The 65673-nt window shown below is 32.4% G+C and overlaps 1 protein-coding gene across 1 annotated transcript; it reads left to right on the forward strand.

Annotated features, from left to right (window-relative positions):
• The first annotated feature begins 20198 nt into the window (after nt 1-20198).
• LOC143075918 (uncharacterized) lies at nt 20199-60544 on the forward strand. Its single transcript, XM_076251502.1, has 10 exons — nt 20199-20255; nt 28759-28816; nt 35508-35640; nt 48204-48352; nt 48753-48889; nt 51596-51747; nt 55059-55140; nt 58267-58432; nt 59534-59666; nt 60402-60544. Exons 2-10 carry the CDS (start codon nt 28772-28774, stop codon nt 60461-60463), a joined length of 1059 nt encoding a protein of 352 aa, XP_076107617.1. The 5' UTR covers nt 20199-20255; nt 28759-28771; the 3' UTR covers nt 60464-60544.
• Nucleotides 60545-65673: the final 5129 nt, after the last annotated feature.

Raw genomic sequence — 65673 nt, forward strand, 5'->3', positions numbered from 1 at the left:
AATCTATGCCTGGGATAAGAAAATCCTTAGTTTTTCGAAAAATTCAAAGTTTTATAAACAGGAAATTTATAAAAATTACCACATAATTGATATTCATGTCAACACAAAAGTGCTGACTACTGGGCTGGTGATACATTCGAGGACGAAACGTCCACCAGCAGAGGCATCGACCCAGTGGTGTAAATAGTTATCAAAGGTACCAGGATTATAATTTAGTACGCCAGACGCGCATTTCGTCTACATAAGACTCATCAGTGACGCTCATCTCAAAATAGTTATTAAGCCCAACAAATAAAAAGTTGAAGAGCATTGAGGATCCAAAATTCCAAAAAGTTGTGCCAAATACGAATAAGGTAATCTATGCCGGGGATAAGAAAATCCTTCGTTTTTCGAGAAAATTCAAAGTTTTATAAACAGGAAATTTATAAAAATGACCACAGTATTGATATTCATGTCAACACCGAAGTGCAGACTACTGGGCTGGTGATACCCTCGGTGACGAAACGTCCAATAGCAGAGGCATCGACCGAGTGGTGTAAATAGTTATCAAAGGTACCAGGATTATAATTTAGTACGTCAGACGCGCGTTTCGTCTACATAAGACTCATCAGTGACGCTCATATCAAAATAGTTATTAAGCCAAACAAATAAAAAGTTGAAGAGCATTGAGGATCCAAAATTCCAAAAAGTTGTGCCAAATACGGCTAAGGTAATCTATGCCGGGGATAAGAAAATCCTTAGTTTTTCGAAAAATTCAAAGTTTTATAAACAGGAAATTTATAAAAATGACCACATAATTGATATTCATGTCAACAACAAAGTGCTGACTACTGGGCTGGTGATACCCTCAGAGACGAAACGTCCGACAGCAGAGGCATCGACCCAGTGGTGTAAATAGTTATCAAAGGTACCATGATTATAATTTAGTACGCCAGATGCGCGTTTCGTCTACATAAGACTCATCAGTGACGCTCATATCAAAATAGTTATTAAGCCAAACAGATACAAAGTTGAAGAGCATTGAGGATCCAAAATTCCAAAAAGTTGTGCCAAATACGGCTAAGGTAATCTATGCCTGGGATAAGAAAATCCTTAGTTTTTCGAAAAATTCAAAGTTTTATAAACAGGAAATTTATAAAAATGACCACATAATTGATATTCATGTCAACAACAAAGTGCTGACTACTGGGCTGGTGATACCCTCGGAGACGAAACGTCCACCAGCAGAGGCATCGACCCAGTGGTGTAAATAGTTATCAAAGGTACCAGGATTATAATTTAGTACGCCAGACGCACGTTTCGTCTACATAAGACTCATCAGTGACGCTCATATCAAAATAGTTATTAAGCCCAACAAATACAAAGTTGAAGAGCATTGAGGATCCAAAATTCCAAAAAGTTGTGCCAAATACGGCTAAGGTAATCTATGCCGGGGATAAGAAAATCCTTCGTTTTCGAAAAATTCAAAGTTTTATAAACAGGAAATTTATAAAAATGACCACATAATTGATATTCATGTCAACACCGAAGTGCTGACTACTGGGCTGGTGATACATTCGGGGACGAAACGTCCACCAGCAGAGGCATCGACCGAGTGGTGTAAATAGTTATCAAAGGTACCAGGTTTATAATTTAGTACGCCAGACGCGCATTTCGTCTACATAAGACTCATCAGTGACGCTCATCTCAAAATAGTTATTAAGCCCAACAAATAAAAAGTTGAAGAGCATTGAGGATCCAAAAACTCCAAAAAGTTGTGCCAAATACGGCTAAGGTAATCTATGCCTGGGATAAGAAAATTCTTAGTTTTTCGAAAAATTCAAAGTTTTATAAACAGGAATTTTATAAAAATGACCACATAATTGATATTCATGTCAACACCGAAGTGCTGACTACTGGGCTGGTGATACCATCGGGGACGAAACGTCCAATAGCAGAGGCATCGACCGAGTGGTGTAAATAGTTATCAAAGGTACCAGGATTATAATTTAGTACGCCAGACGCGCGTTTCGTCTACATAAGACTCATTAGTGACGCTCATATCAAAATAGTTATTAAGCCAAACAGATACAAAGTTGAAGAGCATTGAGGATCCAAAATTCCAAAAAGTTGTGCCAAATATGGCTAAGGTAATCTATGCCTGGGATAAGAAAATCCTTAGTTTTTCGAAAAATTCAAAGTTTTATAAACAGGAAATTTATAAAAATGACCACATAATTGATATTCATGTCAACAACAAAGTGCTGACTACTGGGCTGGTGATACCCTCAGAGACGAAACGTTTACCAGCAGAGGCATCGACCCAGTGGTGTAAATAGTTATCAAAGGTACCAGGATTATAATTTAGTACGCCAGACGGGCGCTTCGTCTACATAAGATTCATCAGTGACGCTCATATCAAAATAGTTATTAAGCGAAACAAATACAAAGTTGAAGAGCATTGAGGATCCAAAATTTCAAAAAGTTGTGCCAAATACTGCTAAGGTAATCTATGCCGGGGATAAGAAAATCCTTCGTTTTTCGTAAAATTCAAAGTTTTATAAACAGGAAATTTATAAAAATGACCACAGTATTGATATTCATGTCAACACCGAAGTGCAGACTACTGGGCTGGTGATACCCTCGGTGACGAAACGTCCACCAGCAGAGGCATCGACCGAGTGGTGTAAATAGTTATCAAAGGTACCAGGATTATAATTTAGTACGCCAGACGCGCGTTTCGTCTACATAAGACTCATCAGTGACGCTCATACCAAAAAAGTTATTAAGCCAAAGGAAAACAAAGTTGAAGAGCATTGAGGATCCAAAATTCCAAAATGTCGTGCCAAATACGGCTTAGGTAATATATGCCGGGGATAAGAAAATCCTTCGTTTTTCGAAAAATTCAAAGTTTTATAAACAGGAAATTTATAAAAATGACCACATAAATGATATTCATGTCAACACCGAAGTGCTGACTACTGGGCTGGTGATACATTCGGGGACGAAACGTCCACCAGCAGAGGCATCGACCCAGTGGTGTAAATAGTTATCAAAGGTACCAGGATTATAATTTAGTACGCCAGACGCGCATTTCGTCTACATTAGACTCATCAGTGACGCTCATCTCAAAATAGTTATTAAGCCCAACAAATAAAAAGTTGAAGAGCATTGAGGATTCAATATTCAAAAAAAGTTGTGCCAAATACGACTAAGGTAATCTATGCCGGGGATAAGAAAATCCTTCGTTTTTCTAAAAATTCAAAGTTTTATAAACAGGAAATTTATAAAAATGACCACAGTATTGATATTCATGTCAACACCGAAGTGCAGACTACTGGGCTGGTGATACCCTCGGTCAAGAAACGTCCACCAGCAGAGGCACCGACTGAGTGGTGTAAACAGTTTTCAAAGGTACAGTGGAGATCACTTCTTACCTCTCATTAGAACTGTCAGAATATTCTGTCATAGAACTGTTCTAACCTGTCCTAGAACAGTTCTACCTAGAACAGTTCTACCCTAGAACTGTTCTAAGTAGAACTGTCAGAATCAGTTCTAGGTAGAACTGTCAGGATCAGTTCTAGGGTAGAACTGTCAGGATCAGTTCTAGGTAGAACTGTCAGGATCAGTTCTAGGTAGAACTGTCCAAATCACTTCTAACCGTAGAACTGTCAGCAGAACTGACTGAATCAGTCAGGACTGTAGAACAGTTCTAAATGACGTCACTGCAGTTAGGGCACTTTAGAATTTAGAAGAAATAAATCAATTCCAATTACTTTGCTATATTAAATAGCAGATTTTCTATATTTTTTACTGATCAAACGACTTTTATTACGTTACATGTACAAATATCGAAGTGAATAGAAGGTTATCCAACTCATCGGAGATATTTTTATAAGATTGCATACGGAAACATCATTGTTTACGTTGCTTCGTTCCCCGTTTTTAACAGTCTCCTAAATAAAACTCTTCATTTAATTCATGGAATTTTAATCGTATTTTACCTTGTTTGCCTTGGATTTACATTCATTTATAATTCTGGTTTTACAAATGTTCAAACGAAAATTGTACAGTGGATGAATTATGGGATATTAATGAAAAAAGTGTTGTGTAACGTAAAAAATCTATATACATTTGCACCATCTCGTCTTAGCCAAACTTATCTATAACGATTATATAAATAAAGGATATCTGGGAGTCTGGAACTCAGAAAAATATACTGGATCTGAACATGAATGAAACATTTGCCCCTGGACGTTCGGCTACAAACAAAATCATGCATTTTTTTGCCTTCTTCAAATTATACAGGTTGGGAACAAACCCCATGTAAGGTGATTATACCTCTATAGAGCACTGGATTTAAAGCAAATTAGGGCAGAATGGCATTATCTAGTTATATTGGCTATAATCTCTAGCATTTTATGCATCAACATATGCACTTTACTAAAAATTGGGATAACCAGTTTTCTGCTAAAGTGACAAAACTTGCAATCTATTGTAAACCTATCTGAACACCTGATCAACAACAAAAGGAATAGTTGACCTTTGAATTTCATGTTAAATCTAACAATAGAAATTCTGTTCAGTGAGGCATAGCTGAGTAGAATTTACCTGATCATCACAGCTTTCAATCATGGTGAACAATAGAATTTATATTTAGTCAGATAAGCATCAAACTGGTCATGTGCATATTAAATTAAGTACATTAATTGGTGCATCAACTGTTCCAGGTTACTGCCATAATAAGTAGAGAATGCCATTCTGCTCTATTTTGATTTAAATCCAGTCTAAACAAAAATACTCCTCTATAGAGGGATAATTTTACCCCTCTATAGAAGGATTATCCCTCTATATAGGTATAATCATCATATAGAGGATTTGTTCCCAACCTGTTATATTAACAGTATACTATTCCAAGAAGAGAACTTCCCATACATGTACTTTTTATTTTGTTTTTAAAATAAAGTATATGAATCAGTCATGTGAGTGTTGGATGATGCCATTAAATAGTTTTGTTTTAAAAAAAAAACCATCACAAACTACTGACTTAAACATGTTAAAAAGTCACTTTAGCATGTTTAATGACGGTTCATTATTATGGATACAGAGAGGAAATAACGGCGCGCTAAATTCTTAGATATGGTATAAATACACCTTGTCGCAATTTGTCTGCCATTACTGGATATCACACAGGTTCCCGTAAAATTTTGACGTCATAAAGCAAAATATCTGACGCCACAATGGAAAAGTCATTGTTGTATGCTTCAAAAGTTCAAGAGGCCGGGTCAGCCAGGATTAGCAATAAGGTGTATTGTGTTTCAAAGTTGGTGTCATTTTTATCATACGATCCGTCCTCACATAGAAATAACATTGGTTTACCATGTTTACAATGAGGCCATATATATGTATATTTACATGATAAAGTGTAAATAAGTTCAGTTTTGGTTGATGCGGTCAAATATTTTTTTTAAAACAACTCTCACTCAGTCTGATATATCGAAACCACTGAAATTTGTTTACAATTCAATATTTTGAATAAAAAGAGGACTTGCTGATATTCTAAATTGATGTGGAAATTTTTTTGTAGCCAATGTGTTCCAATATTCATTGATATTGCTGTCATTTGAATTATACAATCCATCGTTACCGGTATATGTATTACTATATGTGATTTAGTATGCGGCTATATATATATTAAGATTTTCATAACAAAGTGTAATTATGGTCAGTTTTGGTTGATGCTGTCACATATGGTCAGTTATGGTTGATGCTGTCAAATATGGTCAGTTTTGGTTGATGCGACAAAAAAATTTGTTTTATTCATGAGTCAGTCTGAGATATTAAAACTACTGAAATTAGTTTAGATTCAAAATGTTGATGAAAAAGGAGACATGCTGGCACTATAAACTGATGTGAGCATTATTTTATTTTCCAATATTGCTTTCATTTTTATTAAACAATCCATCCTGATATAAAAATATACATGATTTACTTTGCGGCTATTAAGATTCACATCATGTTCATAATAAAGTGCAAATATGGTCAGTTTTGGTTGATGCGGACAAATTATTTTGTTATACCAGTCAGTCTGAGGTATGAAAACTACTGATTTTTGTTTATGATGCAATATTTTGAATAAAAAGAGGACATGCTGGCATTCTAAATTGATGCAAATGAAATTAGGTAGCATTGTGTTCCCATATTTCTATCATTTGTATTTTCATGATTTTACAATCCATCCTTACATAAAAATATTACAGATTTACTATGCGACTATAAGAGTTATAAAAAAAGAGCAAATATGGTCAGTTTTGGTTGATGCGGTCAAATATGGTCAGTTTTGGTTGATGCTGTCAAATATGGTCAGTTTTGGTTGATGCGACAAATAATTTTGTTATATTCATGAGTCAGTCTGATATATTAAAACTACTGAAATTAGTTTACGATTCAAAATTTTGATGAAAAAGAGGACATGCTGGCACTATAAACTGATGTGAGCATAATTTTATTTTCCAATATTGCTTTCATTTTTATTAAATAATCCATCCTGATATAAAAATATACATGATTTACTTTGCGGCTATTAAGATTCACATCATGTTCATAATAAAGTGCAAATATAGTCAGTTTTGGTTAATGCGGACAAATTATTTTGTTATACCAGTCAGTCTGAGGTATGAAAACTACTGATATTTGTTTATGATGCAATATTTTGAATAAAGAGAGGACATGCTGGCATTCTAAATTGATGCAAATGAAATTAGGTAGCATTGTGTTCCCATATTTCTAGATCTATCATTTGTATTTTCATGATTTCACAATCCATATATCCTTACATAAATATATTACAGATTTACTATGCGACTATAAGAGTAACATAAAAAAAGGAGCAAATATGGTCAGTTTTGGTTGATGCGGTCAAATATGGTCAGTTTTGGTTGATGCGGTCAAATATGGTCAGTTTTGGTTGATGCGGTCAAATATGGTCAGTTTTGATTGATGCAAACAAATAATTTTATCACATGATTACATGTTACTGTCAGTCTGAGGTATGAAAACTACTGACATGACTGATATTTGTTTCTGATGCGATATTTTGAATAAAAATAGGAAATGCTGGCACTCTCAATACCAATATTGTAGTTATTTGTATACTACAGTCCCTCTTGACCTAAAATTATAACTGAATTACTGTGCAGTTATTTAGATTTACATAAAAAAAAGCAAATATGGTAAGATTCGGTTGATGCGGTCAAAAGATTTTATTATACGACTCAGTCTGAAGTATGAAAACTACTGATATTTGTTTATGATTCAATATTTTGAATAAAAAGAGGACATGCTCATTGGCTGATCAAGATGGGGGGGTTCAGGAGTTGGAACCCCCTTTTTTTTACGATCAATGCTTTTGAATTTGAACATATAGTTGGAACCTCCCCCCCCCTTTTTTAAATAGCTGGATCTGCCCCTGCATGCTGGCACTATAAATTGATGTGAACAAAATTGTTTTCCAATATTGCTGTAACTTGTATAGTACAGTCCCTCTTGACCTAAAATTAAAACTTAAGTACTGTGCAGCTATATAGATTTGCAGAAAGACCGAAGAGCAAATAAAGTCAGTTTAGATTGATGTGGTCAAAAGATTTTTTTTAAACAGGTCCGTCCGAGGTATGACAACTACTCGTAACCAGATATTACATTTGGTTAATGAGGATAATTTTGTTATGTGATAACGAGCCATCCTGACTCCCATAATAAAAAATGTAAAACAATTCAAATAATAACCCTCCCCCCCCCCCCCATAATACTAATTAACGACCTACTTTATGTACAAAAAATGAAAGAAAAACAAATATTTTATACTACACATCAACAAAAGAAAATCACTGAATTACGGGCTCCTGACTTGGAACAGGCACTGACATACATGCAGAATATGGCGGGGTTAAACATGTTCTCTTGCCGATTATAAATCTGAAATAAAACCGGCAAAATAGCAAAACTGTATATAATATTAATCGCTATTTTGCCGAAGCCTTTATATTAAGACAAATATTTCTTAAAACTTATAAATCAATTCTAGACGTAGAATTTATAAATCAATTTTAGCCGTAGAATTTATAAATTAATTCTGGCAGTAGAATTTATAAATTAATTCTGGCAGTAGAATTTATAAATCAATTCTAGCCGTAGAATTTGAAATCAATTCTAACCGTAGAACTGTTCTAGAAGTAGAACTGACCAAATATCTGGTCAGTTCTAGCTAGAACTGTCTAAAACTGTTCTAGGGTAGAACTGTCAGGATCAGTTCTAGCTAGAACTGTCCAAATCAGTTCTAGGTAGAACTGACCAAATCAGTTCTAGCTAGAACAGTTCTAACCTAGAACTGACTAAAAGGTGTCAGGCTGACAGTTCTACATACTGTTCTAGAACAGTTCTCCTGACAGATTCTGACAGAATTTATGAGAGGTTAGAACTGATCTCCGCTGTACCAGGATTATAATTTAGTACGCCAGACGCGCGTTTCGTCTACATAAGACACAACAGTGACGCTCATCTCAAAATAGTTATTAAGCCCAACAAATAAAAAGTTGAAGAGCATTGAGGATCCAAAAACTCCAAAAAGTTGTGCCAAATACGGCTAAGGTAATCTATGCCTGGGATAAGAAAATCCTTAGTTTTTCGAAAAATTCAAAGTTTTATAAACAGGAAATTTATAAAAATGACCACATAATTGATATTCATGTCAACACCGAAGTGCTGACTACTGGGCTGGTGATACCCTCGGGGACGAAACGTCCAATAGCAGAGGCATCGGCCGAGTGGTGTAAATAGTTATCAAAGGTACCAGGATTATAATTTAGTACGCCAGACGCGCGTTTCGTCTACATAAGACTCATTAGTGACGCTCATATCAAAATAGTTATTAAGCCAAACAGATACAAAGTTGAAGAGCATTGAGGATCCAAAATTCCAAAAAGTTGTGCCAAATACGGCTAAGGTAATCTATGCCGGGGATAAGAAAATCCTTCGTTTTTCGAAAAATTCAAAGTTTAATAAACAGGAAATTTATAAAAATGACCACAGTATTGATATTCATGTCAACACCGAAGTGCAGACTACTGGGTTGGTGATACCCTCGGTGACGAAACGTCCACCAGCAGAGGCACCGACCGAGTGGTGCAAATAGTTATCAAAGGTACCAGGATTATAATTTAGTACGCCAGACGCGCGTTTCGTCTACATAAGACTCATCAGTGACGCTCATACCAAAATAGTTATTAAGCCAAAGGAATACAAAGTTAAAGAGCGTTGAGGATCCAAAATTCAAAAATGTCGTGCCAAATACGGCTAAGGTAATATATGCCGGGGATAAAAAAAAACCTTAGTTTTTCGAAAAATTTAAAGTTTTATAAACAAGAAATTTATAAAAATGACTACATAATTGATATTCATGTCAACACCGAAGTGCTGACTACTGGGCTGGTGATACATTCGGGGACGAAACGTCCACCAGCAGAGGCATCGACCCAGTGGTGTAAATAGTTATCAAAGGTACCAGGATTATAATTTAGTACGCCAGACGCGCATTTCGTCTACATAAGACTCATCAGTGACGCTCATCTCAAAATAGTTATTAAGCCCAACAAATAAAAAGTTGAAGAGCATTGAGGATCCAAAATTCCAAAAAGTTGTGCCAAATACGGCTAAGGTAATCTATGCATGGGATAAGAAAATCCTTAGTTTTTCGAAAAATTCAAAGTTTTATAAACCGGAAATTTATAAAAATGACCACATAATTGATATTCATGTCAACACCGAAGTGCTGACTACTGGGCTGGTGATACCCTCGGGGACGAAACGTCCAATAGCAGAGGCATCGACCGAGTGGTGTAAATAGTTATCAAAGGTACCAGGATTATAATTTAGTACGCCAGACGCGCGTTTCGTCTACATAAGACTCATCAGTGACGCTCATACCAAAATAGTTATTAAGCCAAACAAATACAAAGTTGAAAAGCATTGAGGATCCAAAATTCCAAAAAGTGTCATTTATTTTGATCAATTTAAAATAAATGAAATATAATATAACAAAATAAAGTATCTAAGTCTTTTCTTTGAAAAGGGTCATAATGGTATTGATTTTTTAGATACAATATGAGATTAAATAAAAGACAAGATAAATAACCATGCCAAATGTTTACTTTACATGAATCTTCTTTACCCTCCGGATCTGTTTTGTGTTGTTCAGTATTTTTGTTTCTTTATTATATTTTATTAACTATTGTTTTGTTCTACATGTCGACGAAATCTTGTTTTTACTCCTAAAAGGTCCGTAAGAGTCTTTTCAGTAATGTTAATGAGCATATCATTTTCTTGTGTCGGGATCAAAGTTTCACCGGTCATCCTATTCATAGGTCATATACAAAAAGAACTGTCATATTCCTTATTTGGTACAAACATTACAAAACAACTACTTTCATAGAGCTTGTCATAAACTATTGTAATAAAAAGCATGAAAATAGAGTTTTGGAGTGTAAAACAATTCTTTGGATGTTTTAGATAAATTAAATGCTTTTGATTGTCCTTTTAATTCTATTGACAGTTTTGAATTATCTACTCTTTACACTACACTTCCACAAAATCTTATGAAACAAAAAAAATGATCGTTTGGTAAATCTGAATACAAATATATTTGCTGCAACTCATTTTAAGCCTTCTTCTCTAACGAGAAAGGTAAATACGCTGACATAGGCATGTGTATAATTGGGTAACAAGCTAGCTGCCAAATGATAAATTTATTAGAAAAGTTTTCATGACGTTCATGATATAAGTCATATGTCATAGCAATTTTTAACATGACCTGAAAAGATTAACTAAGAATGACTTAAATAAAGACAAAAATAAGGTTATTTATCAAAATTTATCTATAAAGATTTTTTCATTAAGTAAATATTTAGATCCATCAATAGCGTTATCATATTAATGAAATTTATTTTCCAGTTAAAATTGTATTTGTCTTTTCAGAAAATACCATGTTTAGTTTTAGAATTTATTTATCATGGTTGTATATTGTCTAATTCATATATAAAAAAAAAAACAAAGAAGACATTAGTGTTAAAAATCAGAATCGACCAAAAAAGACATGCATGGGGATAAAACAACATTAAATTTGGTTAAAATACTTGTGAAATAAGACAAAATATAGTTATGTGTGTGCCTGTCCTAAGTCAGGAGTCTGTTATTCAGTGGTTGTCGTTTGTTTATGTGTTACATATTTGTTTTTCGTTCATTTGTTTTATAGAAATAAAGCCGATTGTTTTCTCGTTTGGATTGTTTTACCTTGTCATTTTGTGGCCTTTTATAGCTGACTTTGCGGTATGGGATTTGCTCATTGTTGAATGCCGTACGGTGATCTACAAATGTTAATTTATGTGTCGTGTTTGATCTCTTGTGGAGAGTTGTCTTATTGGCTATCATACCACATCTTCTTTTATCTTTATACTTATAATAGTATATAAACTTAGTGTTATAGAAATTATTTTATTGACTTATTTGTAACTATGATATATATTGAACAACATTTCTTATATATTACTTCATTGTTTACAAGATATTTTTTCACATGGTTTATTTTGCCATTTATTTGTCACATCTCAACGATGCTTGAGCCCAGATCACAATATCAATTATTTCCTCCATTAAGGGTTGAAAACACAGATACAGGGAAGATTTACAAAATGAAAATGCACCTGTATGTTAATTTGAAATTTGAACGATCAAAATAGATAACCTATGACAATTTGACTTGACACCTGTTGGGTAGACACAATTTGAAATGGCAGTTTTCTTTATGATTATGATTAACTATTGCTTTTAAGAACTTTACAAAGATATCAATTTAAAGTTGTTGAAATCGTCGAATGATGAGGCAAATGTTCTAAATATACTTACCGGAGTTGTGATGAGATAATGTTTGTTTGTCTTTTTCTTTTTTGTAACAATAGTGTTGTCAGTTTATTTTTGATCTATGAGTCTGAAAATCACTCTGGTATCTTTCGCCCTTTTAACTTTTAAAGCAATAAATGTTCTCGTCAATAAGGTTTAATGACATGTTTTAAGTACTTCTGAACAAGTTTTAGTGCAATATAAACTACCTTATTTCATACCACATCTTCTTTTTTATATACTGATGCATTTAACTAATTTGATATAATTATATTTAATCCTCACCATGTTCACCACAAACAAATAAAACTTTTCCACTGCATTTCAAAAATATTTCTTGTACTAAAGTCTCCAGTTTTTCAGGCATTTTTGTTTATATTTTACTCGTGAAAGTCTGGATGATATACGCGAATAATATTTCTTTGTTATAAAAGTCAAAATGCTTCAAACGAGACCAAGATAAGTATAATTTCTAGAAAACTTAATAATATGATTATTACAATTCAAAATTACATTATAACTAGATATACTGTTATGTGTACTAATTGTCTATACACCATGAAGATAAAGCATTTAGCAAAAGTGAAGTGGTAGCTTTTTTTCATTGATTGCCATTACTACTGCGTCATCAGCATGATCAATAAAATACACTATTTTCATCATATATTTCTTTTTTGCAGTCAAAAGACTTAAGAAATGTACATGTAACTAAATCATCAATATATAAGCTGACCAATTTATATTAAGCCAGTCTGTGTTGTATTAAGTGACTTAATAGCAGAACGTATACCCATACTATTAAGTTGATACCATATATTTATAAAAAAAAATTCTGTACTATTTCGAAGGATTTTTAAAATCAGCAGACATAACAAGTTTGATTAACAAAGATGTTTTCAATTATCTGTAACATTCGTAAAAGTAGTTTATTAAAGATTTGTACTCCATTTTTGCTGGAAATCAGTATGTTCGTCCGCCAGTATATTATTTTAACCTACCCACTTAGATATCTATCGTACAGTATATGACATTATGTATGTACTGGTAGATTCCTCCGTTATTCAGAGTACCCCTCGATATCTGCGAGGGTACAGTGGAAACTGTTCACACTCCTTTTCGGGATTAATGGAGATGTGTCACTAACTTATTTACACCAATATTTACAAAGGCATTTCCAATCCCAACACAAATGGAGTGCAAGGACACCGGGAGTCTGTTATTATTAAATTGACAGTACAATCTATAAGACAATGCCGCAATTTTGATGCCTCTATAACAAAGGAATATCTTGGGTCTGACAAATATGATTAGGGCTCAGATTTATAATAATTATATTTCAAAGATCAAAAGTATTGACATACGTTATTTAAATCATAGTATCTATGATGAGTTACAAAAGAACTGAAATTTGATTCAATAAAGATTTTTACTTGTCTGTTATTCATTTATTTTTCTCCCTATAACCAGATGGATTCCATCAAAAAGACAACTTTAAATATACTCGATTCAATAGTATTGGTGTCATAATTAAACATAATCGACCTTTTATGCTAGTTAAGAACTTCTGAATGTTCAGATTGCCACTCCTCAAGAACATCGGATAATGCAGAAGTTACATTGCCATCTCCAACGATAACGTCCATGCTAATTAGCCACCTACAGCTGTCTGCAATGCGTTCAACCTGCTTACAAAACATATGCTGATTGTACCCTCTTGTAATGATTGTCATTGCATCTATCATTAATTGTTTACAAATCTTTTGAATTTTTGAAATACTGAAGTTTTTCTACCTTATGAATAGATTGCTTTAGCTGTACTTGGCAAAACATTTACGAATTTTGGTCCTCAATGCTCTTCAACTTCGTACTGTGTTTGGGCCTTATTAACTGTTTCGGATGAGGGCGTCACGGATTAGTTTTTTGTGGCATATTTACAAAAAAATAATCCTGGTATCTATGATAAGTTTATTCACATATCTTTTCGGTAGCATGGACCATCCTCGTTTAATAGCGAAAAAACAAAAAAAAAATCTATAAATAATGTAACAAAATTGTACATGTATTAAATTTACAAAATCTTATGTTTCAAGTTATAATGAGTCACAATATTTTTAACACAAGAAGTTTAATCCAATGATACTGAACTCCATATGACAGTTGTTTGCCTCATTACAGCAAACATTGTCATAATTCTAATTGTATCGCATGAAATTAGTTTTGGTCTTTTTGTTTGTGGATATAGATGTGAAAAGGTAAAAACAAGTGACAAAAGTGGTTTTTATAATCTTTTATGACAACTAAATTGTAGTGATACACAGGACGTTATCAATAACATCAATATGCATTCATGTAATAAATAAAATAAATTCGGTGTTAACATCAGACACACAGAAGATCCATACACGATTATGCACATACAAATGTATTACACATGTACAATAAACCACCAATAATCAGGGTTTAAAATTACTAAAATCTCTATAGCATATTCCTTACAATAAAAAAAGCCTTGCAATAACACATTAGATAAACATCTAACACACACAACATGGGATTTGTTGTCGTCTTCAAAATTTCAAATTACAAAACATGTTTGAGATGGGTCCCTTCAGCAAATTATCCTAAATTGAATGGTCAAAACAAATAAAGGTAATACAATGAAGAGGAGTAGCCTTCAACATTACCATAATTACCTGCATTACATACTTAAAAACAAAGCTGCAAGTACAATAGTCTTCTTTATGATATACATATCATATAATACTCAAATATAGAATAAAAGACGCACTATATGTTTATCGATCAGATATATACGTGCAGTATATCATTGGTCGATAAACATATAGTAAAAAGGTGTTGGTTATTATTTAGGTTTGAATTTGATTATTCTTTAACGTTTTCATCATTAATTCAATGGATTATTTCAAACTATCCTAAATGTAAATTGTTGTATATGTTACGATGATATTTTGATGGCTAGTTGTTCAACGTTCAGTTTGAATAATACAAAAAACTTTTTTCAATGTGTGGTTAAGTCGTGAATATTACATAACCTGCCACCAACGACAACGATCATTTCAGAAAACTGTTTATTTTCTTTTTAATCTGGTTTTTGATACATAAGTACGGATATGATATTTATTTTGAATTTATATTTTTTTTTTCACACAACAGTTAACGTTTATGTGCGTGCTGTATGAATAGATAGATTATATACATGTAAGTAGAATACACGTATAAATTTTCATACTTGTATCACTACATTTTCTGAAAATATTGAAACATTTTAATAAATTGAACAGTAAGCTTTCTTAATCTAAAGGTTATCATATTGATGATATTTATTTGTTATCTAAGTACCAGTGTCTCTATTTAGAAGGCAACCCTTAATTTCGACATTGATGATAATTCTATCAAAATAAATAGAGTCAATAGTATTACAAAATATTGATTGATAAATGATTGCTAAACGTCTAGTGACAACTAGCACGTGTATATTTTGGAAAAGAAGCCATTAACAATAAATAAAAAGCCTTGCAATAACACATTAGATAAACATCTAGCACACACAACATGAGATTTGTTGTCGTCTTCAAAATTTCAAATTACAAAACATGTTTGAGATGGGTCCCTTCAGCAAATTATCCTAAATTGAATGGTCAAAACAAATAAAGGTAATACAATGAAGAGGAGTAGCCTTCAACATTACCATAATTACCTGCATTACATACTTAAAAACAAAGCTGCAAGTACAATAGTCTTCTTCATGAAATACATATCATATAATACCCAAATGTAAAATAAAAGACGCACTATATGTTTATCGACCAATGATATACGTGCAGTATATCATTGGTCGATAAACATATAGTAAAGAGGTGTTGGTTATTATCTAGGTTTGAATTTAATTATTTTTTAACGTTTTCATCATTAATTTAATGGATTATTTCAAACTATCCTAAATGTAATTTGTTGTATATGTTACGATGATATTTTGATGGCTAGGTGTTCACCGTTCAGTTTGAATATTACAAATACCGTTTTTCAATGTGTGGTTAAGTCGTAAATGTCACATAACCTGCCACCAACGACAACGATCATTTCAGAAAACTGTTTGTTTTGTTTTTAATCTGGCTTTTGATACATAAGTACGGATATGATATTTATTTTGAATTTATATTTTTTTTTTCACATAACAGTTAACGTTAATGTGCGTGCTGTATGAATAGATAGATTATATACATGTAAGTAGAATACACGTATAAATTTTCATACTTGTATCACTACATTTTCTGAAAATATTGAAACATTTTCATAAATTGAACAGTAAGCTTTCTTAATCTAAAGGTTATCATATTGATGATATTAATAGGTTATCTAAGTACCAGTGTCTCTATTTAGAAGGCAAACCTTAATTTTGACATTGGTGATAATTCTAACAAAATAAATAGAGTCAATTTTATTACAAAATATTGATTGATAAATGATAGCTAAACGTCTAGTGACAACTAGCACGTGTATATTTTGGAAAAGAAGCCATTAACATGCAATAAATAAAATATCAAGGTTCTGCAAGTCGACGGTTAAAACATGTAAGATAAAGGGTTGAGCACTTGGACTGCCTTCATAGTAAAATATGCTTAAATGGTTTTTTTTTATTTTTATTTTTAACATAATTCGGGATGCAATTTTAGCAAACTACCACTGTATTCACGCATATGTTCTTACAACTTGACTTATAATTGTTATCTGAAATTTTGTCAGATTATAATTAACCTTTTTTTGCGTCGCACATTTAAACAAACTTATGTTTCTCAAAACTGTTTTAGAGGACTTCACGATTTCTTTTGAGAAAACCTTTGCCATGATAACATAAAAAGGCATACATGTATACATACATCCTATCGCATCCAAACGAAGATGTAACTTGTGTAAGGTGTAATAAAATGAGAATGGTGCAACGTGGGACAAAGGGCAAAGTCAGTATTGATATTTATGCAAATTATGAAAACAAGATAAAGGGTTGGGCACTTGGACTGCCTTTTAAAAACAAGTGTATTTTGACGGAAAAGAAATCTTGAATTTTGTCTTACAACATGACACCTACAGATTCCTGAGAGTTGTGACAAATGTTTGAACATGCATAAAGCGTTTCAATCTATTAACAGATGTTTTAAGAGTCATCTGATTTAAAGTTTATGGATGTCAGATGTCAATAAATAATTAAAAGCTTAATTTTGTTTTCCACATTTGTTTATTCCAGAGCCACTATTTTAGACAAAAGAGGATTTCCTGTGACATTTAGAATATTTGAATCCGACACCACATCAAGTCGGATTTGGTACGATTACTCTTTCTCGCATATGTATAATAGCATGACTCTAGATCTGTTATGATTTGCAGATAGACATACAACACATCGTTTTCACAAATTACTGCATTGAATAAAACAGAACTCGTCTGTGAGAATAGTTATCTGTGGTTCTTTATATGAATCATAAATATTTTTCTTTTATGTTTTAACAGCAGTTGAATAAGCCTGTTCATGTTCTACTCAATGCAGTTTATGTGATTAAGTCAAACGATTTCCAAGCAAACGTGTTTATTTGATTACCATAAAAAAAAAATATAACAACACTAATATAAGAACGAAGTCTAATAATTTCTGCTGTTTGTATACGTAATTATTTAAATCTTGTACTTATGCAACATATTATTTCATAGCAAAACGAATGTTAAAAACAAGCATTGCAAGACTTTGGTATCTTGATGATGACGTTGGTGGATGGCTGTTTAAAGTCATGCGGTAAATAAAATGCATTTTCGGGCAAATGCAGATGTTAATGAGATATGAATATAACCCTGGTTTGTACTAGACAGATTTATAACGTGTAAATTCACAAACTAACAGTCCGCATGGAGACATATCCACCTACCTAGAAACAAATTTGTGTGTTGTTATACCTTTGCAGTATAAGTGTTTCCATTAAGTAATACTTTAATGCGAAAACAACTTTACCTAAAAAAGTGGGTTTTTTAACATTTAAAAATGCATCATAAATATAAAAACTAACAATAGGACCAACTTCGGATTTGTAGCCGTCTTTAATTACATTTTTCAACTGAAGTTTTTTTATTTGTTGTGCAATTCAGATAAGATTTATCACTTGTTCGACTTTATCTCAAAAAGCTGATAGTATTTCTCAAAAGATTCGGATATTTTTAGGTGATATTAATTTTAGATGAAATGTCATTATTTGTAAAACGTCAAAAATATTATCGGCAGTAGTGATACGATCAAAAATAATTTAACTGTAGTTTTAATTTTTCAAAAATCATTATTTGCATAAAGATCAATACTGACTTTGCCCTTTGTCCTACGTTACACCTTTCTTATTTTATTACACCTTACACAAGTTACATCTTCGTTTGGATGCGATAGGATGTATGTATATATGTATGCCTTTTAATGTTATCATGGCGAAGGTTTTATCAAAAGTAACAGAAATCGTGACGTCCTCCAACACAGCCTTGAAATACATAAGTTTGTTTAAATGTACTACGCACAAAAAGGATAATTATAATCTGACAATATTCCGTTTACAATTATAAATCAAGTTTGTAAGTATATATGCGTGAATACAGTAGTAGTTTGCCAAGATTGCATGTTCCATTCCTGGTTATCATTTGCATCCCGAATTATATTAAATAAAAAACACAAAAAATTTAAGCATGTTTTACTATGAATATCCGAATGATATTACTCATTTTGCAAGTGATAACTTAAAAGCGGCTTTCCAGCAGTACACACATATTAAGATTTTTACTTGGGTTTTACATCTTTTTAAAGGGGAAAACAATGAAACCATATATTTTTATTAAACTCTAATGTAGGCTATGTAATCAGGGAAACGCCAACTGTCAGTTGACACAATCAATGACTTTTAAAGTATTTAGTTGATGACATGTTTCCTTATTTTAAAGAAAAAACTAAAAACTATTTTTTGAGGGAATTTTTACAATATAGGTTATCCTCTCAGAACCCACGAACTAAGTTGTGTTTTGTGTTAAACATGTTAAACATATGTTTTGCAGATCTATATACAAAATCATTTAAAAATTGAGAATCAACATGTGATTACTTTCTAAATAAATGTTTTTTTTTTATCTAATTTGATATGTTTTTGTAGACTTTATGTTTTTTGGTACTAACAAATTTACCATGGAAGTCAATGGAAATTTGTTTCTATTGAATCATAGTTCCTCCCATGTGAATGTTCTGAAATCTTCAGTTCAATCCTATGATTTTCTTTTTTTGCTGTTGTTTGTCCTTAATCGCAGAAATGACTAATGAGCTAATGATATGCTCGGGTACTGTTACGCCACTAGCAGAGGAAATGACTCTTGCTGTAAGATTTTTTTTTTTAAAGCAACATTTAGTACATTTCATGCGTCCGAAAGCACTCTTTTATCTGCCATTATTAGTAATGTTAAATTATATGAATGCCATAGATTTAAAAAAAAAAACAGAAACAGTTGAAAAGCTTTAAGAACAAGACAGACCTTATCATTTTGATAATAGCCAAATCAATATTATATGAGGTCGATTTTGTGCATTACTTGGCCAAATTTGTAATAAATTCTTTATTCATAAAACGGAGCTTTACTTTTTTCATAAACTCTATCGCAACGCTTTTTTACGATTCAATGAAAAAAAAGTAACCTGCTTTAAATTGTTGTCCATGAATGTGTAGGCAAAACAGATGGTATAAAAAAAAATCATGTGCGTTTGTTTCTTCATTAAATTGTGTGTGATAATGTAAACTTACGTACTGTGAATACTTTTTTATTAGTTGCTGCATAAAATGATAGAAAATGTTAAATAGGCAACACAATGATTTAGAGTTGAATCAGACAACTATTGTGGTTAAATATACCATTGGGTCTCTTATTTCAAGAGACTGTATCAAAATAGGTATTCATAATCTAAAATATTATAAAGCACAATTGTATATGTGAACGTTTATTAAAGTGTATAACCGTTAAAATGAGATAAGTCTTCGGTTTGATACCTGATAAATTTTGATGATACCTTTAACCAGATATGTTATCACAAAAGTAAGTGATTAAGTTGTTTATAACTGTAAAAATCGACATTTTTTAAAAATCTTATTATTTCAAGGATTCAGTGTGACGTAAAAAAAGATATGAATTATTCATTAAAAGGTACACGCCTCTTTACTATCTCCTATAAAAACCTTAGGTGTGCATGCAAATCCACACCAGTTATTTAGTCAGTAAGTAGAGGAATAACTTTGCATTAGTCGGTATGTAAAACTATATATTTGATTTAAAAGCAAAAATATCGACTAACTTATAAGTAACTGAAACAGTTATTATAAGAAACACACAAAATAAAAATTGGATGCACCAATATATACCAAGACTCTATAAAAGTGTTTATTCAGAACTTCTATAAAAAATAATAATCAAACTTTTAAAACCTTGCTTATGTTGAAGGGATTATATATCAATCGTCTTTCTAAAATATGTAATTAAAAAGTTGACAATAAATCATAATTTCAAAAAGATCCTTGTCAGGTCTTATTCGAAGTTCAGAAGTCGCCAATTAGGTATAAAGATACTTTAGTTTTATAACAACTCAGTTCAGTTCAAAGTTTTATTGCTATATAAACTTTACAGTTTGTGACATATAACTACAAAAACAAATGAAGACAATAACTAAGTTACTCAATATATATATATACAAATTCAGGTAAATATTATAGGATCCCCTGACCTCAGTTCCATTCACTTTTTCATAAAGGATCCCAATTTATTCACTTGTTTTGGTATTGATGGGTTAAGTGTATATAAAACTTTGTCATTGTCAGTGAGATTAGAAAATGAATTATTTTTCTATGTCAATGCAATTAAAATATTCTAATCTAATAACAAAGTGGTATACCTTAGGCAACTAGTACGGATAAAAGTATTAACCTAGGGATTTTTTTTCACGAATAATAAGATTTAGGGTGTAAAGGGGTTCAGTAGTATCAGACCCAAGCATCGGACACGTAGTTATGTTCTTCCGTGAGTCGTCACACCTGCATCTTTTTTTTTTTTGCCAGGAAATATGAGGATAAACAAATGATTTTGTACTATTTTCTTATCATGGAGGATTTTTGAAAATCACAAAATTACCGAGCTCCAAGAAAATTCAAATTGGCATGTCACTTATCAAAAGGCAATTAAAAGTGTTCTAAATACCAAAAGATATATAACGTATGTAATAGTAAAAGTTCAATGATAAGTTAATATTGATATTAAAAGACCTCCGAACAAAAAGGGTCGTTCAGATCTCCGAGCCCGAAGGGCGAGGGGATTTGAACAGCCCTTTTTGTGAGGAGGTCTTTTAATGTCAATATTAACTTAATCATTGAACTTTTACTGACTTACAAACCGTCAAAAATATAAGAAAAGTACATAAAAAGCACTTGCTGAAACCTAATTCCCCTGAACTGGACGAGTCTAAGTATGTTCAACTTAAATGATAGTTAAACTGTACTCAGACTGATATATACAATTAACAGTTACCAAATTGAAATGCAAACGGACCGATTTAATAGAATTACATCATAATTATCTATTTATGATAAAAAAAAAATAGCATCTAAATAATACAAAATGATAGTTTTACAAAATTAAGGGGTAAATTTATATTTTTTCAGCCAACTTTTCAAAATAACGATTTCTTATTTAATAAATCAGGCAATCAAAACCCCATGCAGACCTCATTTATAACTGACCAATGAATATTATGCCCAAAACTTCATGCTATATATACTTGATGTTTTTGATCTGTCAGTAATCATGAAATAGATTCGTAAAGATCAGACCTTAGAAAACAGTAAGTAAACTCTTCTAACAATTAGCTTTTTAAACAGCTTGTTTCAGAACATCTAATCGGACAGACCTAGATGCATAAGGTCCTTCACAATATTCATCCGGTAAATGTTCCTTTTGTTTCTGATTTGGTAATTTTCCTACATTACGTTACATGCGAATACAAAATGAATAGTTGTGTCTATTCAGTCCAATTAATTATTAAATAGTTCTTGCTTTATTTGTGTTTAAAAAAAAAAATTATGCATGCAAACTTCAACATGTTCAATGAATAAAACCGTATTAAACTAGGTTTCACTGGCCCGATTAAAACGTGTGAGGTGAGATATGTTTGCAAGTTCAATGCATTATATGAAAACAAACTCTAGTCGCCCGTTATTCCCTTTTCATGTCTAACACCTGAAAATTTGTTTATCTTTCTTAGTTTTATCCTTGCCTGACAAAAAAAATCATATGTTCTAAATCGTATTAAAACAAAAGATAAGAACCATAGTAAAAAAATATTTAAAACTTTTTAATAAGCAGTCAGTAATGTGATAAACTGAAGAGACCCCCTCCCTTCCCGATTTTTTTTAAATGGAAATTGTAAATTATAGCATTTTACAAGATCTTGTCTTTGTGTGCTAAGTACTAGTACAGAGAAAGCTATTAAGTTGATTGATTGTTGGTTGCTTTACGTCCAGTAGCAAATATTTCATGCATGTTCATGACTATAACACATACATTTTAAATACAATAGGTCGTACAATAGGAGGTCGACAGTGAGGTTGGACGTGAAACTTTAAAATACCACTGGAAAATGAGGGTATATTGAATAAGGACAGAAATTTAGACTTGAAACAGCTGGCAATATTTGGACCACTCGAATATTAGGTGTAAGAGTTTTTAATTTGCCAGGAGCGTTGATCCATACAATCAATCTACCCTGAAGTCGATCATCCATGTTTACGTGTAGTTTACAAAATCATTTCAAGCATCTAAGTTAGGTTAGATACTTTAAGTTCGCTTTAGTAACTGTGATAATTCTGTGAAACTGTATTGTGTATTGTGCTTTAGTTTTTGGTATGATATTCTGTACTACCAATCTCTACCGGTCTCCTGGTTGGTCTCGTGTGGGGGCGTTCGCCTCGAGAGCGGGAGGTCATTTGTTCGAATCCCGAACGGGTCAAACAAAGACGTTAAAGACTGGCCGACTCAGAGTCGAAAATGTGTCCGGGTCGGGTGACTTTTCTTCCTGCGAACTAATATCTTGTTAACTTACACGATAAAAAAAAACGAATCAGTTTGTCAGTCTGGTAAAAAACGAGGTTAATACTCTTAATACTCTTATATTTACATCTAATCGTCCTGAATATTAATTTTATTTGCCGCTGGTCGTCATCCATTATCATTATTTATTTTACCGTTTTATTATACAATGAAGTAGTTTTCTTTTACTGGTTTATATTACAACTTCTTAAATTTTCACCGATCAAAATTAAAATATGGCAGGTGAAATTTTTCAACCAAACACTTGTGATTGTTGGGATATCTTTGACGGTAAATAATATTAAATCAAATGTGCCTTTTCGGATATATATAATATTTGACGGAAAATATTATTGAATTAACTCAGTATACCTATTATTTAGTCTGGGGTCGGTTTTGAGCTTATCATTCTGTATACGCGTCTTTCTATAAAAAAAAACCGAATGTTGACTCTAAATATTTTTGTTTATCTGTGTCTTTAGGTTGCTGTTGCATTAATTTTTACCTTTATCTCCTTTTTATTAAAGAGGGGTTCCCAACCCAGGACAAAAAAGGGGGGTTCCAACTATATGTCCCCCCCATTCAAATGCATTGATCGGCCAAAAAAGGGATGTTCCAACGCCCGGACCCCCCTCCTGGATCCGCAAATGAAATGATTCGATTGGGTATAGAAATATTGAAATATTGACATCTCTGGACCTCTCCTGTCCCACAGTATACCCTTGATAAATGGGTGCGTTCGTTTAGCTTATTGGTTATATAAATACGCAGCTTTGTCCGATCAAAATCAATAGGAATGTATATACGATGCCTGGTGCAGTGAGAATTTCACGCTATCTTTAAAATTAAACATTAGAGGGAAAGACGATCTACGCACGAGTTGAATGATTGAAATGTGTAAGCAACAAGAAAGGTCAGCTAAATGTTTTCAAATAAGTCGCATGACTGATTTTAATAACATTTTTTGTGACTTTTGCTAGAACAATAGTAGACAATATAAAAAAAATGAAACGCCCAAAATAAGTTGAATCTTTTTATAAATTGTTGTCAACCTTTTTTTATCATTTTTTTTTTGTTGTTGCTTTTATAACAACTATTATACCAGTCTGAGATATAAATAAACTTGAAACAGCAAATGTTGTCACCTAGACGAGACAGCCGTCATGGTACGCTTCAATATTTGAGTTATAGCCACTCAGTGAAGATTGTTTTTCTGTTCTAGTCCCTCCCCTATTAGTTTTGCTGGAAATTATACAATGTAAAACCTGATGTGTACTACGACAACGTTTTTTAATGTTAAAAAAAAGATTAAATGCAAAGAGAAAAATTGATGGAAGAAATGTTAAGATTTACGCATAAAAATTCAAATGTAAATAATAATATAAAAAATGGAAAAACTGTTTGAGACTATAACCAACTGAGGACAAATGATTATACATCACTAAGTGAAGCTGATTAATTTATTGCTCCTTTGTGTCCAGTGGCAAATATGTCATGCATATTCACGACTAGATTCAAAGTGGATCAATCGGAATCAAATGCTAACAAATTTAGAGTGACACTTTTTACAATAAAGCAGAGCGTTCGCTAGAGGTAAAACGTATGCCGTAATAGAAAAGATTTGAACCATAATGATAAAACTCGAAAGTTAAGCTATTAGCACTTCTTCTCAATTTTTTTCTCCGCGGTAAGCGAAAGCAATAAACAAAACGTCATGAATTTACGATCAATAACGGCTTCTATAAGTAAATGAGATATGGACTTTTTTTATAAATAAATTCCTATTGCAGCCAGCATCTCCCGCTTCGGGACAGGATATTATTTCCACAAAATACCGCCTCATTATTGATCGGAGATATTTAAGCAACCAAAAGCTCTTTGAATCAAACAAATTCTTAAATTGTAAATTAAGGTATTTTGCTGGGTGTTTTTTCCCGATCCTATTGCGGACCCCTTGATTTTAAGAGGGCGTATCTAATTAGTCATGCCCGATTAACTTTAAGTAAATTGAACCTCAACTTAAAGACCTACATCGGGTAAATAAGTTTGAGGTACAATAAGTAGACAATAGAAATCCTTTGTGAAATGAGATCGTCCCAGGTTTCTTAGATAATTATTTTGCGTTGAATAACAATAAAAAATACACGAGCAGGTTTGTAAATTTGAGTAAAACCCTTCTTCCAAATTCGTTTGAGCTACTTAGCGAAACACTTTTGTCAAAGTCAGTATGATAGAGAAAGATTCAAGAACCTATGTGTGTAGTCTTAAAAATTTGTTTGTAGTTATATGAAAAGTTAAAACTCTACGATGTTTAATTATTATTTGATACGTTTTCTCTGGTTACCACCGTCATAAATAATTCAAATTTATGATGTTGGAAAAAAAGAATGAAAAGTAGGGTACATGCATTCTATAGATTATAACCTGATATTTTTCATATAAGACCGCACATATACATCATTCCTAAGTCAATGTATCAGGTCTAAAGCTGACAGGAAAAAGGGTTGATTTTGAGCATTGGCTGATAAAGACAAGTCATATAAAAAGACGATGGTATGTTATTCTTGTCATAATATACTTCTACAGAAGACATACAGAAAAAAAAATATTGTTTAAACTTTGAAAAAAAACATTTGTAGTAATATATTCCTGATTAATTTTTTTTATTATTAATTTTTTAATAGGTGTATTTTTCGTTATTTGCTGAATGACGTCGAAATGTGTCGTTCGATAACGTTACAGAAGAGCATTCGATAACAACCAGATGCAGTTGATATCAAACGGAAGCAGTTGATATTAACCGGAACCAGTTGTTATAAACCGGAACTAGTTGATATATAAACCGGAAGCAATTGATAACAAAAGTCATACCGCACGGCTGATGCAATTCTTTAATTTAAATAAATATTTAAAAATGTACAAATTAGTTTTATCATGGGGTACAATTATGCTATTTCTTTTCTAAAAGTATATGATAAGGGTATAATTGTACCCCATGATAAAACCTGTTTGTGCATATACTTATTCATTGAATTTGAAGAACATAACCTTACCCTTGTGATATGACGATTGTTATCAACTGCTTCCGGTTTATAACAACTGTTTCCGGTTATTATCGCATGCTTTGCTGTAGCATTATCGCATGCCATTTCGACGTCATTAAGTGAATTCCGGAAAATATACCTCAATGGTACATGTTTGTGTGCATAGAAACACAACAAAGTTTGATAAGAAAAATTATTAAGAATCAGGAAAATAAATTATATAAAATGCAAAACAAATATTACAACAAAAGCATTTTTCATAGTTTTAAAAATAATTGTTGTCTGTATGTCTCCTGTTGAGGTATATGATAAAAAGAACATAACATGTCATTTTTCATATCAGACCTCTTATAAACCCATAGTCAAAATCATCTTTTGAGCCTACCGGCTAATTTAACGACTCATAAAATACAAGCTGCTGCAACAAAGAAAAATGTAAGTCTCGGCTTTTTGTTATAGTACTGCAATTTTTAATGTTGAATGCAAATGGAAATACCCGAACATCTAAACAATGTAAAACATTCAAAGTTTCATGACTCAATGTACTGGAACAAAAAGACTTGCAAATGCTATTATTAGACCTTTTCAACATCTCTCGACACCTACAGTCGAGAACGACTATGACAGGTTAAATGTGATGGGTCGTCTTAAAAATAAAAAAATAAAAATGAAATCATTATTGATTTTACTGCTATTATTGACAATGATAGAACTTTCCCATAGAGTCCAATTAACATGGATTTTTTGTAATTGATTATAAAGAAAATGATGGACTTCAAGTCACATTTCATCTTTTTAGACATTGAACTTCTAGCTGTCCTGGTGGTATTTGGAAAATGAAAAGAACAAACTTAAGAATGTTTAATTGTAGTTGATATTTAATTAAACAATATTTTATGTCTGTTGACCTGGGCGTCACATGTTTCAACAATGTCTGTTAGTTTTGGCCTTGTGTGCCTCCAATATGTACTGAATACTTTGTATATTTTCAATTCACCAATTTGGTGTTCCACTTGAATTCTGTATTCACCAATCACGCGATTACATTTTCTGCTCTTTCTCTCAAATGTTATGGCTTACGGATAATTTGAGGTGTTGTAAATGGTGTAACTAAAGGATGAAGATTTGGATAAACTTTGTCTCTAAGGAGAACACAGTCCTTCAGGAAATGCAGCGGATTATTTCTCCCTATTTTGATTGAAAAACTCCCTTATGTATGGTAATGGATGAGATACAAAAAATAATTTAAGTACGAAAAAACTTGAAAAAGGTACAAAACTTTGTTCCGGAAATTGGATATAAAGAAATAACGAAGGGACAAGGTATGTTGTTTACGGGACATCAGCCGTCGGTCTCCAAACCCCTGCTTAGCACTGTCCATATTGATTTTGCAATGTCAACAAGCTCTATAGTATTAACTAACAACTTGAAATATAAATTCCATACGCAGATATGTAAAAAAAATGAACTGCTTAAGATGTTGTTACATTAAAACGAAAAGTCAATTAATTTATTTTTTTTCAAAATTTATCATGAAAAACATCATCTCTAACAAAATATCTTGAAGCGGAGAAATCCGCCGTTGATAAAAAAAAAAATAGATGTGATATTTTCCTTAGACCTTCAAAATTACTATGTAATTATCCCTCCAGAAATTGAATATGTACATCAACTAAGGTGAAGATCGGTTGAAAAATACCAATTTGGTCGTGTTTACAAGTGTGATACGGACGTACGGACCGTCCAGTAATTATTTTTCATAGATTTTGGACCAAGAAATTAATCGTTATTTACATGCGGAAAATATTCGGTAAAACGTTTAAGACTCACATAATCATGAAATTGAAGAGAAAGCGGATCAGGATGCAGAATGGGTGCTGTATTTGTTTTAATCAATTGAACATGAAATGTCGTGTAAATATATACAAAATAAGAATATTATATGACAGAGACATATATTTATTTATTTATTTGGTTGATATATATTCTGAAGCTATATAGTCAAGACAGTATATAACCGCCAATCCAATATGTTACGTATTGATAATCATGACATTTTTTGTCTTTGAGACGACCCATCTATTTTACCTGTAAACTGTAGGTGTCATTAGTCGGTGTCGAGAGATGTTGAAAAGGTCTATTAATACTATCATTGTTTTAACATAAGTGGTTTCACTGAAAATGATACCATCTCAAAATCTAAAATAAAAAGTATGCAAAACATGAAAAGTCAATCGACAAAGACTAAGGTGATGGTAGATATATAATCTCGATGGAAATGAGATGTGCCAAATCTAATAGTTGTTCAGCAAATATCATTGACCTAACTTTGAACTGACGTAGTCATTAACTATGACGTTCTAAGTAACCAAGCATTTCAAAGTCAATAAACCATGACTAAGGGGGCGGCGTCAAATACTTTCCATGGAACTCAGATGTGCAAATGCTGACAACTGCAAACCAAATATCATTGACCTACTAACAGTGGTTCTCCATACACTGACCCGATTTCGAACTATTACATTGTTGACGCCGCCGTCGTACTAAACAGCATACTTAAGTCTCGCTCTTTGAATCCGTGAAGGCGTGAAAAATATTATGGTCCTCATTCAAGATCTTTTATTTTCTGCAGGATTGATATCAGGATGCAGAGACACGTTTATTTTCTGTGTAGTGTGCTGTTTATATATGTGAGTATCTTATTGTAATCGAGATTGAACAGCTCGAGCTATACTAGTAAAATAACACGTTAGCAAGAGACATATCTAGTTCACCGATATTCAAAAATCGGAAACGTAAATGAATCAAGACACCAATATTAACAAAATAAGTACCAGGCATTCGCATAAATGTCAAAGTTAACCCAAATGCTCTGTTAAACAGTACGTTGCAGTCTACTTATAGTCTATTTTAAAATTTGAACTGTGATAGTCGGTAGCAAGTCTTTATAACATCTAAATTCCCTGTCTCACAACATGCTTCTCTAAAAGAGTAGGTTCAGAAAGACCCCTTTTTGGCCCCAAAAAATAGCAGTTTTACAAAATTTTTAAATGTAAACTTTTAGTTATTTTTTGGAAAGTATAATGTCTCTGCTATATAAATATGGGATTATTTTGGCATTACAATGCACATATATCGGGTACGTGCATCATTAAGTCATACTAAATTACTGAAATCTTCACAATCTCATCATTCAAGTTAAATTTAAGACGGTTTCCGTCTTAAATGAAAGTGGCCGCATTTGTGTTCATTCTTGATATTGAAATGTAAGTTGTGTTTAATGATAATACAAAACATATATAAAGGTCGAGGATGAACACGGATGCGGCCACTTTCATTTTTGACAAAAAACCATATGAAAAGTGACAGTTTTTGGCATATTTGATAGATTTTTCATATCTAAGCTTGAATCGAATCGTTTATAATGAGTGAATCAGTTAAAATCTTTCGCAAAAAATAATTGAATCAATTGAAATACATGAAATAGACATTTAAGTGTTTAAAAAGTGTCCAAAATCTTTCATCAGATGAACTTGAAATTTGAGGCCGAAACCGGCCCTTACCGGACCTCCTCCTTTGTAAGTCACCAGTACATTTATGTTTTCTTGACTTCGCATATGTCCTCAAGTGAAGGCTTGCAATGAAAATGTAATCAGTCACCAAGGAAAATGATAACACATAAAATGTGATACTGAAACAAAACAAAGAAAGACGACATAAAGTCATGGCAACAACATCATGAACCTAGTATAAACATACTTTCGGTAAGGTAAGTTGCTCTGGATGTTTAAGCAGTTATATCTACAATAGTATCACTTTTTGTGTACAGGTACTAAGTAGCTAAAACATATATAGTTTGATAACAAAATTTATCTTTCGAAAATTAGATGTTTAGGTATAATTGCCATTCGGACCACTTTGTCCAAAAGATACTAAATATGGAGATTTAAGCAACGAAAGATCAGCGTACGGCAATCAACTATCAGCATAACCCACACCGTTCAGAAAGATAGACATAACGAAATGAGAATCAATTAAAACAAATGCTAACGACCCGTGTTATGACAAATCAATTAAACAAAAAAGACAAAAAGTAACAAATTAAGCTAACTACCTTGCACATTCAGAATGTTGAGATGCTAGACATTTTGTGAGTGCTCATTCGTCTGTTAACTTGTGACAGTGTGTAAATAGCACTTTGTTGGAAATGACTTGACTAATCAAATGAGCATGCAGAAGAACCAACTTCTTACATAATGAAAACACACAAAAAGTTTCGAATCTGATATCAGAGAACTCGCAATTGCAGAAAGTTAGTTTAAACCTATAACATCTGATAAATGAAGTATGTTCTACAAGACTAAATAATCACTCAAGTCTTAGAAACTAATGAAATTGTGAGATGACAAATATTGGTGCATCATATCGAAAGGAGGAAGGAACCTTTATAAATAAATAGTGGTACATATTTATTAGGTCTTTTCACTTTTCGTGGAAAGACCTTTTGTTTTTCTTCTGATTACTTTTTAGCTCACCTGGCCTAAAAGGCCAAGTGAGCTTTTCTCATCACTTGGCGTCTGGCGTCGGTCGTCCGTCGTCCGTCGTCGTCCGTCGTCGTCGTCCGTCGTCGTCGTTAACTTTTACAAAAATCTTCTCCTCTGAAACTACTAGGCCAAATTAAACCAAACTTGGCCACAATCATTATTTGGGTATCTAGTTTAAAAAATGTGTCCGATGACCCGGCCAACCATCCAAGATGGCCGCCATGGCTAAAAATAGAACATAGGGGTAAAATGCAGTTTTTGGCTTATAACTCAAAAACCAAAGCATTTAGAGCAAATCTGACATGGGGTAGAATTGTTAAACAGGTGAAGATCTATCTTCCCTGAAATTTTCAGATGAATCGGATAACCTGTTGTTGGGTTGCTGCCCCTGAATTAGTAATTTTAAGGAAATTTTGCTCTTTTTGGTTATTATCTTGAATATTATTATAGATAGAGATAAACAGTAAACAGCAATAATGTTCAGCAAAGTAAGATTTACAAATAAGTCAACATGACTGAAATGGTCAGTTGACCCCTTTAGGAGTTATTGCCCTTTATAGTCAATTTTTAACCATTTTTCGTAAATCTTAATAATCTTTTACAAAAATCTTCTCCTCTGAAACTACTGTGCCAAATTAATCCAAACTTGGCCACAATCATCTTTATGGTTAGTAGTTTGAAAAATGTGTCCGGTGACCCGGCCATCCAACCAAGATGGCCGCCATGGCTAAAAATAGAACATGGGGTAAAATGCAGTTTTTGGCTTATAACTCAAAACCAAAAGCATTTAGAGCAAATCTGACGGAGTAAAATTGTTTATCAGTTCAAGATCTATCTGCCCTGAAATTTTCAGATGAATCGGACAACCCGTTGTTGTGTTGCTGGCCCTGAATTAGTAATTTTAAGGAAATTTTGCTCTTTTTGGTTATTATCTTGAATATTATTATAGATAGAGATAAACTATAAACAGCAATAATGTTCAGCAAAGTAAGATTTACAAATAAGTCAACATGACTGAAATGGTCAGTTGACCCCTTTAGGAGTTATTGCCCTTTATAGTAAATTTTTAACCATTTTTCGTAAATCTTAGTAATCTTTTACAAAAATCTTCTCCTCTGAAACTACTGTGCCAAATTAATCCAAACTTGGCCACAATCATCTTTATGGTTAGTAGTTTGAAAAATGTATCCGGTGACCCGGCCATCCAACCAAGATGGCCGCCATGGCTAAAAATAGAACATGGGATAAAATGCAGTTTTTGGCTTATAACTCAAAACCCAAAGCATTTAGAGCAAATTTGACTTCAGTAAAATTATTTATCAGGTCAACATTTATCTGCTCTGAAATTTTTAGATGAATCGGATAATCGGTTGTTAGGTTGCTGCCCCTGAATTGGTAATTTTGAGGAAATTTTGCTGTTTTTTTGCTATTATCTTGAATATTATTATAGATAGAGATAAACTGTAAACAGCAATAATGTACAGCAAAGTAAGAACTAAAAATAAGTCGGTACGACCAAAATAGTCAATTGACCCCCTAAGGAGTTATTGCCCTTCATAGTCAATTTTAACAATTTTCTTAAAATTTGAAGATTTTCAATAACATTTTCCACAGAAAGTACTGTTATAGATAGAGATAATTGTAAGCAGCAAGAATGTTAAGTAAAGTAAGATCTACAAACACATCACCATCACCAAAACACAATTTTGTCATGAATCCATCTGTGTCCATTGTTTAATATTCACATAGACCAAGGTGAGCGACACAGGCTCTTTAGAGCCTCTAGTTTTTTCTTCTGCCGTCTGAGATGCTTTTTTGTCTTACAACATATCGAATGGATTTTTTGGCCAATGATGTTGTACAGTAATGGAGGTTTCAAAACTCACCCTGTGTGACCGAACACTTATTCTTATAGGAGTTATCTCTCCGCATCCCTTTTTTCTTGTTATCGCTATATCTCTAAAGCCGTAAAAGATTTTAGCAAACTGTTTTCACCAAATTGTTCGTCTACTCTTGAGAATGATTTGGTTTATTTTGACTTGAGTGATCGGAAGACATCTTATAAGAGTTATTTCCCTTTGAAAATTTAAGATAGGCGATTTGTTGGATAAATTTATACGTTATAAGTCGTAGAGGCCTACAGTCTTTTGATATGAAATCATTGGTCCATTTGAAGGAAATTGAGGTCAAGGTCAAAGGTCAAGGTCATGTTTTAAATTTTGAATTTTGCTTGTTATCGTTATTCCACAGAAACTGTGACAGTAAATGATATGATGTGTTTTCCAAATAACTGTTTACAATAAGGCGCAACTTCCACCTATTTCAGTCAAAGTGTTTTGGTTAACCCTTATAGGAGTTTACTCCCCTTATGTATTTCAAATCAGTATTTCTCCACAACCATACAAGTAATTAACCTCCGGTCTTCCGTTTTGAGTTCACTGACCTATGACCTTGAAATTGATATCAAGGTCGAAGGTCAAGGTCATGTTATAAATTTTGAATTTTGCTTGTTATCGTTATTCAAAAGAAACTGTAACAGTTAATGATATGATTTGTTTGCCAAATGACTATTTACAAAAAGGTGCAACTTCAACCTATTTCAGTCGAAGTGTTTTGGTTAACCCTTATAGGAGTTTTCTCCCCTTATGTATTTGAAATCAGTATTTCTCCACAACCATACAAATGATTGACCTGGGGTCTTTTGATTTGAGATCACTGACCTATGACCTTGAAATTGAGGACAAGGTCAAAGGTCAATGTGACGTTCTAGATTTTGACTTTTGCTAAAAATTATTTTCTGTTCATACTAAAACAATTAAGTCTTCTGCATTACCTATTAATCTTTTTTTTTTGTATCAATTCGAAGAACCTAATTACATCAACAAGGAGTGACATTTTCTAACATCGTTTTTTAAATTTCATTCTTATTATCGAGGTGGAAAGACCTTCAATTGTTCTCCGAAGAATTGGTTTTTAATTTTTTTTTTGATTTTCTATTCTTACAAATAAAAGAATATTCAAAGATCATATTACATTATTAAATGTTTATCTTTTTATGATATGTTTATTAAAAGGGTTCATGAATTGACTTAAATCGTGTCTTAATTTACGAACTTGATAACCACCCTATCGTAAAAATAAGAATGCGTCAATTGTTCCTGATAGAATATAGATACACAGCCAAAACTTTAAAAAAACTTTAAAACTGAATCAAAAACCTATGCGATACTTTGTTAAATAAGTCCTTGACTGAATATCTAAACAGGAAACATACATACTTTACGTTCATTGTGATCGAAAATGTCAACACTAACAAGAGTATAGCGAATAAATTGGTTACACCATAAAAAGGGACCAAATTAACACATTTAATTAACGTCTAACAAGTTTGTTTTTTTTTTTTTTTTTTTTTTCAAATGCAAGACCACTTAGTTTACTAAGAATAAATCTGTTCATTTAAGATTGTGTGATATTGTAGTTTGTTGAAAAGCTATTACTATAAACCCAACTCAAAAGATCATCAAAAGCAAGTAATTTATCTTAAACGTCCAGAAAAAGTGTCTGATTACACTTAATCAATATAATTCGCCTATTTCAATAGTGATGTCAAAGAATAAAGTAAAGTAAACAACAAGTTCTTTAATTGAATTTAGTAAAGGAGATAATAAAAACACACAGATTAGTAGTAACACACTTATTAGAAGCAAAGAGTTTTTTTTTACATTTTTGCTTAGTTAAGGTAGCAAATTTTGTGGCGACCTTATGCTCCACCAGGAGCGAAGAGGATAGGTAGGTAAGACAACAAGTGCATAGAAGGGACCTTTAAATATATAGGAGAGCAGCTTATATGTAGTATTGCCATGATGGTTTACTATTAGACAATGAAATGCAAGGCTGTGTTGTTTTAATACATACATGTACCACTACCACACTGATGGATGCTTTGTCGGCCGATACAAACACAAAACGCGTTGCGAGTATGTAAAGTTTGTTTTAATCCTAGAAATGAGCATTTTACCGTTTTGTTAATTTTCAAATTATTTCCGAAATGTTAAAGATTCAAATATTAAACAAAAAAAGACATCTATTCTATTAAAAATCAAGATACTTTGTGTCAATTTTGCCAAATTGTATCATTTTGCCCATCATATGTAATCATTGTAAATCTTCACATATATATTTTAGCGTTGCTGATAGAAGATATTTCAGAAAAGTTAACATCATAAAATATCAAATATATTTTATATTATATATATTTTAATTTATATTATATATTTTTCTATTATAATTATTATATATATTATGTATTATATATATTGATTCATTGGAAGTCGTTTTCTTAGGAATTAATGATTGTTAATGAAGAACAAAATTTGTATATTCTTAAATCTGGGACACCTTAAAAGAAAAACGGATTACTAGAAACCAATGTTTAATTATTTATTGTGACAGATAATGTGTAAATCTGACTTATTTCTACTAATAAAATGCTGCCCTGAAGCTCTACCGAGCATATGTCTCTAACGTATGTATATGTGCATCTTCAAAAACAGACAGGGTGGACTAGAATAGAGTTCACGACGTAAGCATCGGCTTGTTTGAACTATAATCACTTGGTTATTTCGGAAATATTAATAGTATCTTAATTTATAAAAGAAAATGTGAAGTTGAGTTAAAAAAATGGATTGAAGTCCATTATCAAAATCAAAAGTGTTATGTATTGCCAATTTTACTCTTCACAGTAGTGTAGTCTAACTTTATAAATATGATCGATGTATAAGATATTTGTTCAGAGGTTAAGAGATGCTTAAATCCGAACATTTTCACTATATTCCAGCCCGTATTCAGCGCAACATCATCAACAGGAGTACAACAAGGATTAAAAGGATCACCCGACCCAATATCAACAACACCAACACCCACAACAACATTAACACCCACAACAACCCAAGCACCAGTTATCACATACAGTAAGATGTATCCTATGATCTTTTAGAATACACTTAACATTGTCACTGAGATAACGCACTTGGAGGTTATTTTCAGAATGATAAGCATACATGTACTTGATAAATTAAATCAGTTTCGGACGCCATCATTATTCGATAAGTCTGTGATTTACAGAAATAGATATACCTGCAAATTCGTAGCTCGTTAAAAATCTGTTCGTTTATTTTTCAATCTTCTGTCGCAAGAAAAGAGAGTAGTTACATGTATCAAAAGCTATAAATGTTTTTTACTTTTTTAAAAACAAGCTGTTTGTAGCATTTATTTATCTAGGTGCTGACAGGCTTAAGCACTTTTCAAATTGTACGGTTTTGTCTGTATATATGGCGAAAAATATGGTATAATCACAGCGGCATCCATTATTGTCAAAACTTATATAACGATTGATTGCACGCTTGTTATCTTTTTATTTTGCTCTTTCATTATATATTATAGGGTAATACTTGATATAAAATCGACTGCAGTGAACAACGTGATCCTTTTTTTAAATGTTTTTTTTTTATTTGTCTCATATTCACCTAACAATAAATAAAACCCCAGAAAAAATATAAGGAGACTACATTTTCAAACAAATATTATCATATAAAACTTCCCATTAGTAGCTGATATCACGATATCCGCGTCGTTGTTCGCACTACAATCGAATATATCTGAATGCACATTTGATCATAATTCAAAGTATTACGTCATTACTTTCTTCGGTTGTTTTCACTTAGAATATACTTCCATCGTCTTCAATCTTTAACTTAAATTATATTTGAAGGAAAGCTTTGTATTGTCTTTTCGATACTAACTTATTCCTTTTAGTTATCGAAGTGAAGGCCTTCGATGCAAAATGTAAACATATAAATTTTGAAAAAAATTGTAGCAATATGTTTTCAACAGTGGAATAGTATTTTGAGATTAAGGAAATTTATATATAAAATTGTAAACAATATTGTAAGTATGTGATAAAGACTTTACTATCAAATTTCATTTAGAAATATGAATATGAAAACCAAATTGTAGACCCTGTGAATGTAACAAGCACTTAAGAAATTGGCACTATCCCCTTTTCAATTTTGTATTCAAATGCCTTTAACAGCACAACACTGCACTGGATAGTACTGTATTTTTAATTTTAAAAGACAATGAAAAACTGTTTCCATTTATGGGATCCTTCATTAAAATGCCTTGCATGCATCTTCGATGTTTCCTGAAAACAAAATAACTAGAACATCGTATGAACTGCAAGATACAATTCGATAAAAGAAATGAATGTCAGCGGAGCCTTGTCTTATTTTCATTTTTCTTTAATGACGTCAATTTTGATTTTTTTCTGCCATAACAAAAAACGTTTTTAAGTCTAATATTCCGCCATGACTTAGTAGAAACGTTGTATTATAAAAGATTTCATTTGAATATTGTTTCCTTCATTTATACAAGGTGGTGAAAAAAGAACTTTTTTTTTTATTTTCTGAATGTGTCCATAGAATAAATCGTCAACTATATATAGATCTACAATTGTACAGAGTAGCATACGTTTAGCACCAAACCAAAACTTGTTCCCAAAATACGCACGAGTCAATTGGGCTAAATATATTCAGTCTATTATTACATTTTTATCGGTACGAGGATATCATAAATCTCGTAAATATGAAGGAACTTGCGAAAAACTTATACGTTATTGTTTAGGTGGCTTATCATATTCAATCCATGTAAAGTGAATTTTGCATGAGGTAGTTGAAATCCAAGTTTCTATCAATTTCAAAAGGAAAAGGTACACTAAGGGCCGTATTTGGCCCCCTTTTTGTCATTTTTTTTTTCATGAAATGAACGAAATTTTAATAATAATACATATCTGTTCTTTAGTAGCTCATGCGGATTTTAATTTTTGGTAAATTAAGCAGAAACCTGATTTTGGGTTGTTTACAGTTCTCTTATGACGCCAAAAGTTAGCAAAATGATGATTTTTGGACTGAAATGCTTCGTTTTTAAAGCCCTCCGCCAATGTGAGCCACAGAATGGTGATAAGGATAGCATTCAAATGTAATTTAGTTATAATGAAAAGACCCTATTAGCTCACATTGGCGGAGGCCTTCAAGTGTGAATAAAACTATCTCCTAAAAAAGCAACATCGCCGTAATAGTAAAATCGGAGCGAAATCGGAGAAAGGGCTGAAAAACTCCGCATTCGGCTGTGATTACCAAACACCATCAACTACATTAGGAATATTTCCAAAGGTGAAGTTTTTAGTTTTGAGAATTGGCAATCATTCTTCAAATTGTTTTTTTATCTATCTAGATTTTGTTTAATCAATTTAGATCAACAAACAAATAGTGAAAACGTACTATGCATTTGGCACACACGATAAACAGCCATTTTCAATTGTACCTCCGGTTGAGTCATAATATAAATTAAAGCGTAAAAGAGTTTGATTGATTAAATAAATTTTCGTTTCAAGTAAAAAAAAATACTCAGAATATGTGAAAACGTGGCACAAAATATCGGTCCGGTTACAGACGACCGAAAAAAACATTTTTTGCTTATCATTAACCGGAGATTTGTCTAGATGTATGTGAAGTTAGCAGCCGGTTCGTTATTCGTTATTCGATGTTCAATATCCATCCGGCTGCTAGCAGTCGGTTGAATATTCAAATTTTTGTTGAAAATCATAAAAAAAGAAATACTTGATAACATTTAAACCATGATTTTCATAGTTAAGAGGACTGCTAAGAATTGTAGGAAATCGTAAAATGACCTCTTTTAGCTGTTGTAAATTCTCGTCCTCGAATGTAAACCCTTTTCTAAGCTGTATATTTGTCCTTATGTAGTATAAATTTTGTCAATGTTTTTAATAACGACTTCAAAGATGAAATTTTGTTCATAATATTTCTTAAAACAAAAAGAAAAACTGATAACTCTTGAAAAATTCTATAAATTGAAATATTTATGGAAACCAAAAAAAAACAAATTTTCAGCCAAAAAATGTCAAAATTTTAGGACAAAGGGCATAAGGCAATGGTGAGAGCCCCCTGATCTCTCAATCTTTCTAATATTATGCAGCAATTTAGTCAATAGGTAGATACAAACGTGACTTGAAGAAATTAGGGTACACTTCCTGTCTTCTATGTTTACGGAGCGCCCAAAGTGCCAGTTGAATATTCAAGATATATAGCGAAGACTTAGAGAAATTTGGGTACACTTTCTGTCTTCCATGTTTACGGAGCGACCAAAGTGCCAGTTGGATATTCAAAATATATAGCGAAAACCTACCCGAGACCGCTTAAATGAGGTTGAGACCCCCCTTGCCTTTCGATGTCCATCAAATTCAACTAAATCATAGCTTCTATATATATCAAGATTATTTTAGAAGGACTTTCTAGAATAATGTAATCTTCGATATCTACGGAGCGCTTCGATTGTCACTGTTTAGCCAAAAAAAAGGTCAAAATCTTAGGACAAAGGTCACAGGGCAATGGTGAGAGCCCCCTGATCTCTCAATCTTTCTAATATTATGCAGACATTTAGTCAATATGTAGATACAAACGTGACTTAAAGAGATTTGGGTACACTTCCTGTCATCCATGTTTACGGAGCGCCCAAAGTGCCAGTTGGATATTCAAAATATATAGCAAAAACCTACCCGAGACCGCTTAAATGAGGTTGAGACCCCCTGGTCTTTCATTGTCCATGAAATTCAACCAAATCATAGATTCTATATATTTCAAGATTGTTTCAGACGGATTTTGTAGAATAACGTCATCTTCGATATCTACACAGCGCTAAGATTGTCACTTTTTAGCCAAAAAAAGTTCAAAATTTTAGGACAAAGGGCACAGGGCAATAATTAGAGCCCCCTGATCTCTCAATCTTTCTAATATTATGCAGCAATTTAGTCAATTAGTAGATACAAACGTGACTTAAAGAAATTTGGGTACACTTCCTGTCTTCCATGTTTACGGAGCGACCAAAATGCCAGTTGGATATTTAAAATATATAGCGAAAACCTACCCGAGACCGCTTAAATGAAGTTGAGACACCCCTGGTCTTTCATTGTCCATGAAATTCAACCAAATCATAGATTCTATATATATTAAGATTGTTTGAGAAGGATTTTCTAGAATAATATCATCTTCGATATCTACGGAGCGCTTAGATTGTCACTTTTTAGCCAAAAAAGGTCAAAATTTCAGGACAAAGGTCATAGATCAATGGTGAGAGGCCCCTGATGTCTCAATCTTTCTAATATTATGCAGACATTTAGTCAATAGGTAGATACTAACGTCACCGAAAGAAATTTGGGTACACTTCCTGTCTGCCATGTTTACGGAGCGCCTAAAGTGTTAGTTGGATATTCAAAATATATAGCGAAAACCTATCCGAGGCTGCTTAAATGAGGTTGAGACCCTCCTGGTCTTTCAATGTCCATTGAATAACGTCATCTTCGATATCTACGGAGCGCTTAGATTGTCACTTTTTAGCCAAAAAAAGGTCAAAATTTTAGGACAAAGGGCACAGGGCAATAGTGAAAGCCCCCTGATCTCTCATTCTTTCGAATATTATGCAGACATTTAGTCAATAGGTAGATACAAACGTGCCTTAAAGAAATTTAGGTACTCTTCCTGTCTTCCATATTTACCGATCGTCTAAAGTGTTAGTTGGATATTCAAAATATATAGCGAAAAGCTACCCGAGGCCGCTTAAATGAGGTTGAGACCCCCTGGTCTTTCAATGTCTATCAAATTTAACCAAATCATAGATTTTATATATAGTAAGATCATTTCAAACGGATTTTTTAGAATAATGTCATCCTCGATATCTACGGAGCGCTTAGAATGTCACTTTTTAGCCAAAAAAAGGTCAAAATTTTAGGACAAAGGGCACAGGGCAAGGGTGAGATCCCCCTGTTCTCTCATTCTTTCTAATATTATGCTGCAATTTAGTCAATTAGTAGATACAAACGTGACTTAAAGAAATTTGGGTACACTTCCTGTCTTCCATGTTTACGGAGCGACCAAAATGCCAGTTGGATATTTAAAATATATAGCGAAAACCTACCCGAGACCGCTTAAATGAAGTTGAGACACCCCTGGTCTTTCATTGTCCATGAAATTCAACCAAATCATAGATTCTATATATATTAAGATTGTTTGAGAAGGATTTTCTAGAATAATATCATCTTTGATATCTACGGAGCGCTTAGATTGTCACTTTTTAGCCAAAAAAGGTCAAAATTTCAGGACAAAGGTCATAGATCAATGGTGAGAGGCCCCTGATGTCTCAATCTTTCTAATATTATGCAGACATTTAGTCAATAGGTAGATACTAACGTCACCGAAAGAAATTTGGGTACACTTCCTGTCTGCCATGTTTACGGAGCGCCTAAAGTGTTAGTTGGATATTCAAAATATATAGCGAAAACCTATCCGAGGCTGCTTAAATGAGGTTGAGACCCTCCTGGTCTTTCAATGTCCATTGAATAACGTCATCTTCGATATCTACGGAGCGCTTAGATTGTCACTTTTTAGCCAAAAAAAGGTCAAAATTTTAGGACAAAGGGCACAGGGCAATAGTGAAAGCCCCCTGATCTCTCATTCTTTCGAATATTATGCAGACATTTAGTCAATAGGTAGATACAAACGTGCCTTAAAGAAATTTAGGTACTCTTCCTGTCTTCCATATTTACCGATCGTCTAAAGTGTTAGTTGGATATTCAAAATATATAGCGAAAAGCTACCCGAGGCCGCTTAAATGAGGTTGAGACCCCCTGGTCTTTCAATGTCTATCAAATTTAACCAAATCATAGATTTTATATATAGTAAGATCATTTCAAACGGATTTTTTAGAATAATGTCATCCTCGATATCTACGGAGCGCTTAGAATGTCACTTTTTAGCCAAAAAAAGGTCAAAATTTTAGGACAAAGGGCACAGGGCAAGGGTGAGATCCCCCTGTTCTCTCATTCTTTCTAATATTATGCTGACATTTAGTCAATTAGTAGATACAAACGTGATTTAAAGAAATTTAGGTACACTTCCTGCCTTCCATGTTTCGGAGCGCCCAAAGTGCCAGTTGGATATTCAAAATATAAAGCGAAAACCTACCCGAAACCGCTTAAATGAGGTTTTTCAATGTCCATGAAATTCAATCAAATCATAGATTCTATATATATCAAGATTATTTTAGACGGATTTTTTAGAATAATGTCATCTTCGATATCTTCGATATCTTCGATTGTCACTGTTTAGCCAAAAAAGGTCAAAATTTTAGGACAAAAGGTACAAAGCAATAACGAGAGCCCCCTGACCTCTCAATCTTTCTAATATTATGCAGACATTTAGTCAATAGGTAGATACAAATGGATTTTAAGAAATTTAAGTACACTTCTTGTCTTCCATGTTTACGGAGCGCCCAAAGTGCCAGTTGGATATTCAAAATATATAGCGAAAACCTACATAAGACCGCTTAAATGAGGTTGAGACCCCCTTTGTCTTTCAATGTCCATTAAATTCAACCAAATGATAGATTCTATAATTTATATATTAATATATAAAAAAGAAGATGTGGTATGATTGCCAATAAGACAACTATCGACAAAAGACCAAAATGACACAGACATAAACAATTATAGGTCACCGTACGTCGTTCAACAATGAGCAAAGCCCATACCGCATAGTCAACTATAAAAGGCCCCAATAAGACAATATAAAACAGTTCAAAGGAGAAAACTAACGGCCTTATTTATGTAAAAAATGAACGAAAAACAAATATGTAACACATAAACAAACGACAACCACTGAATTACAGGCTCCTGACTTGGAACAGGCACATACATAAATAATGTGGCGGGGTTAAACATGTTAGCGGGATCCCAACCCTCCCCTAACCTGGAACAATGGTATAACAGTACAACATAAGAACGAACTATAAAAATCTGTTGAAAAAGGCTAAACTCATCAGATGGACAAACATACAAGTAGACGTGGATGGGTACTTATACATCCCGACACAAAAAGACACAATGAACAGATCTACGAGTACTCGAAGTTATCTGACATCTAGTTCAAAGCCACTAACAACTAATAAAAAAATCATGCATCTAAGACTAAACTATCAATCCGTACACATCCAACGTCAAATGGAGTTAGTGTGAAGACGTCATAAACAGCCAGAGAAAATCATGACCTTGTACAATGCCAAGTTACAGGTATCAACAGAGTGTAGATACATGAATATGTATATGCATATAATATACTAGTAATATTTAGTTTGCTTTTAATTTACTGATAACAAAATCAATATTTATACCAATAAAAACAATATTCAGTGATCTTATAACAGTGTTGAGTAGGTTACCTTTTAGAATACGTTTATTTAAAGGAGCGACAAGTTTACATGGATCATTTCTAAATATCCGGGCAATATTTCCGTAAAAATGAAGATGTGCTATCCCGTTTGACATGTTTGAAATAAGTTTTGTACAGGTACAACCAAACTTCAAAGCCAAATCTTTATATCTATGAAAAAATTTAGTAAAGGTTTTAAGTAGTTTATGGTTGATATCCCCGGTTTACTAATTTACCAGTAATACATAGGTGGCGTTCGTTAAAATCAAAAACTTCACAACAGACACGGGCATAGATAACAAGTTTTGAAATATAAACATCGTAAGATGGTGCCAAAGGAACATCACCATCTAAAAATGGAAAATTAACAATAGGGAACGAAAAATCGTCTCTTTTGTTGTAAATTATAGTTTGGAGTTTCCCGTTTACAACCGAAATATCTAAATCCAGGAAAGGATTGTTATTACCGAATAAATAAGATTTATTTAAATTAAGTCCATTGGTGTAAATTTCAGCAGTATATTGAGAAAATTCTTGATTATTTAACGAAAAAATATCATTAAGATAACGGTAAATGTTGTTGAATTAATCAATTAAATGCAATTTCGACGGGTCTTTTCTGAGTTTAGTCATAAACTGTGATTCGTAACAGTACAAAAACAAGTCTGCTATTAAAGGGGCACAATTAGTGCCCATTGGGATACCTACAACCTGTCGATAAACTTTGTTGCCGAAACGTACATAAATATAATCAAGGAGAAAATTAACAGCTTCAATCATCTCACCACACCTCCACCAAGTATATCTAGCATATTTACCTTTCTCATTAGAGAGGAAGGCTTTAAATGAGTTGCAGCAACTATATCTACATTCAGCTTTACCAAACGACCATTTAATCAAATAGGAAAACTTTTGTTTAATAAAATAGTGTGGAAGTGTAGTGTTAAGAGTAGAAAATCAAAACAATTAACAGAATCAAAAGGACCATCAAAAGCACGTAATTTATCTAAAACATCCAAAGATTTTTTACACTCCAAAAATGGTTTATACCACAATGTTCATATATTTTATTACAATAGTTTATGATAAGCTCTTTAATAGTAGTTAATGAACTAGTTCAGGGCACTGAAAGATTAGTTGTAGAACACTAAGTCTTACTAGAGGCCGAGATGAAACGATGTGTAAATGTTTTTTTGTGAAGTTTATGTAGCCAATACATAGTAGGGACCTTCAAATGTTCAGACGAAGCCTTATGCTTTGATGTGGTTGTGATATGCTTGTTTACTATATGACTTTATGTGGAGCGGATGGACTTCAATGTAGATGAATTTAAAATTTCATTCGTAAGAACGTCCGGATAGTATTTACGGCATACTACCACCACATTGTTGGCTGCTTTGTCGGCCAGTACAAACACAAACCACTTTGAAAGTATTTGAAGTTTATTTCTTATTCTGGAAATAGGTATATTATGCACTCTATTTTTTTACTTCTAAATTTTTTTCAAAATGTGATATTCTATTATCTACCATATTCATACATTTATTTGAATAAGAATCAAGAGATTTTTTATCAGATTTTTCCCGTTTACACCATATTTTCACAAAACGAGGAAAGAGCATCTTTGGTGACTTGACGACACTCTTTCTAATCTATTTTAGATGGGAGACGATATAAAACATCTTAACTTCGCAGATTCACAGTTTCAAGTTAAGGGAGTATTATTATCTACATTCACGTCTGATATTACCGACGTATAATTAAAAATTAAACTGCTGTAGAGTTTTTGGTATGTGTATGTTTTCAAAATATGGATGTATACAGTATTGAACTGTAGAGGCATTAAATAAACTAGATAAAGTTGATCAAATCAATACCTCAGCTAATATATTTAAATTTCTGAAAATTACGTTTATGATGTTTGTCGATAAGCGGGAACAGTAGCGTATAATTATTCAGTGTTCCGGAGAAAGAGATGGTGTCACAATCCTTGAAAATATCATGTAATTTACTAATGGGTATTTGACCCAGTTTACATAATAATTGATGCGTACCATTGTTTTTAAATATATATAGGAGATTACCAAGTGTATAATTTATACGATGTTTTACTCGTTGATTTCGATTGATGTGTTTGCCATGAGACCTATTTTTCGTTGTCTTGTATCGATAATATTCATGATTTCATTAGAAAAAGTAGTACATATAGATATGAATACTTGTCCAAGTATACTGTCATTTAGACCCAAGGGCTGAATAAGCTGTTTGAAGTCGTTATGTTTACACAGTTTTTTCTACTGGACGCAGACTTTTATCACATACATCCTCTTATGCCTATTGGGTTGCCCAATTTTGTGTATATAACGCAAATATAAACACATGTCATTCGAATATGAAGTTTGACTAGCTATTCTATATCACCAGATATACACATAAACACTGTGTTCTTCAAAAAAATATGTACACAAGGTCCGGAATATGACGGTTGTATTTCACTGGTTCCTTTAATTGATAGTGTTTGATCGTGTTAGTTTGTATGGACGACTCCCTCTTAAATGTCACCTTGGACAGTGCATGGAATTTATAGGTGTGTGCATATTATAATAGCGGGTGAAAGGTTTTCGCGCCTAAATTATTATAAATATTTTTTTCTGATCCTTTTGTCATTGTGAACAATACGATATGTTTAAACTAAGATTTTTTTCGACAGTTTTTTTTTTTTATTTCTACAAGAGCAATTTCGCACAAAAAAGTCAATATTATTTCCACAAGAGATCTTCAACGTCATTTGAAACTATCACGATTGTTTTAAGCTTTAACCAACCTTTCAACGTTCACTTTTTTTTTGTTTATGAATTTGTATGAATTATTTATTGATGTCAACGAATATTTATGTATCAACATGTCAAAACAAAACTGGAATAATAGGTTTCCTCATCGAATGTTGTTGCCTTCTTTAAAACAAGTATATCTTAAGATAGAGCGCCTCTTTGAAAATTTTCACATTTAAAATAAATGTTTGATAAGTTCAGATTCAAAATGTAAAATTAGCTGGGTTATACACAAGATAGAACAGAAATGCTCTTTTTTTTCTAATCGTGTCTAAGACATTCTGCTTGTACTGCATCGTCAGAGCAAATATTTTCGACTGCAATATTAAGAGTTATGTAACAAAATTAAATAACGACTTTGCCCTAAACAAATTAATATTACTAAATGTCTTTAAATTATCAGACCCGTGTTGTTCGTTTGGTGACACTCTCGGAAAAAGTATGTTTTATTCATCACCCGTTGTTAGTCATTTAATGTGCGTTCTTTACGATAACGAAACACTGTTGATTGATCTGCTTTGTCTTTGTAGTCATTTGCAATATGAGATTATTAAGTTATCGATAGGCTTATTGTTAACATAATTACTAGTAGTACATGTAGTAAATGGGCTATTTATTATGGTATAAAATGCCTAGTACTTTATCTCGGCCAATATGATATCTTGATAATTGTTCGCCTGTGAGACAACTGTTTTTATGCCCCACAATAGTAGAGGGGCATTCTGTTCTCGGCTCTGTGCGTCTGTTCGTCCGTTCGTCCGTCCGTTCGTTTGTCTGTCCCGCTTCAGGTTAAAGTTTTTGGTCGGGTAGATTTTGATGAAGTTGAAATACAATCAACCTGAAACTTAGTATATATGTTCCTTATGATACGATCTTTCTAATTTTACTGCGAAATAAGATTTCCGATCCCAATTTCACAGTCCACTGAACATAGAAAATGTTTGTGGGAGTGGGGCATCCGTGTACTGGGGACACAATCTTGTTGTTTCTATTTTAATATTGGTTTTATAAAATGAATTACTTTTTATTTACACATGAACATACTTATAAGTTATATACATTTTTATGTACAATAGTTGTAGAAAATAAACGGGAGATATATAATAAACATAATGATCAAATTTATTTGTTCACTGTGTATTAATTTACGTTTTTGGATTGAGTCAAGTCTGCCAATTGACTTTTTATCGTGTGTTTTTCTATGTTGTGATGTTATGGTATTGTTTCAGAAAAAGGGAGAAGATTTGGACCCATTAAAACGTTTAATCCCGCTGCAAATGTTTGCATCTGTCCTAAGTCAGGACTCTGATGTACAGTAGTTGTCGTTTGTTTTCCCGTTTGAATGGTTTTACACTTAGTCTAGTAATTTTGGGGCCCTTAATAGCTTGTTGTTCGGTGTGAGCCAAGGCTTCGTGTAGAAGGCCGTACATTGACCTGTAATGGTTAACTTATTTTAAATTGTTATTTGGATGGATAGTTGTCTCATTGGCACTCACACCACATCTTCCTATATCTAATTAATAAACACAGCTGTAATAGTTTGGTACTTTGCAGAATATGATTAAAAGAAAAAGGCTGTTTGGATGTAAAATATATATTCAATATCTGTGGTGTATGCTGTTTTGTTTATGCAATAAAGGCGATCAGGGGTTCCATCAGTAATCTGCCCTACTGAGTATTCTATTTGCATAAAATATATTTTTTTCTGTTTAAAAGTTTTCTTTTGAATAATTATAAGTTGCTATCATTTTGGTTTTTACCATTGAAAATTTGCTTCTACAAATGTAGAATTTTGTTCTTTATTAAGTTTCGTTTGTCATTTTTATCGTTTTTGTAAGTATTCAAAATCCAATCAAATTAATATTTAAAGTAAGTTCAATTTTAATCTTATTTTTAGAATTTAGATATAAAGTGATTACTCAATTACAAATTTTGCTTAAAGCCAATAGCGGTTATTTCGTTTTGTATTGTTTGAATTGGGATATTTGCGGAGGTAACATTATAACAGGAACGTCCAGCTGTATCAGGTTTAAGGACCAATCAGTATTTATGTTTCTCAACTGATATTTTCCTCACTTGATGTACACATTCAATTTTGGAGGGGCAAAATTTGATATCAAATGAAGAGGTCACACAAATCCTTATACGTACAATGACCACTCCACTTCAGTAAAGAAGGAATGAATTTCCGCTATAAATTTGAAGCAAATCCAAATTAACGTCCCGTTATTGTGTTAAAAAATATCATAGAACAGCCCACACTTCTACTAGATTCCCGAGAAACCAACTGTATCCTTACAAATCATACCAAATGTATGTAGTTTCATACGATATTACATGTTTATGCAAACGTTATTTCTTTTTTAGCCTGTAATGCTAAAGGTGTGAAATCAATTATAACGAAACACTTGGAAAAGATTCGAATACTTGTCAAACCATTGAATAATTTATACTGCAAACCTAACGATGCTAACCTGACAAACTGCTATAATGTTGGAAATCCAAAAGTCACTACGGTAACTTATCAAACAACAGAATTTAAACAACAATACTACATACAATGTATTTAAATAAAAATTGGAAGTTTTTTTTCAAATTTAATCAATCAAACTTAACGCTAATAAAAAAAAATGGTCAGTTTGATAAATTAGTTTAGATGCTAATAAATAGAAAGGCATCGGTGTCTATTCATTTTTACTTCAATCAATGTTTACCATACCAAAAATGATTTCTTAGATACACATTACTGTATTTCTGTGAAAACTATCCGTTATGTCAATATTTAGATATCACTTTTGATATTCAGAAGGAATAAGATCAGATATACATTTAATAAATGATCCAGACTTGTTTAGGCTTACTTTCGATTTTATGTATTTACTAAAAAAAAAACCGAGTTGTATGTTCTCTTTGTAGCTACCAAATCCATTAACTGTATTGTACGAAGACGAAAAAGACTTGAAAATAATTGGGGGTCAGAAGGTCTTTTTTTATGAATTGAAATGTGAAGATGGACCTCAGACTTTAACAGCAGAGGCAACATTCCGGACAAAGTAAGTTCTTAAAACATATAAAGATATGAAATGAATTGAGTGACAGAAACTGCCATCCGTGTTACGTCCAGACAATACAGTGATTTCTATTATTCTGACTGTTACATAACATAGACTATTCCATAATATTCAAGTGTAAAAATATAAGTTGTTACGATTTTAATCAGCTATGTATTTCATGTGAGAGTATCATTTAGAAAGGAGCTCCCCTTTGAATTTCTAAGAGAGTTACATTGTGCATGTGTATCGCCTGTTTTGATGTGATTACTATCACACAGTCGTTAACACGCTGCAAGCGGATGTACATTTGTTTGGCAGATGACTGAAATGTCCACAAAACATTGCACAATATAACAGTAAACTAAAGTTTCAGTGAAAATTATGTATTGGTCGAAAGAAGAGAATATTGTCGGTTAAAATCCATTAATCTTGAAATATTATTTCGGAATTCGCATACAAACCCCACAAAAGGTTTTGGTGTTCATTGGCATTGAATTGTAGCATGTGTGCTTCTTTCAGTGGGAAAACTTAAATTTTGTAGATGGATCTATGCTTTTAAAAATGTTATCAATTTCTTTCCATTGCGTAACATGAGGCAAATGTGATTTTTGTTTGTACATTCTAATATGCAAACTGGTATGATGAAGTGAGTAGTGGTTCGAAAATTTCATCCAGAAATAGTTGACATAGGACATTGTGGTAGTGTTCGTAAAAAGTTAGGAGTTGTTAACAGTTATGGTTGTTATGGTAAAATATCAAAACATACGTGACATTTCCGGACCACCTCATCAGGCCTGATATTGTTTAGGTCCAATGTTTTATTTAGAAATGTTAACTGTTTCCTGTCTTTATATTATTTTTTCCTTTAGCTTCGGAGTTGACTTGTCTGACCTAATATATCACTATTTTGTTTTATTGATACCCAAGCATCTTCCCCGTCTGTGTTTTGCTCTCACAACGATGTTTGTGTTTGTTTAGTCTTTGTTGACCCTTCAATAACATTGTTACTGAACTATTATGTACAAAATAGTATTGTCAATTTCTGTTTATGTTGATGACAGTCTTGTTACTATGTTTCAAAAAATTTAAAACTCGGTACTGCTGTTAAAAGTAAATGTGATAAATTTTGAAATGCCAGCATAATTAAAAAAACGAAACATGTTTTATGTGTACCACGCTATTTACGAGTTTACATATTTAAACGACGAATTCGCAAGATGAGGTCGTTTAAATATGTTAATGAGTAAGGCGTGTTTTATATGTTTTGAAATAATTATCAAAGGTACCAGGATTATAATTTCATACGCCATACGTGCGTTTCGTCTACATCAGACTCATCAGTGACGCTCATATCAAAACAGTTAAAAAGCCAAACAAATACAAAGTTGAAGAGAATTGAGGACCCAAAATTCAAAAAAGTTGTGCCAAATACGGCTGAGGTAATCTACTCCTGGGATAAGAGAATCCTTAGTTTTTCGAAAAATTCAAAGTTTGGTAAACAAAAAATTTATAAAAATGACCATATAATTGATATTCATGTCAACACCGAAGTGCTGACTACTGGGCTGGTGATACCCTCGGGGACAAAACGTCCACCAGCAGTGGCATCGACCCAGTGGTGTAAATAGTTATCAAAGGTACCAGGATTATAATTTAATACGCCATACGCGCGTCATCATAAAGTGGCCTGGTGATTTTTTATCCAATAAAAAGCCAGTGAGAGTCTCGTCCTAACCTGCTGCTTATAATTAGCGCGAGCACGAGAAAACCGTCCCAGTTGGGAATACGGCACATCAGATATGACATAAAGTTATTTTTCTGATTTGAGCGACTCGGGTTCCTCTAAAGCACAGACAATTTGATTTTTGTTGGGGTTTGTGAATTTTTAGAACAAATTATTCCGATTCTGATTTGTCAGGCATAAACAGCCCCCCCCCCCCAAAAAAAAACAAACCCCACCGAGTCGATAGATGTTTGTCTAAAACTTTCGTTGAAATTATTATGTCAGTGACGGAAAGTAGAAATCTCATTTGTAATTAAAAACAAACGTGCATTTACTAAACTGTCAATTACATGGAGACGTAACAAAGTGGCGGAGTTTCAATCATGGTTTAACATCAGAAATATCATATAAAACCACAGTCCAAGCTCCGCCTATCTACATAAATTTGCAAGGACAAAATACGTCATGATTCTTTTTAATGGAATAACATATCAATCTTTTCATTAAACCATGGTTTGTCAAAAACCAAACTATTAAGCAGATTATCACGTAAAATCTTCAAAGGAAAAATGCAGTATTATGTTACAAACTTATTTTTAAACACAAGACAACAATTACATAAGGGTCTGAAAATTGTTAATATTTAGCTATTCCGCACGTATTTTCCAACACGACATTAATATATGACTGTAGATAACAGCAGGAAAGAATCTCTGCTACAAGCATACGAACGTAGAATAATACTTTTTTTTTCAGTTACGAAAAGGTATCAAACTATTTTATTGGTATATTAACAGGAAAAAAATGTAAAACTGAAACTTAAATAGTACACAAAACAATGTTTGCAGTTGCTTGATGAAATATCAGGGTAGTCTGAAGGCATCATATTCTGCATAATAATAAAAATTAAAAACGATTTCAGATTATCAAACATACATGACATATCAATACATGTTCATATAATGATCATTTACATATTGCAGCAAAACTGACACTATTATTCCAAGGACTGAAAATACTGATTTAAAGGATGTTTTACAACTGAAGATGTCATCGTCTGAGAATGAATTGGTAGACCTAAAGGACAATCAAATAGGGGTTGGTGATGAGCTCTTCCTTTTTATGATCGTTCCAGGTATAAGTACTAATTATTTTATCCTTCATGCTTTGTATTGTTAAGTATTCAAAAATATAACTCGGGGAACAAATAGCGACCATTTTTGTATTTGTATATTTTTTTTCAATGCTGTAAGATTGTTTAAATACTCATTTGAGGTAAAGAAAACTGTTGTACTTGTTACAATTGTCAATGGAGTGTTCAAGGTTATGCATACTATTGCTCGTGTTCAACGAAACAAGCATTGTGTTTTGTTAATACTGACAAACTTCGAAAGAGGTACATGCCATTGTATTGTTATCTTTAGACATGCAGTTAAACTTGTTTAAGGAATTTTGGTCCTCAATCCTCTACAACTTCGTATTTTATTTGGCCTTTTTACTTTTTTTTATTCGAGCGTTACTGATGAGTATTTTGTAGAAGAAACGGGCGTCTGGCGTAAATACAAAATTTACGCCTGGTTTCTATGATGAGTTTTTTTTTACTTGTAAAGGACTATTCTGTAAATATTTTGTTTTATTTTTTATGTACCTTTTCTTCCGGCTTTTGCAGGTCTGCAAAGCATACATTAAAATGATGAAATTTACCGAAAATATTTGTGTTTTCATTTAGAACTATAAAATCTTATTGCAATGAATAGAATAAAGGAATGACAATAGACTCGAGATTTATCGAAGGGAATTCAGTTTAAGTTTGATTTTTAATTTACATCTTATAACATGTATAATGAACAGAAGAAATATATATTAAGATTCAATGCAGTATAATAAAACAGAATATTATGTTGCCTCAATACGTGGCCAACTATTTTCACATTCACAAATATATCATTGCGCTAGAAGGCCAGTGAACCCCTGTCAGTCTTTGATAAATACATTTTGCAAATATGTTTAATATATGTTTTGGATATGTTTAAAAAATCAATTTGTATCTCAGCCCCCGATGTAAAGTTTCTTTTGGATAAAATTCCCCAAAGAAGGCATAAATTTCATCGAAAAGAGGAAGTCGAGTACACCTTTTTAATGTTCATGCTTGTTTGAGATGATTAGTTCGTGTAGAAAACGTATTAAAAAAAAATATTTAATATATCATCTCGCTTAAGATTCTATAAGAAATTTATACATTCATGTTATGGGTTGGTACAATAACATTAACAATTTAAAGTACCAAAATGTGTTATATATGTGGCCATTGACATAGCTTTCTAATTAGTCATAACAACAGAGTAGGTGTGTTCGAATAACAAATCTTTACTAAAAGTACATAACGGCAGACTTTTCAGGTGACTTTTTAAAAATGCATAACTTCAAAAAAACTGTATGTGTGTGTTATCTAATGCAATTATACTTCAATCTCTGAAAATGTTCAGTCTGCCCTTCGTCGTAATATTGAACTACATTTTTTTAAACATTTTTTTAACTTTCGAAATTTGTTTCCTGGCAACCAAACACATATTTGTTTTAGGTTGACCAACTGTATAACAGTTCAATGAATAATGCTCAATAGATAAAAAAAAACTTGCATATACGAGTCGTAATGATGTCATGTGGATGAATTTAACGGGTTTAAAGAGCTTAATTGACAGCCCTTCTTCACATCCAGTTTCACGATTATTAATTTACAAATTAAGGTGATGTACGTCCAGGTAATTTTGACGAAGTAGAATCATGACTGATCCACGTTTACTTCAAAATTCTCTTGTGGATAGTTATTCAATTTGTCTGTTGTTATTATGGCTATAATAATTAGTGTACCTATATATATGATGACGGGTTAGTCCACCAGTGTGTTTGTTTTTTTTCAGTTTGACTATGTGTTCTTATAAAAAAAGAAGATGTGGTATGATTGCCAATGAGACAACTATCCACAATAGACCAACATGACACAGATATTTACGACTATAGGTCACCGTACGGCCTTCAACAATGAGCAACGCCCATTCCGCATAGTCAGCTCTAACAGGCCCCGAAAAGACAATGTAAAACAATTCAAACGAGAAAACTAACGGCCCTATTTATGTAAAAAAAATCAACGAAAAACAAATATGTAACACATAAACAAACGAAAACCACTGGATTTACAGACTCCTGACTTGGGACAGGCACATTCATAAATAATTTGGCGGGGTTAAACATGTTAGCGGGATCCCAACCCTCCCTTACCTGGGACAGTGGTATAACAGTACAAGAACGAACTATAAAAATCAGTTAAAAAAGGCTTAACTCATCAGATGGACAAAAATACAAGTGGAAGTGGTTCATTTTTTTGTATCCAATATCAACAAATGTGGCAGTGTTATTGCAATTGATAAAACTTGAGCTGATTTGATGTTTAACTTGGGAAATTCTACTCGCTTGAATGTTTTTTGTTTTAATTTCAAATTTTTGATGATATTGCCATGTCAAATGGGTATGCCCGTTGAGAATATTAAGGTAAACACCATTATAATGAAAACAAATTTATATTTTCTTATGTTCTTTTGCCGAAAAGTAAACACATTGGTAAATGAATAACTATTTCACTATGATCCTCATAGTATCTACCGAATCAAATGAAAGAACATGCATGATACGACTAATTTAAGGTTGTATAAGAAACATTATTCAAGCATATATCTACATATATAATATATAATTCAGTCAGCAGTACCAGACTTAAACACTTCAAATATGAAGCTGATTAAGCTTAAACCAGAATTAAAATTTACATAAAAAATGTTCAGGTTGACGGTGAATGATTACAGGAAATGAAAAAAAAAACATAATATTAATCCAGATGCAGAAAAACCAAAATGCCATCTATGCAACATGTAATGAAAACATCAAGGTACATTAAGTGCATAAGTCTGCACTGCCCGTTTAACTGGACAAAAACAAACAATCATATAGTATATGACATGAATAGCCTGTTGACAAGCAAGGACATACAAATCATTTAAGAAACTTTCAAAATAAAATAAAACAGCTATGAACCAAGTAAAAAAGAAGATGTAAGCAATTACGGCAATCGTGAGGTCTTCAACAACGAGAAAAACCCATACCGTATAGTCAGCTATAAACGACTGTTAAAAAGTTGGTACAAGATGTACATTTAAACAGATACTTATATTTGTAAGCTTCTAAATAAGTTTCAACTAACAAAAATGAGTGAAGTTTATTTTCTTTCAATTCTAAAATAAAAGCATATATTCAATTCAAATAGAACGATTTCCATGATTAACTGCAAATGTATGTTAGTGTTTCGAGAAATATGTAATTTATCCATTAATGAACATCTGTTTTGTTTAAGGATTCATTTACATTTGAATCGGGTTTTTTCTTTTATTTAAGACGGCCACTCTGTTCAACCTGAAATTTGTACTGCATACCCTGACACAAAGTCAGCAACTATCAAAATGTGGAAGAAAACAGGGTAACTATCGATTTCGATTTAAATAATCACTACAAACCATTAAAAGTGAGAAATTACCTATATCTGTACTCGAGTGAACTGATTTTTCCTCGACCAGCTTAAATGCTCTGAAATTTACTTGATAATACTCGACTTTAGTAGGGACCATACTTAAGCTAGGTATCTATGATGAGTTGATTCACACTGCAGATCAGACCAACTCGGTCAATCCCGATCAATCCAAATTAAGCGATGTGTCTGATGCATTCGAAAAGAACATTCGAGATGGTCTACATTGCTAGTTATCGATCTGACCTTCGACCCAAGAATGTAAAAAACAATCCGAGAAAGGATCAGAAGCAAGTCACTCGAGAACAGATGGGAATTCGTCGAATAGCGATCGAATTGATCGAGAAAGGATCAAGTAGAGATCAAGTTTGGTCTCAATACAAATAGATAACCGATCAATTCTTGATCATCTCGACCAATTTTCAATCACTTCCCGATCATACAACTCGACCAATACCCGAATTCGATCACTTTTTTACCTCTACTCAGCTATTAGGTCGAGTAATATTTGTGGCTTTCGACTGTTGTGCCATATGGTCGGTTTGTTGTCTCTTTGACACATTCCCCATTTCATTCTTAATTGTATACACGAGTATACATGTCTAATACAAGTTTCTATAAAAAAAGTTGCAGATCTGAAATCTCATAACTTGCTTCTGCAAGAATATATTGCCCTTGTTTTTTATTCCCCTGCTCAAATGTCGTGGAGCATATTTATTTACCTCTGTCTGTCTGTCCGTCTGTCTGTCCATCGTCCGACCAGGCTAGGATACATTGTTTGTCCAGCTATTTTCTACTACAGTTTTTTTAAAGATGTTCATACACATGTATAATGAAGGTTTGTATGGCCACAGGATTATTATTTCGTTCAAATATGTTGAAAATGACAGGTTGTCGGACTTCATCATTTTTTTGGTACAAGCTGCATTTAGAGATCATGGTATGTCCGTCCATTTCCTCCAACAATTACATCATCAAACAAAGGAGGGCATTGTTGTCCATATATATATATAAACTGAACAATAGATTTACTCCGCAAAATTTCCTCCGTGTACATTTCTTAGCTTTTTTTAAGAGATGCATAAGATATTACAGGAAAAATCAAATCCAAAGGCCGAAAAAGACCGACATATCCATTAAGGAAAACGAAAGACGACAACATACAAACAAAAGTCCATATAACACATCATAGAAAACTAGAAACTTTGCAACACGAAACCCATCAAATACACGTTTCATCCGTCGAACTGTTTAATATTTACCTATGCGGGGATCAGTCGACACATGGGAATACATCATAGTCAATCATGAGATAAGTTTAGAATGGCTGAAGAGTTGAGCGTCGGACGAACTTCCACCAAATCTAACCCATATGAAAGTGTAGTCTGCGTCGACAAGGGTCAGTACTGTGATTGACAAAACTACTTTGTACAGTTGTAGTTGCAGTCAGTGTCCCAAGGTATTTTGGGCACTTTATCCTCACGTGCTTGTCATTGAGTGCTCCACATGCATGTGTAAAGTTCCACTTTGTTTGGAAGTCATCGGCTCTTGCCACTACTAGGATATCCCGACGGCTAGAATCACCTTTCACGTATTCCAATATCTTCGGAATGAACAAGATAGTAGTGTTGACCATTAACGAAATTTATGAGCGAGATCTGTGTAAAAAGTGTCATACACAAAAAGTTGCAGTCAATTTCAGTTCAAACTCTAAAGCTTGTCTGAAATTTAAATAAGTTTCCTCGTTTCATTTGGATGAAATTGTCAGTCATGCATTTACATGTCAGTTTACCTTAAACTGGTGTTATATATCATTTTGTGTGAGACACACAGATTATACCCCCCTTGTATTAAGGGTCATAAATGAAGAATGGTAAAAACGCCAAACAATTTCGAATTCGATCTGTGCATTAAAAGGATAAGCAGTTTGTACGAGTATCATAACATTCGTTAAGGCAAACCAAAGTTAGAGAAAGGAAATCAAGTTTTGGGACGGATATACGTATGGATGGACAAAGATAACACTAAATACCATCCCTGGTCAACCGGATCATAAAACTATCAGACGTGTTTATAATGAAAATGTACAAAGCTGACCAATTTTCGGCTATTCCTACGACCAGATCGATCTGTTCTGGTCGAGATTGGACTGAGAACGAGCATTGTTTATTTGGTCTAGCTAGTCGAATGAAGATCTTGTAAAGATCATGAATTGGTCGATCAGTTGCATATGAACATCAGTTGTTCTGTTTAAATATACTTTTTTACTTTTTTGGTCTTTTGGAAAATGTTGTTTGTGCTGTATTTAGACCCTTCTACAATTTTTTTTTACATGCAAACGTATTAACATTGCGGTTTTTATCCAACGCAATCATAGGTTTGAACGTTGTTTTCAATTTAGACTTGTATATATTGATATATATATATATATATATATATATATATATATATATATATATATATATATATATATATATATATATATATATATATAAAATGACTGAATAAATAGTCAACGATTAATCTTACAGGGCGATGGATCATGTAATATGATTCTGTACACTACAAAATGTCAAAATCTAGATCTGGTGTACACATAAAAAAATATTGACACCTTATGTTTGTGGCATAACATCGGGGCATCAAGTAATGTTTTCTGTTAAGTATTAAATCTATATTAAGATTCATTTTGTTACATCTCGCGATAAATTTTATTTGGCAATAGGGTTACTGCACAATTTAAACCATTAACGTAATCCTAGTTAGATTTATGGTGTCAGTTGATTTTAGTTAATAATGCAGTGAACATTAGTTTATTAAAATATATATAAAATAGTATATAAAGCAACTTAATCATAACTTCCATAACAATCCTTGGTGTTTTTCAAAGTAACAGTAAAAAATCATTTCAATTAAATTTAAATGATTGTTGTCAAAATTAAAGTCATGACATACAGAAAGCACTTTAATAAGGTTTGATAACCTCAGTAAATGTGTATTTTTAAGGTAAAAAGAAAGCCCTATTTTTCTTCAAGTTTTATATTACTTAGCTAGTTAAACAGGATGTTTCAATTTCAGAAACGACACATGCAATGATTCTGACAGTGCATTAATTGATAGAAAATGGAGTGGAAACCATACCGTCGTGCATATCAAGATTTATGGTTTCCGTTTTGTAGATTCACAAGCTGTAACGATTAGTTGTTCAGCTTTGGTTTGTCCGGACTCAAACGATTGCCAGAAGGTAGGTTTTTCAAAACTCTTCTTGATACATATACATGATACATGGTACAGATTTAAGTGAACAGTGATTCATACGCATCATCTGGTATGCTATATATACAACACTTGAGAATCAAAACAAACATGTTTCAAAAAAGAAAAGACGATTCATGAATTAAAAATTCACAGTAAAGAAAAAGAATTCATCATTACTGCTTCTCGGGTTAAAGCATAATTTAACACTGACATTTTCTAATGACTGGATAGCGAAATTTTCTCTAATGCAGACCAAAAAATGAATATATAGAATAGACTTCAACACTCCAATTTATTCTTTTTGACATTCGACAGGAGTCTGCATCAAGTTTGATAGCTGCAGACAGACCTTCTATATATTCATTTTGAGATAGACCACATAATTGATTGTCTTCAAAAATAATAAAAATTTGACTGTTGAGAGTGGGAAAGTATCGTATAACACGATCGCGAGTTATAGTGTAGGAATATGTTCTGTTTCTCTTTTTATTTGTATCTTTCTCTATTCAAATATATGCAGGATGTTGTGTTCTGTTAATGTCACGTCGAGGCAAGGTCGCATTTTTTCTGGACGTACAATAGGAAATTCAGAAGAATCAATTAAATCTGACGTCACAATTGATTTTTATATCGAACATGTTTGAAAAATGAAGTGTCAGTTTTGTTAAATATAGAATTGGCTACTTTATGAAAAATTGAAAAACAACATTTCTCTTTAATGTGCCATGAAATATAAATTTCGAAAATATTATGTAGGAGACATAATAACACACACCATGACTTTTGCGTTTCTTGCCACAAGGCCTTAATGTCTGAGAAAAAGCTTGTATTTTTATTTACATAGTAATAAGGGTTGCAATGTTTGTTTCAATCAATTGCAAGAACCAAACTTTCAAACTACTAGTATGGACTTTTTTTTTCAAAATGACCTCATTGTTAACGTTTTTTAGTTTTGAGTGCTATTTGATTTGTCACAGGTTTTGAATATTGCATCAGAAATAAAGTAATATATACATATTATGAGAAAAAGTCTCCATGGAGTTATCTGTTGCATAAGTTATGAATGACACTGCATATTTTATTTTAGTTTTGTGTGAATTCTAAAAGTAGTAGTGCCGGTAGAAGACGTCGTAATGCAGTTATAACTCAAAATGAGGAAAAGAGATCGGCGTCAGTCACCTTTCATGTATCTTCACAAAGGGAGTCAAATAAAGCATCGGGTAAGATACGTTTTATAAAATAATTAATCGTATAATATCGAGAAACTTGCTGTCTCATGTCAGGTTTGAACACTGAATATTACTCTTTTTCATAGAAAGTTTGGGTCAAAAATTACATGTATATTTTAAAAATAACTTTCAAACGTCACTCATAACCATGGTGAAATATGTTATACTGTGACCCAAGTTTTCAAATGCAAACATATATGCATGTGTTGCAGATTTATAAGATTATACACACTATATGAATGGAGGTAAGGGTCAGTACACCAAAATGCTGCAGACTAACTAAAGCGGAATCAATGAAATTCTTACGATGCCATGATGTAACACGTTAATGTAACAGCAACCAAACAAGACTTGAAAACTAAACCCAACACAAATGAAAGTAAGGATCGAAATAAACTCTCCGTAGAAACAATTGCTATGATTTAAATGTTGTACGCCAGAAGCGCGTTCCTCTACAAAATACTCATCAATGACGCTCGAATAAACAGAGTTAAAAAGACCAAAACAAATGCAAAGTTAAAGAGAATTTAGGATGCAATCTTCATAAATGTTTTGCCTTGCGAAGGTAATTTTATTGTGGGATAGACTTGTATCATGTTAACCTTTACTTTTATACATTATCGCTCAAGACGTAAAGGCATAATCAAGGAGTAACAATAGAAATATTTTATGACAAAATAAGTTTATTCTACTTATTAATCGTTTCAATATTTATTATATGTGTAGGAATGATACCCAGTTTTATACTTTGTATTGGTTTGATGTTGGCTGCTGTTCAATGGACTTAAATGGAAGACAAATACAATATTTCTTATTGATTAAACTAACTGTACATTTAAAGATTAAAATCGTGGAAATGATTATATCAATCAGATTGTTAGTTATTAGTATTTTTATTCTCAAAAAGTGACATTTTACACATGGTTAAGCTGAAAATTACCATTGACACTTATATGTATATAGAAACAATTGAAATTGTTAGAACGTATATTCAAAATTTTCATTTCCTGATTTTTTATTTTTTTTATATCGTATATCCTTTTGCAGAATTGTGAAGGCAACCGCACTTGCATTATAAATTAAACATTTGAAAATAGTAACTGTTACAAAATCCCGTTATATACATAGACGTAAGAGACATAATGGAAATACTAGCCCTTAACATGTTCATGTGTGCATTACATACGACAAAAGGGTGTTACGCGTAATTCAATATTAGAATGCTGTTAATATACCATGAAATGCTTGAGCATATTCAACAAGAATAAGATGTTGTTGTATAATTTATAGCGAGTATCACTCTACAATTTTTTAGCCTTTTTTCAAATTCAACTTTAACTGACTTTAAATGAATTATTTCTGCTTTGACAAGCTGAATGAAATTTCTTATCCCGTATTAAACATGGAGGTGCGATTTGATTGAGAACAAAACAATCAACGAAAAAAAATCAGATTGACAGCAACTGTTACAATAGACAACTAGTAATTGACAGAGTCCTGACTTTTGATAGAAACATATATTTTTCATTTTTGTTTTGTCTTGCGATACTCAAATGACTGTATTATTTATTGCATGTGATATACAGCAGATATTGACCTCAAACGAGAGTGGTTTACGGCATTTCCAAAGAACATAATTTTCTGAAAATGTAATATAAATTCATTTTCTGAAAGTAAACATCTACTTTGTCTACAAATGATCAAGAATTAGGTTATCACATCTATGTGGGCCGTGTTTATTACAAATTTAAATGCACGAACTCGAAAATAAAATGTATACATGTAATGCCGTATCAGTAGAAACATACGGTTGATTTGAGTTAATATGTTAAAACGATTTCATACATAGAAAAAGATTCACAATCAACAATCACAATAATACTGGAAATAAAACATTAATATTTTCAACAAGTAAAATTAAACAATGTGTTTAATGTTTATGATTAAATTCGGTAAAAATGTGATAATAATTCACAAATATGTTTTATCTTTCACCTACATCTTGTAGTTTACTTTCTCAAATCATCATTCTTTTTTTATTTAGAATAATCAATCGTTCTCCATACTGTTAGTTTAGTTTAGGAAAGTGCAAGTTTATTTGAGATGACTTGAAGATTTAACGTTTAGTATATACATTTTTCAATGGAAGGCAGTCGATAAAAACGTGTCTAAACAACAAAAAATATTGCTTCACAGTTATGTCTACTGCATCTGTTTAAAAGACAAATACAATTGTTTAACATTGTGGTACAGTAGCTGATTTTTTAGTGGCAATGGCCGTAAAATATAGTCCACATATGAGGGGGGACAATTCGACCAAGTTTGAGAACTTATTAGTTTTTGTGAACCCGTCTCAGCAGTACTTGTTTTTACATGCTGTCATTTTGGTACGATAGGAAAGAACGAAATGTCAAAGTCCTTTAATGCCCGTACAATAGTTGGATGATTACAAAAAGGTAAGAATAATGATCACTACGCATGATTGGGAGAAATCCTACAATTTATGAGAGCTTTCAGTTAAACAATTTCACAAAGAAGTTATGTTCACAAGGTACAATTTAACATTGTTGTGGGATATATGAACGATTAATAGTCCCATAACTTCCAATACACTGGAATACACTTTGTGATAATTACGGTATGGTCAACTAAACTTAACACGATGGAACACAATCATTCAAAATGTGAGAACTTTCAATAAACGGCCTCAAAATAGTTGAGTTTACAACTTGCCATTGTTAGCAACCCTTCCTTGAAAATAGTTTAATCAAGCTGACGGTATACTAAGTTCATAATCAGTAAGTGACAAATATTTCTACAAATATGTAAGCTGTATGCCCTACTGTTTCCTGTATTGTTGTGTTTTTGAATGAATAGATGAACAGGTAACTGTTTTACGCTCAATATCAAACTAAATACATATTACGTGTGAACACACGTAAGTGCAACATAAATATAAACTCTGTTATGAACAAGACCAACACGCAAAACCGGATTTTTAAAAGTACTAGTTACAAGGTAATAGTCCAATGGAGGACATGTCACTCTATTTGGACACATTTTTCTGACCATAGCCAAACAGTCTTACTTCTCAAAACCACGTGCTTAGCTGGGAATATAGAGGAGTAGCACATACCAAATTCATAGTCTTTGCTTAAAACTAGTAGGGGTCCAAACGAACAATATCTTGCGAGTGAGGTAAACACGATATCATGTCAGTCCTATGGTGTTGGGTTTTTTTTAACTAGTGGACGAACAGACAGACGACGACGATTACTATTAAAATATAATCACATATAGTTATTTTTTATTACTATGAAGAAAGTCCGTTTGGGTGAAAAATGTTAACATACCCACGTGAAAATGGGATGTAGAAATGTAAGAATAATGCCGTTCGTGGAACAAAAGAAAAAATCTTCTTATTGAGGAAAAGTTTGATAATCAGTCTCGGTTGGTCACTGACCACGTGTTATTAGATTTATTTTTTACAATTTACCCTCAAGATTTTGATATATTTTACGAAAATCAATAACGAAAATAGCTTTAGAGATTGATTTTCTGAAATCTTTTGCTCAAAATAACACTGAGAGGTTATTCTGCATAAGTTGATTGCATTGCATCTTTTGATTTGATTTTGAAATTTCATTTGAATACTCGGTAGACATGTTATTTATAAAATTTTCATTTCTGTATTCCAATTTTGAATTGATTTATTATTTCTATTTCAGTTTTCTTGTTTTGACGATACAAAATCTACTCTCTTATATACAATTTTTTTTAAGTATTTTATAACTCGGTGATGACGATTGATAAGATACTAAGAAACATTAAGATATTTGGTCATTAAGCCATATCACAGCTTCATAAAATTCTAAAATTTGTAATCAATAAGTGAATAAGCTTTTTTCGGAATCAAAATTATTTATTTACCGAAGTTACATGTTACAAAAATTATTTCAAGTATTAATTTTTCTGTAAATTAATATTTCTAGTACTTTCTCGATCTGTATTTTTAATTTGTAGTAGCCAACTTTTTATGTAAGCAATGCATTCCGACACAAAAATTGGAGAAGTAACAAACGTCTTAAACGTTTTCCCTGTAATGATGTTTATTTCTATACTACTTTTCAACATTTATTTAATAAGCTCAATCTAAAGTTATGTAGAATGTTATGATTAAACAAATATATCTAAGTCTTTTGTAGATAAAACGCGCGCCTTGGATTTATTTTGTTAAGCTTGTCTATTTAATGGGGTTTGCTATTAATGCCGTAAAAGTGCAATAAGAATATAGTTAGGTTCTGCGTGTCAGTCTATACATAAATATAGCAACATGTGGTATGAGTGCCAATGATACAGTTTGTCATCAAAGTCACATTATAGGTTAAAGTACGGTCTTCATAACGGTGCCTAGGCTCACACTGAACAGCACGATATACAACTGAATGTCGCAAGTACCAAGTCATTAACATGACAGTTGTTATCAATTTGTTTGATGTGTTTAAGCTTTTGTTTTTGCCATATGATGAAGAAATTTCTGTTTTGAATTTTCCTCGGAGCTCAGTATTTTTGGGATTATACACTATTTACCAGTCTTTCTGTCAATTTCAACCAACCAATGTATAATGGTTTGCAATGTATATCGGTTTTTTAGTTTTCTTTGGGATCAACATGCCATTTTTTTAAAGTCACATCATCTCTTATCATACACTGTTCAAGCATGTAAAGCCTCAGCAGATTGATAATTTAGTCTTTGAACGACAGAATCAAAATTATTCTTCGTTTAATAGTCAAGTTTAACTGCGAGTCTAATATAATAAATCAAAGCTTTTAAATTTTCCGAGGTTTTAATTGTTGTTTTAAAGCTGTTGGAAGGTTTCGAATGTGTAAAAAATATAAACCTGACAGTGTCATGAGGAATGCGAATAAACAATGTCCATATTACCTCTAAATTTCATATAATATAATATCGAGACAAACTGTCATTCGTTCATTGAAACTATAACACGTTACATAAGAAATATTATATCTTCAGGTCTAGTTTTGAAAATAATCACTTTAAAATTGTGTACTTGTGATTACTCATTTACTTGAAAGTTTGTATTTTCTGAAAACTCATACTTATCTTAGCAACTAGACCCATCTCATCGTATGTATAAGATAAACACAGCAGTTTCCTTTAAATATAATTTAATAGCCAAATTATCACTTATGCATTGCTTTCTCATTAAACATTAGCATAATTCAAATTAGTATTACTTGTTAAACAATAACTTGAGGTTGCAAATGAAAAGTAACTTCAATTTCAGTCTTTAAAAAATGCTAAGCAACAACCTAGCAACACAAATATTGCCTAGCAACGGTTCAAAAAGTTCTATTTTCTGTCATATAAGGTATGATTATAGCAATATTTAAAGATTTAGCTACCCTAAATAATTTTTCTTTCATATATGATGTCTGAGTCATTGTCATCATTATTTTCTCAAGAAACTCATATTGATCATAGCAACCTACAAGTTGCTAAGCAACAGCCGAAAATAATAAAAATTAGACTGAACTAAAAAAATAACCTTTTGATTTTTAATTGTACACATTAGAGTAAATTCAGGTCCAATTGGTTAATACATGCAAGAATAACTAGCAGTAAGAAATCACAGCAAGTCAATTGTATATCATGCTGATAAAAAGATTAGCAACCAAAATAGTACCTAGCAACGGTTAAATATTTTTTTATTATTGTATACCAAAGTACGATTTTGGTTTCATTATTATATTTTGGTGAAGTAAATATTAAATCATATGCGCTTACCAAAAACAGGGTTGTGATCTCAAACAACATGTTTTTAACCCGCCGCATTTTTGCGCCTGTCCCAAGTCAGGAGCATTTGACCTTTGTGAGTGTTGTATAATTTTGAATTTGAGTTTCTTGAGTATAATTCGGAGTTTTGTATGACGTCCATTATTATATAACTAGTATACACAAGTCATATATGTTAAG

The sequence above is a fragment of the Mytilus galloprovincialis genome, chromosome 5 (assembly GCF_965363235.1).
Source record: "Mytilus galloprovincialis chromosome 5, xbMytGall1.hap1.1, whole genome shotgun sequence".
NCBI lineage: Eukaryota > Metazoa > Mollusca > Bivalvia > Mytilida > Mytilidae > Mytilus > Mytilus galloprovincialis.

What these genes read in the sequence shown, in the direction of transcription:
- LOC143075918 (XM_076251502.1), top strand. Translation starts at nt 28,772, where the DNA reads ATGCAGAGACACGTTTATTTTCTGTGTAGTGTGCTGTTTATATAT. An exon ending in GAAATCCAAAAGTCACTACG is followed by an intron (nt 48,353 to 48,752) that starts GTAACTTATCAA and finishes TTCTCTTTGTAG; the next exon opens with CTACCAAATCCATTAACTGT. An exon ending in GGAGTCAAATAAAGCATCGG is followed by an intron (nt 59,667 to 60,401) that starts GTAAGATACGTT and finishes TTATATGTGTAG; the next exon opens with GAATGATACCCAGTTTTATA.